General features: G+C 36.4%; 1 long non-coding RNA gene and 2 pseudogenes across 1 annotated transcript; all 3 read right to left on the reverse strand.

Annotated features, from left to right (window-relative positions):
• Positions 1 to 6,046: 6,046 nt before the first annotated feature.
• Positions 6,047 to 36,744, reverse strand: LOC110598031 (uncharacterized). Its single transcript, XR_013438214.1, has 4 exons — positions 34,715 to 36,744; positions 24,634 to 24,759; positions 10,384 to 10,493; positions 6,047 to 8,698 (listed from the first exon to the last, which is right to left on the reverse strand). It is a non-coding gene; the product is annotated as an uncharacterized LOC110598031 (long non-coding RNA).
• Positions 9,299 to 10,134, reverse strand: LOC144364723 (uncharacterized; annotated as a pseudogene).
• A 20,653-nt stretch (positions 36,745 to 57,397) lies between the features above and the next one.
• On the reverse strand, positions 57,398 to 58,821 carry LOC101972375 (putative elongation factor 1-alpha-like 3 pseudogene; annotated as a pseudogene).
• Between the last annotated feature and the right edge of the window lie 13,268 nt (positions 58,822 to 72,089).

Genomic DNA, 72,089 nt, shown 5'->3' on the forward strand with positions numbered 1-72,089 from the left:
CCGGGTGATACCACATTTGGGACCAAAATCTGGGTGGAGAAGGGATAAATAGTCTCATCAAGACTTTAGTTATTCTAATACTAATGATACAGAATTGTTCTAGGGGAAATTGCAAGTGCAATTTATAGTTATATATTTATTTATCATAATAATAAGATTTAGGGGGCAGAATGAAGGAGAAAGAGGATACTTGAGAGAGTTAGGGAAAAAGAGGCTGAAAAACTAGGACAAGGAGAAGCAGAGAATTTGACTAACCAGCAAAGGAGAGACAGGCTAAGAACACATTGACAATGGGGGGCGTGAGGAGAAGGGAGAGGAGAGAGGAGGGGAGAGAGATGCAGGGCAAAAAGAAATAAAAGGTGTAGGAGATAGATAGGTGTAGGAACAGAAATGGGAAGCTAAGGGAACAAACTGCAGGAGACTGGGAAAGAGATTGCGATTCAAAATAGACACTACAAAATAGGGAAAGAAAATGAAGGGAAGTATTGTTGAGAATTTTAACAAAATAAACACTTGATGCAAAAAGAAAATACTAAAACTGTTATATTCACCGTTAGTCCTTACATAGAGCATTTATACATTTTAGAGATTCACTGTTAGGGGACAGATAGGTGAGGACGGTGGGAACATGAGATTAAAAGAATAATTTCATAAAATGGGCCTGCTATGCTGACCCCTGCATGCTTTCTTTTCTAAGAAGCAATCAACCTGCAGCCCTGCCTGGTGTAAATGGACAGTCTATGTCACATTCCTCAGCAAGCTACCTGTTGTCTGTAGGAGAAATGCAGGACCCAAATAATGTTGATATTAGGACCCCAAGTAACACTGAAGGGGGAGACTTTTGGGACTGTTTCATAGACCAGATCCTGAAACTCAGGGAGTTGAGGATAATCCTTTCAACCTTAAAGCTTGTAAGACTTTAAGAATCAGAACCAATCAGCATGAGCCAAGGTGACCTAGAGTGTCACGGCAGCAGGTATTTGAAATTCTGATGTCATCCTGCTTTGAGTCAAAAGTTGAAAGGTGGACCTGGGCAGGACTCAGGAAAATTCTCCGGGATTACCAATAAAACTGGAGTGCAGGCGAGGCAAGGTGACTCTCCTTTCTGAGAGGATCCAATCTTTTCCTTGAAAGTGTTCCCTTTTCCTATCCATTCAATAAAGTCACTGTCTGGTATTTTGAGCAAATGTCTAAAATATTTCTGAATTGATGGCAAGAATCAGGGTTTGAAGTGGGGGAGGGGTCTTTGCTCTTCCTCAGTTTCCCTGAAGGCTTGAGCCCTGTAACAACTTGAATAGACATGTTTTCTAGCTTTCATATGGGCCATGATTTTTGGTATGTAATTAAATAAGGAACAAGTTTACATTTAGCAATTGTGTTTCTCATGTCCACTAAAAAATCTGAACTTAGATAAGAAAGACTTTATTTAGAACGACTTGGAATAGGAAGAATGCTCCAATTTCAAAATTCTGAAAGCATCTCAATATCAAACAAAATGCTCTTTTATAGGGATGAGTAAGAAGAGTTAGCAGGAACTTTGTGGGGGAGGAGGAAAAGGTGGAGGTGTGCAGGTGGCAAAACCAGGGCATTTCAGTGGGAATAGTTGTTATGGTTGTGGGATTCTGAGCATAAGCAGTTAAGGGGAGGCAGGATGTTCAGCAGTCTAATGCTTTGGTGTGTCTTTAAATTCTCATGTGATCCAAAGCTAGAGAGAGAAGAAGAAACTAGAGGAGAGAAGCCTGACTAAAATTTGGTCACGATGGAGAAGAAGATAAGAAATGTCTGATTGTGAGCATGTGATCACTCACTTCGATTTAAACTTCCGTAGTTCGATTGATAGTTACTGATTGCTTTTTGTTTAAGGCAATATATATTTGGGAGCACTTCTATCCAGCTGGATCTTTCCAAAGGATGAGCCCATCTGAGTCTCTGTGACAGGTTTGCCAAACTTTGTTCCACAGTGAACCTTGAATCTCAGTCCCAAACTGTCCCAGTTATATACTGAGAACAGTTCTGTCTATCAAAGGAGCCGAAGAGAGCACAACCGGCAATTCCCCTGAAGGCTGAGATCAGAGTTGACTTCAATTCCATGTGGATTTTGAAACAGCCTCTAAATTACCTCTGGTTCTTCTCAACTGAAGTTTCAGAGCAGGCTTATTCACCCAGGAACCCACCTAGAGGCAAACCTATCTCATGTCCCTGAATGAATACAGGACTGAAGATTTAATTTTCTGTCATGAACACTGAAAAAACCCTGAGTCTTAGTTTTAGACCCATTTAAGTCACAGACAGGCAGTATGGCCAGTCCAAGGACCTCCTGAGAGACCCAGAGGAAGCCTCCCTACCAATGCATCTGGTAACAGACCTGCCAAAATCTGAACTGTGGAGCCTCATCCCAGAACCAGTCCCACAGATTAAGGTCTCGGAGATAGTTTAGTACATCCCCAAACCACACAGAATCCATGCCCGCAAGAGACCCCTAGTAATTATGCTGTGCACTCAACATCAGCACCAACTGCAAACCCTGGATATAACCCCATCAATTGTAATCCTGAAGATAATTCTAACAGGACATGACTTCAACTAGCCAAAATCAGTCTGTAAAGACCAAAAGAGGGGTTTTCTCCTTCAAATGCACATATATCAATGCAAAGCTATACAGAAAACAAAGTATCACAAAAATATTATACTACCAAAGGAAAGTTAAGAGATCTCTAATGTATTATCCCAAAGAAATGAAAATATATAAGTTGCCCGAAAAAGTGTTCAAAATGATCATCTTAAGCATAATGATTCATAAGAAAATAGAGATAACTAAAGGAAATTAGCAAAAAAATATGAACAAAAGGAATTTAGTAAGCAAAATAGAAACTATAAAACAAACCAAACAGAAATCCTGGAGCTGAAGAAATCAATGATGGAATTTAAAAACTCAATAAAGAGCTTCAACAGCATACTTAATCAGGCTGAAAGAAAGAATTAGTGACTTAAAATCAGCACATATGAAATTAGCCACTTAGAGGAATAAAGAGAAAAAATGTCAAAAAAGGGTGAAAAAAAGCATAAGAAACTATTATATTTTACATATGACATGTCCCCTAAAAGATCATGTGAGACAATACAAGAATGTTCAGAAGTTAAATGGTTGAGTTATGAGAACCTTAACCTAATTAATACATTAATCAACTGATAGGGGTTAACTGGGTGGTAACTGTAGGTAATTAGGGTGTGGCTGGAGGAGGTGGTTCACTGGAGGCATGCTTTTGGAGCTTACATTTTGTCCTTGCTTAGTGGATCTCTCTGGTTCCTAATTGCCATGTCCTGAGCTGCTTTCCTCTGTCACATTCTTCTGCCATAATATTCTGTTTCACCTTGGGCCCAGAGCTATGGAGTTGGCCATCTATGGTTGAGACCTCTGAAACCATGAGCCAAATAAAGTTTTCTATCTCCAATTGTTCTTGTTTGGTCTTTTGGTCACAGTGATGAAAAGGTTGACTAAAACAGGGACTTATGGGAAAACATACACTGTATGGATGGATGAACTATGGGAGTACCAGAGATAAGAAAGTATAGAAAGCTTACTTTATGAAATAGTGTCTGAAAATTGTCCAAATCTTGGGAGGGATATAGATATTTAAATCCAAGAATATTAAAAGGACTTAAAGAAGGATTAATTAAAAAACAGAACCCCAACACTGAAAAACATTTAATTGAATTATCAAAGTGAAAGACAAAAAGAGACTCTTAAAAGCAGTGAGAGATAAGAAATTTATTATACACAAAGGATCTAATATATATATATATTCAATATATCAATATATATTGATATATTGGATACATATTATCAACAGGAAACTTGAAATCAAGGTTTCTCAACAGAAACCTTGAAATCAAGAGGGAGATAACATATTCAAGTGCTAAAAACAAATCTGTCAACAAAGAATACTATACCCAGCAAAGCTATCATTTTTTAAAAAAGGTGTTACAAAGACATTCCAAGAAAAATAAAAGCTGAGCGAGTTTATCACAAAAACAGGTTTATAAGAAATGCTTAAAGGAATTCAAGTTAAAACAAAATGGCTGGGGCTGGCTGTATCTCAATAGCAGAATGTGTGCCTAGCATCCATGAGGCACTTTGGTTCATCTCAGTACCAATAAAAATAAATAAAATAAAGACATTCTGTCCATCTACAAGTATAAAAAATTTTTTAAAAAATATGAAAAAATTATAAATAAAACATATGAATGTATAAAGCTTACTTTAAAGAATAATAATAAAGAGGAGACAAAGACAAGATACAGAGGCAGGGAACGTGGCAGAGTGGCTCATTGTCCAAGCGGCCACCTTTATTTATACCAATAAGTTACATTAGGTCGTTAGTAACATAACTACATTATTGTTTAGAGTATCAGTAAGGTTGCTTATTGTGCAGGTACATTTTACAGTATGTAATGTTAGGAGCTTTGTGTAGCTCTCAAGAAAGTCCATTGTCTGAAGTTACTGTTAGGTGGGCAGATCCAGGAGTACCAGAGCTTGGTGAAACATTGTAGTTATCAAGCAAGCAAGTTCCTTTATTCCCAGGAGTTATGTGCTTAAGATTAAGGTTGAAGGCTGATAAGACTCTAGCATGGAGAGCATTCCCATAGCAACCAGGCATCCTAGGCACCAAGCATGCCACAGCCATGAAGTCAGCAGGGACCCAATCCCAAACACAGAACTCCTACACTTACTGGTATACATATATAGTCAGAATATGCTAATAGTCAAAAGGTTGTCTATTCTTAGGTATTAACTATAGTATAAATATTAAAATATGGCTATATTAAAAATAACTATAGTTATATATAATTGTTTAATAGATATGCATCATAGAGAGATACAAACTGAGACATCAATAGCATAAAATGTGGCAGGCAAATTTGTAGTTTTTATATGCAAATGCAGTTAAAATGTTATTTAGTTATGTGATTCATGGTTATATTTTATTTAAGCCTCACATTAGCCACAAAGCAAAATTTCTAATAGATATACAAAATGTAAATAAAAAGGAATCAAAGCATCCCACTATCAAAACACAACAAACACAAAATAAATAAATAAATAAATAAATAAAATAAAAGCAAGACTGGAAGAAAGTATCAAAATAACTATAGTCAGTAAAGAGTTAAAAAGTTGTCAATAGTAAGTGATTTTCTATCAGTAATTATCTATAAGGTCAATAAATCAGATTCTGCTAATCAAAATACAGAGTGTCTAAAAGGATAAAACAAAACAAAATTCAACAATATACTGCCTGCAAGATACCCATTTTAGCCTTATGAGAACGCCTAGAGACAGAGAATGAAGGGATGGAAAGAAATTCCCAGGTAAGTATAAACACAAGACTAGTGTTAATATCAGATAAAACAGACTATGAGTAAAAAACTAAAAATAATAATAATAATAATAATAAAAGACAAAATAAATCATTGTATAAGGATAAAGGGGTCAATTCAAAAGGAAATACCAACCACTAAGCTGTCATTTATAAATATATACAGAAAATATCAATAGATTTTAAAGGAGAGATAGATTTTAACAGAATAGTAGGGGATCTTAATATTGCCATCCCAACAATTTCTAGGAATTTCTTTCCATCCCTTCATTCTCTGTCTTTGGGTGTTCTCATAAGGCTAAAATGGGTGTCTTGCAGGCAGTATATTTTTGGATTTTATTTTGTTTTATCCTTTCAGACACTCTGTATTTGACAGCAGATTATACAGGCAGAAAATCAATAAGCAAGCATCAGCTTATATTCCTGCTGGGATTCTCCAACTGTTTTTTCATTTCAACAATATTTCAATAAATATTTAAAAATCATTATTTGCTAGTTCCATTTTCAGTCTTAATTTTCTGGTTATTTCATGTTATTTTATTTCTTGCTATTAGAATCTTTCTCAATTCAGAACTCTACAGTTTCTATCAATTGATCAAAGTTGACATTGGAAGAAAATTCTTTTATTCCAGAGTGTTAAGGTAAAAAAAAGTAATGTGTCAAATATGCAGAACTTTCTTTGTGAGTGTCTTGGGTCATGGATAAATGACCTCAAGATTTTTTTTTTTTTTTGGTACTGGTTTCCACCCATGTCCTGTGTGGCGGTGGGAATGAGGTTACCCTTGGTGGAATGGGCTGGCTGAGAAATAAAAGTTAAGAGAAATAAAATGGAGAAAAAAAACACAGTACACTGAAAGTAGTTTCAAAAGAGGGGCAGGACGGGCAAGCTGATCAGATGGATTTAGCTTCTGGATGAAGATGGAGCCTCCACTTGCTTTATTTATATTGGGAAATATCAAAGGACTTCCATAGAATATTCTTCATCAAAATAGGATAAAGGTGGGCTTTCAGTTCCTAAAATGAGGGCTCTTTCTAGCAGAGTGGAGGAAAAGGTCATGTGCATTGAGTGATCTCTTGCCACAGGAGAGCCATGGAAAATTCCCAATGCCAGGTCTAGCCCTCCCTGGCTTCCATGCTGAAAAGGTCCTCATGTATTTTATAGATGGCTTCCTGCAACTGTATGTTGAACCTAGGGGTGCTTAACCACTGAGATGCATCCCCAGCTGCTTTTACTTTTTGAGACAGTATAACAAAGTTGCTTAGGGCTTCACTAAATTTGTGTCAAGATCTGTTGAAGTCTGTTTCAGATCAATTTTTCTCTTTCCCTCACTCATTTTTATGTATTTATAAAAATGAAATCCAAGTCCATCTTAAAATAAGACACAGGACAATAATGAAAAGTAGGTTATCAGGAAAAAAAAAAAAACCAGCTTGTGAGAGCTGGCCAAAGTCTTTGAGATCACCTTGTCTAACTTCCCCAAATGACTTATGGGAAAATTGAGGCTCAGTTTGTGGTGACTTGATTAGGATTTCCCAATGAGTAGGGGATTCACATAACCCTGGTGTTCTTTCAATGATACCACAGAGCTCCTTTCCCTATCTGACAGCCCATCTGAGACTTGTTAGCCCAGCACATATTAAGCACTTGTATCAATGGCAAATAAAAATGAAGGATACTAGGGGCTTAAATAACATGCTATGAATTTGGCCTGATTTTTCTCCTGTCTTGGCTTTTTGTTTTTAAGACTGGTTGGATTGACTGGTGTGTGCCATGTTGAAGCTCTGACTGTGTTCTAGTCTCTTTGAAATGTCCTAATGCATTATTCCCACTTCAGGGGGAACTAATAGAAACACATACAGAAAACTAAGATGGGAAGTTATCAAAAAGCAATTAAGATAATTTTATATTGTAAAATCTGGAAGAAGAAAATGAAACAAGGGAATGAGAGAGAGAATGAATGGAGAATGAGAGTTGCTATTTTAACAAGGTGAGTCTGGGAAGATTTTTCCAAGGACAACTATATGTTTCACATCCTGTTGACTGCTTCCTCTTACTATAATACTCTTCCTCTAAATCTTCACCTGGCTGTCTCCTTCTGCTTCAATGTCTAAGCTTCCAGTGCAAATGTTATCCTCTTTTAATTTTTTCTTCATTTTCTCTCATAATTTCCATAACTAAGTATCATTTCCACTTCACAAAATTTTTGTATGGCCCTAACATATAATCTTATCTTCCAATGCCTCCGTAAGAGTTAGATGGGGTTACCCTCTATGAAGACTCTTCAGAGACCACTGAAGATATGCCTTCAGGTGTTATTTCTAAGATTCAGTTATAGTTGTTATCAGTGCCCTCAACTCACTGTTCATAATAATGCAAAGAATTTGCTTATATGGGTTTGCACATCTTTTTGAGGTGTGGTCTGTTCTATTCAGAGGTTCTCAAGCTGGGAAAGTCTCACTTTAGAAAGTAAATATTGGGACCCTGTATGGAAGAAGTTAAGCAGGCAGGAAATATAGGAAAGAAATTTATGTGCAGATACCATATTTAGACACATAGGCCTCAGTACATCCCTGACAAATGTGACTTTTTATTAGAGATGCTTACTGAAAGTTCTCATAGAAGAAGAGTTGGGCCCATAGCAAAGAATGCAATAGCATTTTAGAGAATATCAGGCAGAATTTTAATGTTCTGATATAATACTTTGTATACAAATTATTTTAAAGATGTCTTCTCTACTCCCTAAAGTTCTTTCTCTGAGGCCTGCTTGATTCTCAGTGAATATAGTTCAGGTTTTATGGAGGCAATAAAACAGGAGTTCTAGAGATATAGTAAAAGGTTGCAAATATGTATGTCTTTGCAAGATAAAAAAATGAAACATAATTAATGTCACTAACATAGCCTGAGTTAGGCCAGTGACATAATAAGGACAGTGAAATTCTAGAGAAGAGGATAAAAATCCTCTGTACAATCAGAGGCAGAGAACCTGCTATGAAAATGAAGTTTAAATGCATGAATGTAGGAATTAACAGCCTACAGCTGGAAAAGAGAATGATAAAGGGGACATACATTATCTAAGAATATACTGTCAGGATTTCATATATAGTTGAAGAAACAGAAATTGAGGATTAAAATAGGCTTCTTAAATTCATGAAATATGTAAGCAATGGAACTAGGATTAAAACCTAAGAAGATCTGGATTTAGACTCAGTTTTCCACAACATCAAGCTCTTGGTGAAGTAGAGTAAAAGGGTGAAATGGGCAAGAAGAAGAAGTTTCAATTCTGACATCCTGGATCCATTCATAGATAGGTCACTTTATAATCCTGAAATGCAAAAATAAATAAATAAATAAATAAATAAATAAATAAATAAATAAATAAATAGATAAAATAAAAAATAAAAGGCCACATTTATTCAACCTAATAAACACATCTATCTTTATATATGAGGAATTTTACATCTAAATTTAGGAGTAAAGGTCAAGTTCCCTCCAAGTACAGTCTCAGAATATTGGTACTTTAAGTCTAAGTTCTCTTCATTTCCTCTACAGGGAATGAATACATGGCAAAAGTTATGTTAGTATAACATTAACAATACTACCACATGTCTGATTAAGTAATAAAGCCTAATATGTATTATAACCAGGAACACAGAACTTCAAAACAGCCTGTATATGTAAATTGTAAATTGATTAGGCTAATCATTTGGTTCCCAATTTTAAAGGGTTTATATGCCATAGTGAAAATGCCTATTATTTGTATATTAAGACTTTCTATTTTCCTTATAAAAATTATAACATTAGGGGCATGATGTTTCTTTAAAAATTTTTGTTTTTGACTGAGATGTACTATGCAAACTCATCAAATCAATGGAATATCTATTATGGCTTGAACTGACCCTGAAGGCTTTTGAGCCCATTCTTATCATTTCATTACTCTATGAATTCTCTTGTGTGCTGTGAGTTGTGACTTCTGAATGAAGGCTTTTCTACAAATAGAATACCGGTAGGGTCTTTTCCCATGGATTCTCTGATGTAAAATGAGGTATGACTTCTGGGAAAAGGCCTTTTCACATTCAGCACACATGGGGTTTTTCTCCAGTGTGAATTCTCTGATTCAATGAGATGTGATTTCTGACAGAAGGCTTTACCACATTCACTGCATTTATAGGGTTTCTCTCCAGTATGTGTTCTCTGGTGGATGATGAGCAGCTACTTCAGGGAGGTCTTCCCTCATTTGGTTCATTCATGGGGTTTCTCCCCAGTATGAATTATCTGATGTATAATGAATTCTGACTTTCTGAGGAAGGCTTCCTCACACTGAGCATAGGATTTCTCACTAGAGTGAATTCTTTTATGTATAATGAGGTGAGGACTTCTCACAAAAGTCTTTCCCACATCCAATACATTCATATGGCTTCTTTCCAGTATAAGCTTTATGATGTACAATAAGTACATCCTGCACTGATTACACTCATATGGTTTTTCCCCAGTGTAAATTCTCTGATGTACAATGAGGGATTATTTCTGAGAGAAGGCTTTTTCACATGCACCACAATCATATGGTTTCTCTCCAGTATGAATTCTTTAATGTATAATGACCTGTGATTTCTTAGCAAATACTTTTCCACATTCAATACATACACAGTCTTCTCCCCTGTTTCAACATTCACATATTGAATACCAATTTTTTTTTTTTTTTTTTTTTTTTACTGCTGAGAATCTTTCCGTACAAAGTACCCCTGCAATGTTTCACTCCATCATACTCAAGAGCAGGGAGGAGTGTAGCTGGGTGTTCTCCAACATACTCATTGGTATTTTTTCTGATATAACTTCTATTAAAACAGAGTAAGTTCATATTAGGTTTCAAGTTTTTTCCAAGTGAATCATTTATACAGTCTTTGTCTTGAAAAATCTAGGTCTGGGAAGTCATGAAATCATTTTCCAAATGCATTATATAAATGGCTTGATGTTTCAGAAATTGTTTTGTTATTAATAAGTGTGACTTACCTGAGAAGTTTGTCTTGATTTTCCCTATCTCTCTTCAGCAGGTCATCTTCTTGCCAGACTTCTAAAAGTGAATATAATGCATAATCTCCTGTGACACTTTCTAGTGTCCCCTATGGAAGGAAACATCTGTGAATACATCCAGTTGAATGGAATCAAATTTACTTTCCCTGTCTGAAAGAATGAAGAGAAAAAAATAAAACATACAAAATTGAAGATGTGAGGCAGTACAAATGGATTGTAGGATAGACCAGGAGTACAATGAATTGGGAGAGAGCAGGACTAGCTCAATTCCAGTAAAACACATAAGTGTTTCAAGTGAATAAATAAGGATGGATGTTATTTTCATTAGTGGTGGTATGAGGTAGTCACAGAATGATTCTCCTTAGAAAACAAGTACAAAACTGAATAAAATAATATAAAAAGCTACCAAAAGCACACAAATTGAAAAGTGTTTAATTATTAAAAACATTTCTTGAGTAAGAATAGAAGAGTTCATGGCATTATTTCTTAGGATTTTCCCATAAAAAACAAACAAAGATATCAACAAAGACAAAGTATGGGGGGTGGTGGGGGGACAGAAATGTTAAATATGAGTCCAAGTAATTTCCTCTAAAACAAAAACAACAATCATTATAAGAACAAGAAGAAACAGATACCACAAAATGTTTTCTTAAATGTACCCCTAAATGCAAAAAGACATGAAAATGTGATCATACCCAGAAACAAAATCCGTCCATAGAAAAAAAATTCAGGAAGGTTAATATTGGTTTTAGCAAACAGAAACTTCAAAAAAATATTGTGAATATGCATGAAAAAATATACAAATTTCAACTAAAGAGGCAGTAAAGAAGAAATTTTGAGAGTAATATAATTCTTCCATATCATTATTGTGATGGTACTTAAATGAGGCTGTGCCTTTGTCAAGATTTAAAAGAGCAAAAATTTGGGCTGGATTTGTAGCTCAGTGGCAGAACACTCACCTAGCATGTGTGAGGCCCTGGGTTCAGTCCTCAGCACCACATACAAATAAATAAATAAAAACAAAGGTACTGTATCCAACTACAACTAAAATAAATATTAAAAGATATATAGCTAAAAATAAAAGATAGCAAAAATTTATTTTATGTTAACATAAAAATAAAAGAACTAAATGGAAATTTTAAAGCAGAAATAAATTTTTTGCCACATGAATTCATATAAAATTTTTATGTTCTTCCTGGGAAAAAGTCAATATTAACTTGAATTAGGTTACAGGAAATTAAAGATCATATGGAGAACACACACATACACACACCCCACATGGGGGTGAGGGGAGAGAATTACAGCTAAAATCTCCTGAGAAAAGTTAAAATGGCATGCTAAAAATATTATTTTAACACAAAAGAAGCAGCAGCAAACTCAAAACCAACAGAGATTAAATAAATAGAAAAATGTCAAATATAAATCAAATCAATAATTATATTAATTGGAAATGCAGTAATACCTCAATAAAAAGAAATTTCAGGCTGCATAAAAAAGTAGAAATTAACTACATGTTGTAAAAAGAATTGTTTTAAGCTCACAGACAAATAAAATAAAAAAGGATGGAAAAAATATCCTTGCAAATTGTAACATAAGAGAGTTGGTATAGTTATGTTAATAGCAAATAATATACATGTAAAGAAAATAAATAATATTAGAAACAAGAAGGAACATTTCAAGATTGCAAAAGAATGAATACAGAATACAGCAAAAAGATATAACAATTATAAATGTATATTTACCTACTAACAAAACCTCATAACACATGAAGCTAAAACTTACAAAAATGAAAGGAAAAATACACAAATAAACATGAGTGTAGATTTCAATACCCTTCAATATATTTTATTAACCATGCATAAAGAAAGTATAAAAAAGTAAATATCAACAATCCTGGTTTAATCAATGTCTATATACATATAGCAAATAATAACAAAATATACAGTTATTTCAAGGGAACATGTATCATTCACCAGAATAGACAATAAGGTGGGTCAACATGTAGCAAAACTTTATATGGATGGAAATCATGCAGAGTGAATTTTCTAAACATAGTAGAATTAAATTAGAAATAAGACAAAATAAATATCACAAATTTTCCCCAATATTGAAAATTTAAACAAAATACTTACAAATAATATTTGCATCAAAATGTGTTAAAAGAGAAATTAGAAGGTAACTTGAATTTAATAAAATAAAAAACACAAAATATCAAAATTTGTGGGATTGAGCTGAATTAACAACCATAGGAAAAATGAGATGTGGTTAATTCTTGTAATTTTGAAATGCAGGAATTTCTGTTGCCATATCACAGTTTACAACATCAGCTTTCCCATTACATAGTTCAAACTCCAATATTGTGATATGTAATTTATAAATAATTACATAAAGTAAAAACTCATTGTTTGCTTTTCAGTCTAATGTTACTATATAAACAACAGATACATCAGGATTGGTGACCTGTCATTTTATTTCTTCCAAAGTCTATTGGTTATAAATAACTGCCTATCTGTTACTCATTATGGCCAAAGACAGAAAAGTGCATAGTTATGTTTCCTCCTTTTCTTCCAGTGGCAAAAACCCATGGGCATTTTACAGAAATGGATACTTAAAAGATGGAATTGGACAAGAAAGATAAGAATTCAGCCAAAACCCCACATTCACAAAATTGTATGGGATTAAAAGACAGCTGAACATGAAAATAAGACATTGCTGCCATTCAAGAGGCTTTAGATATGTAGCTGGAGGAACTCAGTGAAGATGAATTTGTCAAAGTAAATGTGGATAGTGGTTGTGATGAAAAGGATAACATATCCCAGAGAAAGTCATGCCATCAAAAATATTCACATTAAGGAAATCTTGGATATATTTTACAGTATTAAAAAGGCAAAAGGTGAAATGTTGGACATGGATCCATACTTTTAAAGGTGTATGCCAAATTCTCAAGGCATAGAAATCATGCTGACTTTATAACATAACTTTTACAATGATAAGATGGCTAGCACTATTCAAACTGTCCTTCACAATTTTTTTGAAAAGAAATATAACAGGATTCCAACATGGCGGCGGGCGCGGAGAGATCAAGTCTCTGACCTCTTCAGCTGTGCAGGCATAGGGAGTCGTAAACAGCCTAATTCTGTTTGCTCAGGATCACTAGGCAATGCTGAACTGATGTGGATCTGGGGCGAGCTGTTTGGGCCTCTCAGAACACACACTGAACCTGGATCGGCTGAATTCAAGCTCCCGTTCACCTGCTTCCCGCAGACAAACAGCTGTGACTCAGCACTAATCCATCCGGCTGAAACAACCGGTCAGCCCTTCTGATCCTACGGAGGTAATGCCAACCGAGCCTTCATAGGTAGTGGCCACAGGTTTGAAACGGGGCTTGGGAGAGACAGTAAGGACCCACCGATTACATTGGTCACCCGGCAAAGGGAAACGAACTGTCGCCATTTGCAAGAGATACCACCATGGCAGACAACTGACGTCATCAGACTGCGGCAGAGGAGATAACTTCATTGAAACCTGCGGCTACAGGTGTGTAATTCCCTAGCCTTCCCTCTCCACACATCGGGGAAACCTTAAGGGCCAATCTCAGCTCTTCTGTAAGGACCTCTCCCAGCTCTCCCATGAGCACGGTAGCCAGAATGAGGGAATTAGAGGTGGTGCGGGACCCGCGGCGCGGGACTACCGCTCCCACCAGTGCTGACAGCTGAGGTCTCTTGCACCAGCTACCGGGGGTGTGGCTACCAGAGGGGCAGTAAAATTCGCTGAGGATTCTCAGCCCCAAGCTCTACAAACTTAGGGTCTGAGGGAATGTGCCCAGTCATTCATGACAACAGGGCTCCCGGGAGCAGCAGACCTGGCGTGTACCCAGTATTGTGGTGAGCGGCACCCGTGAGAGGGGCCTGGCTAGAGGAAAAGTGGGGAAGTGACTAGACACAAGAGGACGCCCTAGGCACCCAGGATTAGAGACTCGCCCAGTCTGGGAGGAGGAGCTGCTGCACAGTGATTGGTTTCCACGTATCGATAGGAGAAACTTGGCCTGGTGGTCACAGCGCCACTTACTGGAAGAGAAGTTAATCAAACTCTAAGACTGCATTTATTAGTTTTTTTTTTTGTTGATGTTGTTTGTTGTTGTTGTTGTTGTTGTTGTTGTTGTTGTTTAATTTTGATTTGGGGTTTTCTTTCATTTTCATTTTTCTTTCTTGTTTTTTTAATTGTTTTTTTTACAATTTTTTTTTAAAAATTCTTTTTTCTTCAAATTTTAATTTTTTTTATTATTTAAAAAAATTTTTTTTCTTTTTTTATTTCCTATTTTTTTCTTCTTTTGTCTTTTCATTTCTTTTCAATTATCTTATCCCCCCTTCCTTGAATTCTACCTGCTTACTCTCATTCTCTTTAGTGACTTTTTCCCTTCCCTTCTAATACCTTTCCTCCCAAGCATCAAATAAATTTATAGGAGTAAACAGTAACTCAACAGTCAAACAGAACAAGAAGTAACATGAGCAGCTTCAAAAAGCAAGGAAGAAAAGGAGTACAAACAATGCAGGACAGCCTAAATATTCAGGAGGACTTAGAGTCATCAGAAAAATGGTCATATAAAGAACTCAAGGAACACCTTAGACAGATGGAATGGAACCTTAAAGAGGATACGAGACAGCAAATTCAAGCAGCGAAAGAACACATTGAGAATGTATTACACAAACAGATAAAAGAAGAAGTTAAGCACCTTTATCAGGAGATAGAGATTATAAAAAAGAATCAAACCATAATCTTAGAAATGAAGGAAACTATAAACCAAATTAAAAACTCAATTGAGAGTATCACTAACAGAGTGGAGCAAGTAGAAGCCAGAACGTCAGATAATGAAGACAAATTATTTCATCTTGAAAAGAGTCTAGCCAACTCAGAAAGGCTGGTAAAAAATCATGAGAAAAACATCCAAGAGTTATGGGATAACATAAAAAAGCCAAACTTACGAGTCATTGGGATAGAAGAAGGTACAGAGATTCAAACCAAGGGAATGAGTAACCTGCTGAATGAAATAATTACAGAAAACTTTCCAGAAATAAAAAAGGAAACAGATATACAAATTGAAGATGCATACAGGACACCGAGCACACAAAATCACAGTAGACCAACGCCAAGACACATTGTTATGAAGATATCCAATATACAGAACAAAGAGAAAATATTAAAAGCTACAAGAGAAAGGAGACAGATTACATTCAGGGGTAAACCAATAAGGTTAACAACGGATTTTTCATCACAGACACTGAAAGCAAGAAGGTCATGGAACAATGTATTTCAAACACTGAAAGACAATGGATGCCAACCAAGAATTCTGTATCCAGCAAAATTAAGCTTCAGGTATGACAACGAAATAAAAATCTTTCATGATAAACAAAAGTTAAAAGAATTTGCAGCCAGAAAACCAGCATTGCAAAGCATTTTGAGCAAAACACTACACGAGGAAGAAATGAAAAACAATAACCAAAACCACCAGAGGGAAGTGCCTCGGTAAAGACAGAGGGTGAGGGGAAAAATAATCATGGAGAAACAAACTAATTTTTTTTTTTTTAAAAAAGGATAAATAATCAAACATGGATGGAAGTACAAACCATATATCAATAGTAACTCTGAATGTTAATGGCTTAAACTCTCCAATAAAGCGACATAGGCTGATATCATGGATTAAAAAAACAAATCCAACAATATGCTGCCTCCAGGAGACACATCTGATTGGAAAAGACATACACAGGCTGAAGGTGAAAGGATGGGAAAAAATATACCATGCACACGGTCCTCGCAAGCAAGCAGGGGTGGCCATCCTCATATCGAATAAAATCGACTTCAAGACTAAGTTAATCAAAAGGGATAAAGAAGGACATTATATACTGTTAAAAGGAACCATTCACCAACAAGACATAACAATTATCAATATTTATGCACCTAATAATGGCACTGCGACATTCATAAAACAAATTCTCCTCAAGTTCAAGAATCAAATAGACCACAACACAATAATTATGGGTGACTTCAACACACCTCTCTCACCATTGGACAGATCCTCCAAACAAAAGTTGAATAAGGAAACTATAGAACTCAATACCACAATCAATAACCTAGACTTAAATGACATATATAGAATATATCAACCATCATCAAATGGATATACTTTTTTCTCAGCAGCACATGGATCCTTCTCAAAAATAGACCATATATTATGCCACAGGGCAACCCTCAGTAAATATAAAGGGGTGGAGATAATACCATGCATTTTATCTGATCATAATGGAATGAAACTGGAAATCAATGATAAAAGAAGGAAGGAAAAATCCTACATCACATGGAAAATGAACAATATGTTACTGAATGATCAATGGGTTACAGAAGACATAAAGGAGTAAATCAAAAAATTTTTAGAGATAAATGAAAATACAGACACAACATATCGGAATCTATGGGACACAATGAAAGCAGTTTTAAGAGGAAAATTCATCGCCTGGTGGTCATTCCTCAAAAAAAGAAAAAACCAACAAATAAATGAGCTCACACTTCATCTCAAAGCCCTAGAAAAGGAAGAGCAAAACAACAGCAAATGTAGCAGAAGGCAAGAAATAATTAAAATCAGAGCGGAAATTAATGAAATTGAAACAAAAGAAACTATTGAAAAAATTAACAAAACTAAAAGTTGGTTCTTTGAAAAAATAAATAAGATCGACAGACCTTTAGCCATGCTAACAAAGAGAAGAAGAGAGAGAACTCAAATTACTAACATACGGGATGAAAAAGGCAATATCACAACAGATGCTACAGAAATACAGAAGACAATTAGAAATTATTTTGAAAATCCATATTCCAATAAAATAGAAGATAGTGAAGACATCGATAAATTTCTTAAGTCATATGATTTGCCCAGACTGAGTCAGGAGGATACACACAATTTGAACAGACCAATATCAATTGAGGAAATAGAAGAAGCCATCAAAAGACTACCAACTAAGAAAAGCCCAGGACCAGATGGGTATACAGCGGAGTTTTACAAAACCTTTAAAGAAGAATTAATACCAATACTTTTCAAGTTATTTCAGGAAATAGAAATAGAGGGAGCTCTTCCAAATTCATTCTATGAGGCCAACATCACCCTGATTCCGAAACCAGACAAAGACACCTCAAAGAAAGAAAACTACAGACCAATATCTCTAATGAACCTAGATGCAAAAATCCTCAATAAAATTCTGGCAAATCGAATACAAAAACACGTCAAAAAAATTGTGCACCATGATCAAGTAGGATTCATCCCTGGTATGCAAGGCTGGTTCAATATACGGAAATCAATAAATGTTATTCACCACATCAATAGACTTAAAGATAAGAACCATATGATCATCTCAATAGACGCAGAGAAAGCATTCGACAAAGTACAGCATCCCTTTATGTTCAAAACGCTTTAAAAACTAGGGATAACAGGAACGTACCTTGACATTGTAAAAGCTATCTATGCTAAGCCTCAGGCTAGCATCATTCTGAATGGACAAAAGTTGAAGGCATTCTCTCTAAAATCTGGAACAAGACAGGGATGCCCTCTATCACCACTTCTATTCAATATAGTTCTCGAAACACTGGCCAGAGCAATTAGACAGACGAAAGAAATTAAAGGCATAAAAATAGGAAAAGAAGAACTTAAATTATCACTATTTGCAGATGACATGATTCTATACTTAGAAGACCCAAAAGGGTCTACAAAGAAACTACTAGAACTAATAAATGAATTCAGCAAAGTGGCAGGATATAAAATCAACACGCATAAATCAAAGGCATTTCTGTATATCAGCGACAAGACTTCTGAAACGGAAATGAGGAAAAACACTCCATTCACAATATCCTCCAAAAAAATAAAATACTTGGGAATCAACCTAACAAAAGAGGTGAAAGATTTATACAATGAAAACTACAGAACCCTAAAAAGAGAAGTAGAAGAAGATCTTAGAAGATGGAAAAATATACACTGTTCATGGATAGGCAGAACTAACATCATATCGTGGGGTCGGGCTCCAAATTCCTTAATAGGACACCCATAGCACAAGAGTTAATAACAAGAATCAACAAATGGGACTTACTTAAACTAAAAAGTTTTTTCTCAGCAAGAGAAACAATAAGAGAGGTAAATAGGGAGCCTACATCCTGGGAACAAATTTTTACTCCTCACACTTCAGATAGAGCCCTAATATCCAGAGTATACAAAGAACTCAAAAAAATAGACAATAAGATAACAAATAACCCAATCAACAAATGGGCCAAGGATCTGAACAGACACTTCTCAGAGGAGGATATACAATCAATCAACAAGTACATGAAAAAATGCTCAACATCTCTAGCAGTCAGAGAAATGCAAATCAAAACCACCCTAAGATACCATCTCACTCCAGTAAGATTGGCAGCCACTATGAAGTCAAACAACAACAAGTGCTGGCGAGGATGTGGAGAAAAGGTTACTCTTGTACATTGCTGGTGGGACTGCAAATTGGTGCGGCCAATTTGGAAAGCAGTTTGGTGATTCCTGGGAAAGCTGGGAATGGAACCACCATTTGACCCTGCTATTGCCCTTCTCGGACTATTCCCTGAAGACCTTAAAAGAGCATGCTACAGGGATGCTGCCACATCGATGTTCATAGCAGCACAATTCACAATAGCTAGACTGTGGAACCAACCCAGATGCCCTTCAATGGATAAATGGATAAAAAAAATGTGGCATCTATACACAATGGAGTACTATGCAGCAATAAAAAATGACAAAATCATAGAATTTGCAGGGAAATGGATGGCACTAGAGCAGATTATGCTTAGTGAAGCTAGTCAATCCCTAAAAAACAAATACCAAATGTCTTCTTTGATATAATGAGAGCAACTATGAACAGAGCAAGGAGGAAGAGCAGGAAGAAAAGACTAACATTTAACAGAGTCATGAGATGGGAGGGAAAGGGAGAGAAAAGGGAAATTGCATGGAAATGAAGGGAGACCCTCATTGCTATACAAAATTACATATAAGAGGTTGTGAGGGGAATGGGAAAATAAACAAGGAGAGTAATGAATTACAGTAGATGGGGTAGAGAGAGAAGAAGGGAGGGGAGGGGAGGGGAGGGGAGATAGTAGGGGATAGGAAAGTTAGCAGAATACAACAATTACTAATTGGGCATTATGTAAAATTGTGGATGTATAACCAACGTGATTCTGCAATCTGCATTTGGGGTAAAATTGGGAGTTCATAACCCACTTCAATCTAATGTATGAAATATGATATGTCAAGAGCTTTGTAATGTTGTGAACAACCAATAAAAAAAAATAAAAAAAAAAAAGAATTTAAAAAAAAAAAAAAAAAGAAAAGAAATATAACATTCAAAATGCTGCCAATATTTAAATTTCAGGATAGTAAATAAATATCTTCATTTATTATTATATATATAAATGTTATTATTTATATATATAATAAATGAATATATTATTTATATATATACAAAATTATTTATTATATATAAATATCTTCATTTCCTTGAACAATGACCACCAATAGTAAGACGGTTTTTAATGTTTTCAAGCAAAAATCTTAATGATCACACAATTTTAATTTATTCCCAGTGCCTATGAAGATTACAATGTTCCAACTTTCATAGTCATTGTTAAGGTCCATCATTACTATATAAAATGAGGATGACCCATATTTGAATGCTTATATTGAAAACAAAAAAATGGTCTAAAACCAATGATTTAAGCTTTGACTTAGTAAACTAGAAATATAAAAGACAATTAAACTGCAAATAAGTATAAAATAGGAAAAATAAAGATCAAAATGAAACCCAATGAAATAAAAAAGTGGAGAAAAATAGAGAAAAATAAAAAACTAGTTATCTGAAAAATTAATAAAATGGCTATTTGTATCTAGTAGTGAACAGAAAAGGTGAGAAGATATAAAATAACAATATCAGTAATGAAATACAGAATGTGTCTAAGGATTTTACCAACAGAACAATAAAAATGGAATATTATTAAACATTTTAAGCCAGTGAATTTGATAATTTGGAGAAAAAATTTCAAAGTTTCTTGAAAGACACAAATTACCAAAACTGATGTAGAAGAAGTTGATAATCTGAATCAATCCATATCAAGGAAGGAAATTTCGTAAACAAAAACCTTCCCATAAATAAAAATCTAGATCTAGACTGTTGAATTCTGTCACTATTCTGCCACAAATCTAAAAGCTTTTCTGAGTTCTGTGAGTTCTTCCTGGAAATGAGCAACTTTGTAAGCCCCATGATTTGTCAACCAGATCCAGTGCTATAGTTTGGATTTTACATGTCTGCTGAATGTCCATGTGGTAAAGTCTTGGTTCCCATTGGCACTACTGAGAAGATGTGGAATCTTGAGGTGGGACCTAGTAGGAAGTCTTTAGGACACTGAGGGAATGCTCCTAAAGGGGATTGTGGAACCTTAATCTCTTTCTTTTTCTCTTGGTTCCCAGCCAGGAGGTGAGCAGTTCCATTGCATACTGTCAGGAGCTGTGTGTGCATGGGCTGCGTGTAGACAGTTGTGCATAGTGGCCTCCTCAGGATAGGTCTGGCTTTGTGATCTCCTTGTAGCACCTTGTCAGTCAGGGATTGATCACCTGATGCAAGTGAACCTCCCCTTCAAGTTCTGCCTAATATCCCCACAGCACCTGAGATGGATGTTGCTGGGATTCTGTTCTCGCGACTAAAAGGCTCAGGGGTCACTCCAGTTAAACTGGGCTAACTGGGCTGCATGAAATAACCACACAAAAGACACAAATACCTTTTTCTTTGGGGTCGCTGTGATGGCTCCTCTGATCTTTAAGGGTCCACAGGAAGAGAGAGAGCGAGAGGACACGCTGACCCCTTTTATTGAGGAGAAGCTATTCAAATGAGGCAAGGGGTCAGGTTTCAGGGGGCTGAGTATCTTCATGAAGTCCACTGTCAGCAGGTTGACTGACCCCTGGGTAGGCCACACCCAAGGGTACAGTAAGAGAAGGGGACAGACACAAGGCACTTCCATGGAAGATTCTATCCTAAACAGGGCAAGGGGTTATATTACAAAGGGACAGGTGAGCATAGCTTCACCCAAGGGGCTATAGAAAGACACACCCATGCACAAGACACTGATAACATTTCTGTGACTGAGTGCCTCGGCACCCAACCAGGGAGTGTGACCCAGTCACGTGTAAGGTTGGCCTCCCACAGGATGTGACCTGCCAAGATGTCAATTAATCTGTCAATTAAGACATCATGAAGCAAGACCCTGCCCTTGAAATCTTATCCTCAACTTTGATGTATCCATTATAAAATAAACCAAATGCAGGCTCCCTCTCTCTCTCCTTCCTTCCAGTGTGGAAGCAGGACCCCTAAGATTGCAGAGCTGTCCCACCCTTAATTCCAAAATTATTTCTGTGTCATGTGAGTTTTCATTGTATTTCACAGCCAGCTCACTACACATAGGGGAACATAGACTTCCTGACTCCCATCGCAATCTAGCATCTGCCCCCACTTCAACAGACCTAAAAACAAATGAGCAACAAAGGAAAAAATGAACTGGTTTTATTGAAATTATAGATTCTTGTGCTTTAGAGTACACTATTAAAGTAAAAGGACAATGCACAGAATGGAATAAAGTACTTATAAATCATACATGTGATAAGGGACACATATTTTGAATATATAAAGAATTTTTTTACAACTCAACAATAAAAAGACAAATGACCCAATTAAAAACTGAAGAATCTGAATAGACAGTTATCTAAATAAGGAATATAAATGGCTATCAAGCACATGAAAAGATGCTCAGCATCAGTGGCCATAAGGGAAACGAAAATCAAAACCATAATGTAATATCACTTCAGACCCATTACTAGAATAAAAAAGTCAAGTCCTAACAAGCCCAGGCAAGGGGATGGGAAAACTGGTATTCTCATATACTAGTGCACTGGCAGTCTGATATGAAATACAAAATGGACCATCCAATGTGAAAAACACCCTGCAATTCCTCAAACAATTAGATATAGAATTACTATATAACCCAGCAAATCCATTCCTAGTAATCAAAAATAAACAAAACATGTCCACACTCATACATGAATGTTTGTAATAGTATTATTCATACTAGCTAAAGGTGAAATAACTCCAAATGTCTATCAATTGAATAATAGGTAAACAAATGTGGTATATCCACACAATGAAATATTTTGGGCCAAAAAAATATAGTATGATACATGCTATAAAGTAGATGAACCTTGCTAATATTTTTCTAACTGAAAGAAACAAGTCACAAGAGATCACATATTATATGATTCCATTTATATGAAATGTTCATAATCAGTAAATCTATAAAGACAGAATGTAGAACAGTGGTTGCTTAGGGGTACTCTTACCCCTAAAGTCAATAGAGAAGTGATAGCCAGATGGTATAGGGTTTCTCTTTGAGATGATGAAAATTTTCTAAAATTGACTGTCATAATGGTTGCACATATCTGGGAATATACTAAAAGTTACTGAATTATTTAAATGAGTAAATTAATTGGCATATGAATTATATCTCAAAGCTATTTAAAATATAATAAAAATTTTAGTGTATGGCTGAAGAGACATTAACTATCTACAACCATTCTGTACATAAAAACTTACACTCTACTCCTCTCCAGTAAATATCACTATGGAAGTCAAGCAAGCCTAGCAAATTTCTGTCAGAAAAAGATTTCTAACTCCGAGGATTAGTACAAATCCTACTTAGAACTTTCCCTCCTCCTTGCTCTGCTTAACCCACACTTAAGGTATACTCTATGGCAGGTGAGGAGGGGGAATACTCCAGGGGCAGTGTACTTACTTAGCATGCCCAAGGCCCTGGGTTGGATCCTCAGTTTGGAAGTGGGGGAAGATATCTTTCAAAAGAGATTTTATATCCTCTGAAAAATGCCTTCTTAAATTTTGCCCCATCTTTCTATACTGTAATTTTAATTGAACATCGAAAGAAGTAACTATGTTTGCCATATAATTTTATACAGCCACAAATCTTGATGATGTGTCTTTAAGTACAGTCTATATTCCTGAAAAGAAATTGTTTTCTATTGTCTTTGAATTTCTCTTAGAATACAGTTATTGAATGGATCAATAAGTGAAACCTTTCTGTGAATGGCTCACTATAAAGGATGGGTAGTTGAATACCTACCACATGCTCAGCACGTGAGCAGAAAAGACTAGCAGATATCAGTCTGGGTGGAGATCTAAGCCTCAGCCACCAGTTAAAACTAAAAATAAAGCAACTAAGCTTTTGCTTCCCTTTTCTCTCTTGCACCAGATTTTCACCTGGAAACCGGGTTTCTGTTCTCACGACTAAAAGGCTCAGGGGTCACTCCAGTTGAACTGGGCTGACTGGGCTGTGCAAAATAACCACATAAGCGACACAAATATCTTTTTCTTTGGGGTTTCTGTGAGGGATCCTCTGACCTTAAGGGTCCACAGGGAGAAAGAGAGCACCTGATGACCCCTTTTATTGAGGAGAAGCTATTCAAATGAGGCAAGGGGTCAGGTTTCAGGGGGCTGAGTCTATCTTCATGATGTCCACTGTCAGCAGGTTGACTGACACCTGGGAAGGCCACACCCAAGGGCACAGTAAGAGAAGGGGACCCACACAAGACACTTCCATGGAAGATTCTATTCCTAAACAGGGCAAGGAATTATATTCTAGCTTCACCCATGGGGCTGTAGAAAGATTCACTCATGCCTGAGACACTGACCCTTGAACCCAAGAAAGGTGGGGAAAGCTCTGCCACATTTTTGTGACTGAGCGTCTCAGCACCCAGCTGGGAAGTGTGACCCAGTCACATGTAAGGTTGGTCTCCCACACCTGGATAGATCTAAATTGGCATGGCTTACTTTATGATCCATGGCTCTTCTCCTTGTTCCAATTTAGAGATGACATCTGGTTTGGAAACTGAATATTATATTATAGAAAAAAACAGATGAATTGGGTTGGATATACTGGATAAAGATGAGAAAGTGCAGTTATAGGAGTCCACACTAAAGTTGTCCAGAAGCCAATTAACAAACGAGAGGGGAAAGAGAAAACATAGTCACTGTTCAGAAACCCACAAGACCCTATCAGATGAGAAAGAAGAGAGACAGTGAAATGGATAACACTGTTATGCAGGGAATTTATCCTTACCCATTAGACCATGTGACTGTAGTTTTCCAGTATCACATTCCTATACAGGGTTCTCTGAGCAGGATCCAGTTGCTGCCACTCCTCCTGGGTGAAATCCACAGCCATATCCTCAAACAACACTGGATCCTGTGACAGTACATTTCTGTTCAATCTGAAGAGAGCATTCTTGTCATTTTTACGGTAGTAGGCAAAACTAATGTGTCCAGTTCTACATCATGTTTTTTTTTTTTTGAGAAAAGTGAAGTAAAATACTTTAACAAAAAGAGCAAGACATAGCAGGAGAACAGAGAGCAAAAGGAGACCTAATCACAAAAGGGAATTTAATAAATAATAAAGTCAACATTTCTTTCTTTTTTAAAATTTTTTTAGTTGTACATGGATACAATACCTTTTTTTTTTCTATAGGGGATCTGTGTTGAATCATCCTGCCATCCTTCCCAAATCCCCTTGCTGAGTCTTTGGCATTTTCTCCTGAAATATAGTGCAGATCTGCAACCTTGTCATTTCGACAATTGGACTTTGTTTTCTACTTTTGATGGAAAATGGTCACTGAGTCTAGTACTAGCCCTTGGGAATCAAACCAAAATTAGATGAAAAATCCTTGGGTCATTGTTTTACTTTCTTTCTATTAGAGGAGTGTTTTTGTCAAACTTTAGTGGGCATCAGAAGTTGCTTCTGTGTTTACCGATTAGAAGATCATATTGCTTTAGTTCTGCTTTCAAAAGTTCTAGGAGTTTAAAAGTTAATTGAGAGTTAAATATTTTTCTTCAGTGCCACATACATGTGGCCATTCTTGGTAAGAACTGAGAAAAAAAGTCCAAATAAAATAAAATAGAACAAACATAGAAATACATAAATGGTGGTGATTCTGATTTTTTTTCCCTTAGGGAATTTGAGATCCAGTAAGTAAACTTCTATTGGGATATTATTCAAATATAACACAGGCTAACGTATTAATGACCCAAATTTTATATTGGTAGATTTACTGATCTACATAGGTTAGAAATGACTAGATTACCTTGCATTGTGATAGAAATGATGTAATTTGAGAATCGGGTGAGTCAGATTTATGAATATTGGGAAGACTGCTTTAATGACAAGTATTGTTCCTGATATAGCTTGTAATTTGAGATAATGAACTATTCTATTCATGCTGTCAAACTGAGGCCTTCACCTGTAGTAGTGAATTATTTAGAGGATTTTATCTTCTAAGTTGTTATTAAAGTGCTTTTACCAAATAATATATTCTCTCATTATGGTGATTTATCAGATCAAGAACTTTCTGAGATCAGGGACTGTTTTATAAATTGATATACCTCCAATAGCTTGTAGCATATCTGGCCCATTGTTAGTATTTAGGAAGTATTTGTAGAAATAATGATTGTTTCCTATTATCAGGATTTATAGTTAGAAAGTGATAGATAAAATTATACATAGAGGATTTTCTACTTTCTGTAAGTTATCAGGTGTTTCCCTGGGCTTATTTATTTGTTTATTTAATTATTAGTCTCATTATAGATATACATAATATTGCGGTTCACTTTGATATAAACAGGCTTGAAATATAATTTGCTTGAATTCAGTCGTCAGTACTTCCCCTTTCCTTCTTTTTTTTTAAATTTTTTTTTATTGGTTGTTCAAAACATTACAAAGCTCTTGACATATCATATTTCATACATTAGATTCAAGTTGGTTATGAACTCCCAATTTTACCCCAAATACAGATTGCAGAATCACATCGGTTACACATCCACTTTTTTACATAATGCCCTATTAGTAAGTGTTGTATTCTGCTACCTTTCCTATCCTCTACTATCCCCCTCCCCTCCCCTCCCATCTTCTCTCTCTTCCCCATCTACTGTAGTTCATTTCTCTCCTTGTTTATTTTCCCGTTCCCCTCTCAACCTCTTATGTGTAATTTTGTATAACAATGAGGGTCTCCCTCCATTACCATGCAATTTCCCCTTTCTCTCCCTTTCCCTCCCACCTAATGTATCTGTTTAATGTTGATCTTTTCTTCCTGCTCTTCCTCCCTGCTCTGTTCTTAGTTGTTCTCATTATATCAAAGAAGACATTTGGTATTTGTTTTTTAGGGATTGGCTAGCTTCACTAAGCATAATCTGCTCTAGTGCCATCCATTTCCCTGCAAATTCTATGATTTTGTCATTTTTTAGTGCTGTGTAATACTCCATGGTGTATAAACGCCACATTTTTTAATCCATTCATCTATTGAAGGGCATCTGGGTTGGTTCCACAGTCTAGCAATTGTGAATTGTGCTGCTACGAACATCAATGTGGCAGTATCCCTGTAGTATGCTCTTTTAAGGTCTTCAGGGAATAGTCCGAGAAGGGCAATAGCTAGGTTGAATGGTGGTTCCATTCCCAGCTTTCCAAGGAATCTCCATACTGCTTTCCAAATTGGCCACACCCGTTTGCAGTCCCACCAGCAATGTACAAGAGTACCCTTTTCCCCACATCCTCGCCAGCACTTGTTGTTGTTTGAGTTCATAATGGCTGCCAATCTTACTGGGGTGTGATGGTATCTTAGGGTGGTTTTGATTTGCATTTCCTTGACTGCTAGAGATGGTGAGCATTTTTTCATGTACTTGTTGATTGATTGTATGTCCTCCTCTGTGAAGTGTTTGTTCATGCCCTTGGCCCATTTGTTGATTGGGTTATTTGTTATCTTATTGTCTAATTTTTTGAGTTCTTTGTATACTCTGGATATTTGGGCTCTATCTGAAGTCTGAGGAGTAAAAATTTGTTCCCATGATGTAGGCTCCCTATTTACCTCTATTATTGTTTCTCTTGCTGAGAAAAACCTTTTCAGTTTAAGAAAGTCCCGTTTGTTGATTCTTGTTATTAACTCTTGTGCTATGGGTGTCCTATTAAGGAATTTGGAGCCCGACCCCACGATATGTAGATCGGAACCTACTTTTTCCTCTATCAGATGCAGAGTCTCTGATTTGATATCTAGCTCCTTGATCCACTTTGAGTTAACTTTTGTGCATGGTGGGAGGAGGGATTCAGATTCATTTTGGTGCATATGGATTTCCAGTTTTCCCAAAACCATTTGTTGAAGATGCTATCCTTCCTCTATTGCATGCTTTTAGCTCCTTTATCAAATATAAGATAGTTGTAGCTTTGTGGATTAGTCTCTGTGTCCTCTATTCTGTACCATTGGTCCACATGCCTGTTTTGGTACCAGTACCATGCTGTTTTTGTTACTATTGCTCTGTAATATAGTTTGAAATCTGGTATCACTATACCGCCTGATTCACGCTTCCTGTTTGAATTGCTTTTGCTATTCTGGGTCTTTTATTTTTCCATATGAATTTCATGATTGCTTTATCTATTTCTACAAGAAATTCCATTGGGATTTTGATTGGCATTGCATTAAACCTATAGAGAACTTTTGGTAATATTGCCATTTTGATGATGTTAGTTCTGCCTATCCATGAACAGTGTATAATTTTCCATCTTCTAAGATCTTCTTCTACTTCTCTTTTTAGGGTTTTGTAGTTTTCATTGTATAAATCTTTCACCTCTTTTGTTAGGTTGATTCCCAAGTATTTTATTTTTTTTGAGGATATTGTGAATGGAGTGTTTTTCCTCATTTCCGTTTCAGAAGTCTTGTCACTGATATACAGAAATGTCTTTGATTTAAGCGTGTTGATTTTATATCCTGCCACTTTGCTGAGTTCATTTATTAGTTCTAGTAGTTTTTTTGTAGACTCTTTTGGGTCTTCTAGGTATAGAATCATGTCTGCCGCAAATTGTGATAATTTAAGTTCTTCTTTTCCTATTTTTATGCCTTTAATTTCTTTCGTCTGTCTAATTGCCCTGGCCAGTGTTTCAAGAACTATATTGAATAGAAGTGGTGATAGAGGGCATCCCTGTCTTGTTCCAGATTTTAGAGGGAATGCCTTCAATTTTTCTCCATTGAGAATGATGCTAGCCTGAGGCTTGGCATAGATAGCTTTTACAATGTCGAGGTACGTTCCTGTTATCCCTAGTTTTTCTAGTGTTTTGAACATAAAGGGATGCTGTACTTTGTCGAATGCTTTCTCTGCGTCTATTGAGATGATCATATGGTTCTTATCTTTAAGTCTATTGATGTGGTGAATAACATTTATTGATTTCCGTATATTGAACCATCCTTGTATCCCAGGGATGAATCCTACTTGATCATGGTGCACAATTTTTTGATGTGCCTTTGTATCCGATTCACCAGAATTTTATTGAGGATTTTTGCAGCTAGGTTTATCAGAGATATTGGTCTGTAGTTTTCTTTCTTTGAGGTGTCTTTGGTTTCGGAATCAGGGTGATGTTGGCCTCATAGAATGAATTTGGCAGAGCTCCCTCTTTTTCTCTTTCCTGAAATAACTTGAAAAGTATTGGTATTAATTCTTCTTTAAAGGTTTTGTAAAACTCTGCTGTATACCCATCCGGTCCTGGGCTTTTCTTGGTTGGAAGTCTTTTGATTGCTTCTTCTATTTCATCTATTGATATTGGTCTGTTTAAGTTGTGAGTATCCTCCTGGCTCAGTCTGGGCAAATCATATGACTTAAGGAATTTATCGATGTCTTCACTATCTTCTATTTTATTGGAACATAGGTTTTCAAAATAATTTCTAATTGTCTTCTGTATTTCTGTAGCGTCTGTTGTGATATTGCCTTTTTCATCCCGTATGTTAGTAATTTGAGTTCTCTATCTTCTTCTCTTTGTTAGCATGGCTAAGGGTCTGTCAATCTTATTTATTTTTTCAAAGAACCAACTTTTAGTTTTGTTAATTTTTTCAATAGTTTCTTTTGTTTCAATTTCGTTGATTTCTGCTCTGATTTTAATTATTTCTTGCCTTCTGCTGCATTTGCTGTTGTTTTGCTCTTCCTTTTCTAGGGCTTTGAGATGAAGTGTGAGCTCAATTATTTTTTGGTTTTTCCTTTCTTTGAGGAATGATCTCCAGGCGATGAATTGATGAATTTCCCTCTTAAAACTGCTTTCATTGGGTTCCATAGATTCCGATATGTTGTGTCTGTATTTTCATTTATCTCTAAAATTTTTTTGATTTCCTCCTTTATGTCTTCTGTAATCCATTGATCATTCAGTAACATATTGTTCATTTTCCATGTGGTGTAGGATTTTTCCTTCCTTCTTTTATCATTGATTTCCAGTTTCATTCCATTATGATCAGATAAAATGCATGGTATTATCTCCACCCCTGTATATTTACTGAGGGTTTCCCTATGGCATAATATATGGTCTGTTTTTTAGAAGGATCCATGTGCTGCTGCAAAAAAAGTATATCCATTTGATGTTGGTTGATATATTCTATATATGTCAGTTAAGTCTAGGTTGTTGATTGTGATATTGAGTTCTATAGTTTATTTATTCAATTTTTGTTTGGAGGATCTGTCCAATGGTGAGAGAGGTGTGTTGAAGTCACCTATAATTATTGTGTTGTGGTCTATTTGATTCTTGAACTTGAGGAGAATTTGTTTTATGAATGTTGCAGCACCATTATTTGGTGCATAAATATTGATAATTGTTATGTCTTGTTGGTGAATGGTTCCTTTTAAGAGTATATAATGTCCTTCCGTATCCCTTTTGATTAATTTAGTCTTGAAGTCGATTTTATTCGATATGAGGATGGCCACCCCTGCTTGCTTGCGAGGACCGTGTGCATGGTATATTTTTTCCCAACCTTTCACCTTCAGCCTGTGTGTGTCTTTTCCAATCAGATGTGTCTCCTGGAGGCAGCATATTGTTGGATTTGTTTTTTTAATCCATGTTACTAGCCTATGTCGCTTTATTGGAGAGTTTAAGCCATTAACGTTTAGAGTTACTATTGATGTATGGTTTGTACTTCCAGTCATGTTTGATTATTTATCTTCTTTTAGTTTTTTTTCTCCAAGGTTAGCTTTCCCCCGCCCTCTGACTTTATAGAGACACTTCCCACTGATGGTTTTGGTTATTGTTTTTCATTTCTTCCTCGTGTAGTGTTTTGCTCAAGATGCTTTCCAATGCTGGTTTTCTGACTGCAAATTATTTTAGCTTTTGTTTATCATGAACGATTTTTATTTCGTTGTGGTACCTGAAGCTTAATTTTGCTGGATACAGAATTCTTGGTTGGCATCCATTGTCTTTCAGTGTTTGAAATACGTTGTTCCAGGATCTTCTCGCTTTCAGAGTCTGTGATGAAAAATCCATTTTTAACCTTATTGGTTTACCTCTGAATGTGATCTGCCTCCTTTCTCTTGTTGCTTTTAATATTTTCTCTTTGTTCTGTATATTGGATATCTTCATAACAATGTGTCTTGGTGTTGGTCTACTCTGATTTTGTGTGCTCGGTGTCCTGTATGCATCTACTATTTGTATATCCGTTTCCTTTTTTATTTCTGGAAAGTTTTCTATAATTATTTTATTCAGCAGGTTACTCATTCCCCTGGTTTGAATCTCTGTACCTTCCTCTATCCCGATGACTCGCAGATTTGGTTTTTTTATGTTATCCCATATCTCTTGGATGTTTTTCTCGTGATTTTTAACCAGCCTTTCTGAGTTGGCTAGGCTCTTTTCAAGATGATATATTTTGTCTTCATTATCTGATGTTCTGGCTTCTACTTGCTCCACTCTGTTAGTGATACTCTCAATTGAGTTTTTAATTTGGTTTATCGTTTCCTTCATTTCTAGAATTATTGTTTGATTTTTTTTATATTCTCTATCTCCTGATAAAGATGATTAACTTCTTTTATCTGTTTATGAAATTCATTTTCAATGTGTTCTTTCACTGTTTGGATTTGCTGTCTGTATCCTCTTTAAGGTTCCATTCCATCTGTCTAAGGTGTTCCTTGAGTTCTTTATGTGATCATTTTTCTGGTGACTCTAGGTCCTCCTGAATATTTAGGCTGTCCTTCATTGTTTGTACTCCTTTTCTTCCTTGCTTTTTTATGCTGGTCATGTTACTTCTTGTTCTGTTTGAATGCTGAGTTACTGTTTACTCTTATAAATTTATTTGGTGCTTTAGAGGAAAGATATTAGCAGGGCAGGGAAGAAGTCACTGAAGAGAATTAGAGTAGGCAGGTAGAATTGAAGGAAGGAGGGATAAGAAAATTGAAAAGAAATGAAAAGACAAAAGAAACAAAAACAAACAAACAAAAAAATTAGAAAATAAAGAAAGAAAAGAGGAAAAATTTTTTTTATAAAAATAATAATGAAAATAAAAAAAATGAAAATGAAAATGAAAAAAAAATAATAAAATTAAAAAATTAAAAAAGAAAAATAAAAAAACATTAAAAAAGTTAAAGAACAACAACAACAAAAATTGAAAATGAAAGAAAAAGGAAAAAAAAAGAGAAAAAAATGATGATGATAATAATAATAAATGTAGTCCTAGAGTTCAATTAACTTCTCTTCCAGTAGGTGGAGCTGTGCCCACTGGGTTAAGCTTCTCCTCTCAATAAGTGGATACCAATCACTGTGCAGCAGCTCTTCCTCGCAGACTGGGCAGGTCTCCAATCCTGAGTGCCTAGGGCCTTCTCTTGTGGTTCCTCAAGCCAGGCCGTGCTCACCTGTCTCGCTGGTTTCAATGCAGTTATCTCCTCCGCCCATGATGTCAGTTCTCTGCCAAGGTGGTATCCCATGCAAATGGTGACCTTTTGTTTCCTTTGCCGGGTGACCAATGCAACAGGTATGTCCTGACTATCTCTCCCAATCCCCTTTTCAGTCCTGTGGCTACTGCCTATGAAGGCTCAGTTGGCTTTTACCTCTAAGTTCAGAAGGGCTGACCACTTATTTCAGCGGGATCGTTAGTGCTGAGTCACGAGAAGCAGGCGAACCGGAGCTTTAATGCAGCCGATCCGGGCTCAGTGTTTTCTAAGGGGCCCAGACTGTACGTCCCAGATCCACGTCAGCTCAGCAATGCCTAGTGATCCTGAGCAAATAGCCTTTAGGTAATTTACAGCTCCCTATGCCAGAGCAGTTGAAGAGGTCAGAGACTTGATCTCTCCGTGCCTGCCACCATGTTAGATCTCCTCAATGATATTCATCTTACCCTTACAGCTTCCTGGCATAAGCAAGATCTTGGGATTATACAAATTGCTGCTTCTGTTTCCAGCCCAGATTTCTAGAAATGAAACCCTGCCGCCGTCGCCTCCGCCTCTGGGCCGCGCTCACAGGCGCCGCACTCACGGGCGCCCCGCTCGTCGGCAACCTTAGCGGTGCTGCCGCGGCCTCCGCCGCTCCTCGGCCAGGTGCCAGTCTCCAGGGGTCCAAGCGGCTGCCGCCACGGCTCTCTGTCCCTCTCCTCCGGAGCACGGGTCCCCTCGCAGAGGGATGCAGAACGACCCCAGAGCGGGCTCTGCCTGAAGGTGCAGTGGCAAACAGGCGACCGAGGTGATCAAAGCTGTGGTCCAGCCTTTGGAGGACAGGGCTCGGCATGCAGCCCAGTTCCAAACTCTAGAAGCGGCTGCTGGACAATGAAAACAGAGCCATCAAGACAGCAAGCAGAAAGCAAATGGTGGCTCCCGTGGAGTGGATTTTCGGCACCGAAACCACAGGCCAGTCAATAATCCCAATCCACCATCTCTCCCTGTATAGAAAAAACCCCCCAAAAAATGGCGGGGGCGCACTGAGCTTTCTTTGCCTCAGGTACTTACAATCCACTGCTGATTACACATTCAGCTGCTCTGCCCGGAGCGAAGTGAAAGAGGAAGCAGATGGGGGCAAAGCGCCCGAGGCTCTGTGCAGCAAAGAGTCCCACCGGGAGCCAAGTGTCTCTTTTTCAAACTCTTTGTTCTTTCTGCTGCTTGGCAAAGTGGTCCGCTACAGATTAATGGTGAAAGGGGCTCTAACAAGCTGCGCGAAATCTCGATTAAAGCCGCTGCTCTGAGCACCACACTCAGCACTTCAGCAGCCCCCGTTCGCAGCGGTCATCTTTGGATACAATACCTTTATTTTATTTACTTTTATGTGGTGCTGAGGATCAAACTTGGTGCTCCACATGTGTGAGGCGAATGTTCTACTGCTGAGCTATCACCCTAGCCCCTCAACATTTCTTTTTAAAATTTTTTAGTTCTAATTTGTTATATATGAGAACAGAATGCATTACAATTCTTATTACATATGTAGAGCATAATTTTTCTTATGTCTGATTATATACATAGTATATTCACATCAATTCATGTCTTCATACATGTACTTTGAAGAATCATATCCATCTCATTCCACCGTCATTTCTGACCCCATGCCCCCTCCCTTCCTCTCCCATCCCATTGCCATATCTAGAATTTGTCTATTCTTCCCTTGCTCCCCCTCCTTACCCCACTATAAATCAGCCTCCTTATATCAGAGTAAACATTTGGCATTTGGCTTTTGGGGATTGGCTAACTTCACTTAGCATTATCTTTTCCAACTCCATCTATTTACAGGCAAATACAAAGATAGTATTTTCTTTTATTGCCAAGTAATATTCCATTGTATATGTATATGTGTGTGTGTGTGTGTGTGTGTGTGTGTGTGTGTGTGTGTGACTTTTTTTAAATCCATTCATCTACTGAAGGGCATATAGGTTGGTTCCACTGTTTAGCTATTGTGAATTGTGCTGCTATAAACATTGATGTGGCTGTGTCACTGCAGTATGCTGTTTTTAAGTCCTTTGAGTATAGTCTGAGAAGAGGGATAGCTGGTTCCATTCCTAATTTTCCAAGGCATCTCCATACTGCTTTCCATATTGGTGGCACCAATTAGCAGACTCTATAGCAATGTATGAGTGTGCCTTTTCCCCCACATCCTCACCAACATTTATTGTTGTTTGTATGCATAATAGCTACCATTCTGATTGGAGTGAGATGAAATCTTAGAGTAGTTTTGATTTGTATTTCTCTAATTGATGAGATGATGTAGCAGGATATAATATCAACACCCATAAATCAAAGGCATTTCTGTATATCAGTTACAAATCCTCTGAAAGGGAAACAAGGAAAACTACCCCATTTACAATAGTCTCAAAAAAAAAAAACAACAAAAAGAAACTTGGAAATCAACTTAATGAAAGAGGTGAATGATCTAAACAGTGAAAACTCACCTTGGGACAAATGCAGCCTTGGAAGAGTTTGGAGACAAGGTCTTGCTAAGCTGATGACCTGGAACTAGGTATGCATCTTCCCAAAATTTGTTGACTCCTGTTAATAGAAAATGTTAGTTTCTAGTTTGTCTTGACACCTGGCTCCAGGACCTTCTTTCTGCTCCAGTCAAGCCCCTGAATCCAATGTGTTCTGGAAATCCCAATAATGGTGCTTCTCCCTGCTCAAAAAAACAAAAACAAAAAAACCAAAAACAAAAAACAGTGAAAACTATAGAAACCTAAAGAAAGAAATCAAAGAAGACCTTAGAAGATAAAAAAAGATTTATTTTGCCATTGAATAGGCAGAACTAATATTATCAAAATGACCATACTACCAAAAGCATTATACAGATTTAATGAAATTCCAATCAAAATCCCAATGGCAATTCTCATAGAAATAAAAAAAGCAGTCATTAAATTCATCTGGAAAAATAAGAGACCCAGAATAGGTCTGGGTAAAGCAATTCTTAGCAAGAAGAGTGAAGCAGGTGGCATCACTATACGAGAACTTAAACTATACGACAGAGCATTAGTAACAAAAGTAGCATGGTATTGGCCCCAAAATAGACTGGTAGACCACTGGTGCAGAATAGAGGACACAGAGACTAACCCACATAATTACAGTTATATTAGACAAAGTTGCCAAAAACATACATTCTAGAAAAGATAGCCTCTTCAGCAAATGGTGCTGGGAAAACTGGAAATCCAGATACAACAAAATGAAATTATGCACCTATCTCTCACCATGCAATAAACTCAACTCAAAGTGGATCAAGGACATAGGAATTAAATTAGAGACCCTGTGTCTGATAGAAGAAAAAGTAGGCCCTAATCTCCATCATGTTGGATTAGGCCCCAACTTCCTAAATAAGACTCCTATAGCACACAAATTAAAATCAAGAATCAATAAATGGAATGAATTCAAACTAAAAAGTTCCTTCTCAGCAAAAGAAACAATCAGTGAGGTGAATAGAGATCTTACATCTTGGGAACATATTTTTACCCCTCACACATCAGATGGAGCACTAATCTCTAGGGTATATAAAGAACTCAAAAAGCTAAGCATCAAAAAACAAAAACAAAAACAAATAACCCAATCGACAAATGGGCCAAGGATCTGAACAGAGATTTCTCAGAAGATGATATATAATCAATCAACAAATATATGTAAAGACAACTAACAATACTGAGAAAATTAGATAGAGTTATGCAATAAAAGCTGGAACTTTACATTTTAAAAACAGTAAAATTGATAATGTCCAGATAGAGAAAAAAGTATCTAAAGAGAAATGATTAACACTGAATATCCCAGGAGGAAGCAAGAAATGTAAGGCTCTTACCTTATTATATCTACATTTATATAATATGTGAATGTTTTTCTGCAAGTATACATAATTTGGATCAGGAATAAAATAGTAAAACATCTTAATTAAAGAACAGAGAGAACTGGAGTTGGGGAATAGACTCACAAACCCTAAGGTCATATCAAAAGCTACGGAGAAAACATTCCTGATCTTCAAGCCTTTGTCAGTGAATTCTAGGTAAAGAACAGCACAGTTGAGAAAAATATTGGCTTTACAGACCAGTGGACACTCATCATTCCATCTTATTCAGGTACCATCCCTTGAAAATATTATCACTGAAAGCCTATAGTACACTAAAGAATAATGATTATGAAGAAGGTTCTAACATTAATGATAACTGCCCTCCTTAAAAGAAATATTTTAATACACAAACAAATTTAAAAAGTAAGGGTGCATTTATGTAGGGATATGTACAAGGAAATCACCTATAGGAAGAATAAAAATGTTTTTATTTGAATACAAATGGCAGGAAATATTTTCTTATTATTGAAAATTCAGTTTGTTTCTCTTTGTGGAGAATGTTAAGTGTAAATCATGTATACCATGTTCTCTACCTTTCTACTGTGATTGCTAGAAAGATTAGACAAATTTATATTGTAATTTTTACACATAGACAACATAAGGACTAATAGGATATTACTATATTTATGTATAATTTATATTTAACAAGTGTATATATATATATATATATATAAAATATGTTCATATATTTGTCCTCTACTTTACTAGTGGTTTGATATGGCTTAAACCCACATAAAATCTGCATATTACATATCAGCTCCTTGCAAGTCTTTACTTCTGTTCTCTTTACTTTTTCTTAATCCTGATTTTTAGTTTTCTGCACTTTTCTATTTAAATGTATGGGAACCAAGTACAAAATAAAAAAGCAGCTAACCTGAGCTTTGATTATTTTCTATTTCTCTTTCAACAAGGCAGAAGTCTGAAGAATCAGAACTAGAGGAGAGAATGGAGTCTCCAGTGGCCAGAGCTGACATTCATCAGTCTAGAGACAATCTCCTCCAGAAGTCAGGTGGGTAATGGGCCATCCTGGGGGAGAAGGCCATTTAAGGCTCACAGAAACATTGGGAAAGACTGTGTGAAGGGGCCATCAACTCCTTCCTTGACTATAATACGATCACATAAAACTTGGACAAATTATATTTTTAACTGGATAAACACAGAGATATGTTTCTGATGGATTTAAGAAAAACTTATTGTTCCCCTTTGAATAAATTATTTTATTCAGTCTTATGTTTTGTTTTTATAGCATTCTATCTTAAAACAAAAATCATGAATATGGAGGTAACTGGAATGGGAAAATGACCAAGTAGAAGACTGAGGAATGTATTTGCATATTCCCAGCACTGAGTTCTGTTACTGTTTGTCCATCAAAAAATTCAAAAGTTGACCTGCAATGTGATAATATTAGGAGGTGAAGTCTTTAAAGAGTCCTCATCAGTAGGATTAATGCCCTTATAAAAAGAGACACAAGAGAGAAGAATTATCTCTCAGGAATGGGAAGATAATATGAGAAGACAGCCATCTGCAGACCAAGAAGAGTGCCCTCACTAGATATGAGATCTGCCAGCACCTTGACCATGAACTTGCCAGCTTCTAGGACTATGAGAGACAATTGTTTGTTGTTTAAACTGTCCTGTCTATAGTATTCTCTTATGGAAGGTCTAAGATAAGTTCTTTCATGTTTACCCCAACCCAGCAAATTCTCTTGGTGCATCACCATTCATGCATTAAAATTAATTAAATTGGTTTTGTTTAGATTATTATTAATGATTTTCAACAGAATAGATGTCTATATAAGAACTCAAAAAGTTAAACAACAAAAAAATAAATGACCCAATCAACAAATGGGCCAAGGACCTGAACAGACACTTCTCAGAGGAGGATATACAATCAATCAACAAATACATGAAAAAATGCTCACCATCTCTAGCAATCAGAGAAATGCAAATTAAAACTACTCTAAGATACCATCTCACCCCAGTAAGAATGGCAGCCATTATGAAGTCAAACAACAACAAGTGCTGGCGAGGATGTGGGGAAAAAGGTACACTCATACATTGCTGGTGGGACTGCAAATTGGTGCAGCCAATTTGGAAAGCAGTATGGAGATTCCTTGGAAAGCTGGGAATGGAACCACCATTTGACCCAGCTATTCCCCTTCTCGGACTATTCCCAAAAGACCTAAAAAGAGCATACTACAGGGACACAGCCACATCAATGTTTATAGCAGCACAATTCACAATAGCTAGACTGTGGAACCAACCTAGATGCCCTTCAATAGATGAATGGATAAAAAAAATGTGGCATTTATACACAATGGAATATTATGCAGCACTAAAAATAATAAGATCATGGCATTTGCAGATTATGCTAAGTGAAGTTAGCCAATCCCTAAAAAACAAATGTTGAATGTCTTCTCTGATATAAGGGGGGGGGCGACTCAAAATGGGGTAGGAAGGAGACCCTCATCATTATACAAAATATATGTATGATGATGTGAGGAAAAATAAAAAGAAATGTATCACATTAGATTGGGTAGAGAGAGGTGGATGGGAAGGGCATCAGAATAAGATAGACACTAGTATTGCTGTATGTATATACGTGGTTTTATAACCAATGTGATTCTGCAACCTGTACACTTGGAAAAATGAGAAATTATACCCTATTTGATTCAAATGTGTGTATATATATATATATATATATATATATATATATGTGTGTGTGTGTGTGTGTGTGTGTGTGTGTGTGTGTATATATTATATATTCATTCTAGAGTTTCTTCAAACAAAGAAAAGTGTGATCTGGACAGCTGAAAAAAAAGATGTTTTGAATAAACATTTACTAAAAAAAAATAGCGATAGGTTGGAATCACTGATAAACAGGAGTATATCACAATACAGGCAAGGTATTTTGTTGGTAAACTTTTCCCAGTCTAGGATGGGTCACAAAGACAGGACTGAGCTCATTCAGAGTAAGTAGGGCAGCCCATAATAGGGATATTGGTTCACATGTGCTATGCCAGGCTGTGTCAAAATAAATTTGGTAGGAAACAATCAAATAGTCATGCTTGTGTTTGGAACCCAACCCTGAATCAAGCAAACAGCATGTTTAATAAGTATTTGTTAAACAGAAGGTAGAATGTTTTCAATAAATTTAGGAAAGAGAAGAACTGAAATCACAAAAATTTCCCCTGACATCTGAGAATTGGCCTGGCCCACACAACTCTTCTATCCAACATAAGCACTCACCAAGAACATCAACATCAGATAAGGTCACTTTGTGACCAAGATAGATCAAAACAAGACCACTCTGAAATCATGTTTGAATACAGAATATGTAAAGAAGACCAGGTACCCCCACCCAAAAGACCCTTGCATTAATTAAGGTTCCCTTCTTGTCAGAAAGATTTTTAGGAACGGTGTCAACAGGATAACAGCAAAAATTTTTGTGGTTTGTAACTTTCTTTCTTGTAAATGCCAGGTTTGGGGTCAAAATGCGTGAAACCTTTGTCTAGCTTAAGAATATGAGACAGAGTAACTGTTCCCACCCACTTCCACGTAGCCACCTGAATATAAATCTAAAAAGAATTTCCAGACGCGAGGTCCAAAGATTTTTAGGAGTTAGCCCCTCTGGAAGGCTGCAGCCTAAATAAACCTGCTTCCTGCTAATTCCTCAGGTGTCCATCTTCATCTGTCCTATATCATGTCAACACCTTTTAATCCATAAAATACGAAAAGTTCTGCTCTCCTCTGGACTGCTACTGCTTATTTAGCTATCCAATCGGGTCATTTCTCCCTTTAGAAAAGATTTATTAAAATGTAACTTCCCAGTCATTGAATTACATTTCCTGACTGCATCCAAACCAGAGCAAGGCCCACTTTCTTGATTTCCTGCCTCAAATTAAAACCCAAGTTCTACAGAAGTTCTGAGCCCCCTTGTTGATACTATTCTCCGTGGTTCCTCACTTCAGGAACATTAAATCTAACTTATTCAACTACAAGGCATTCCCGGTGGTTTTTGGCTAGAGGAAATGGACAATCTTATTCCTTTATATTCATTTGGTCTTATGTTTGCAGAACGTTTTCTTCTATAAGAACACAAGTGATGGCCAGGAGATAGTCTGAAAAAATTTATGAAAACGGTCTTCAATTTAAGGGTGGTCTGTGCCCCGCAGAAATTGTGAAGTGAAGCCTTTCCCAGGAAACTGGGATTGAATGTTGTAAGCCCCTGTCCTCATTAATAATTCCTACAAATCAACGGATCACCAAATCCAGAAATCGCGAACCCTACAGGGCACATCCACTCCCCATTCCCATCACGGCACTAGCCACACAGGTCCACAAATCAGTAGCCACAGAGACCCCACCCCAGACCCTCAGATTATAACGCTCTCCTTACTAAGGGCAGCTGCAAGTCCCCAGTTCCCATCCCAGAGACTTCCAGTCCCTGACCTCATCGTTCTCCAATCTCTGACCCTCACGAATTCCTACCCCAATCCCAAACTGCCCAATGACTCAACCCATAAATTCCTCTTCTAACCCCCAGCTGGATTATCAGACCCCGAAACGCCCCTCAAGGTTTAACCAGGATGCCTGTCACATTCATAGGACTCTTCCGTTTCCTGTCCAGTGAGCACCATCCGGGCTCCCGAGCCTGCGCGGTTGCTTAACCTGCAGGTTTGTTCAGGAGACAATATGGCTGCTCCCAGTCTCTCGTTTGCAGGGATACGCCATCTTGAAAGTCAGGTAGGTTCCGTACAAGCGAGGGATTTGCCCAATTCCTCACCTGGGAGTGGACTGTACCATCGCGGCAGCGAAGGCAGTGGAGCATGATAAAAGGATGCCCACGATAGGAACCAATAACCTGCGCACTTTTGAAGAGAGCTTTTTTTGGGGGGTGGGGGGCGGGGAGAAGTGGGAGGTGAGCGTGGAGAAGGGTCTGTAGTGATATTGTCTTTATTGGGAGAATGCACGTGGTTTAAAGAGGAAGAATTGGTAATGTTACCATATTTTAGCGCTTCCACACAAAAGTATTTGTAAATGGTACAGCCCTACAGGAGGCAATTCCTCTGTGGGAGCAGCCAAGTGATGGGGAGAGGGAATGGCATAATAATGAAATTTAATGATGTTTTAATTAAAAGAAATACTCCAAGGCGAGGGGTGGGGACGGTTAAAATACAGTAATAAGTTGCAAGGAGGATTGAGAAAAAGGAGGAAAATTGAAAGGGAAGAGGAGATTGAGGCCCAAAGTTAACGAGAAAGTGAGGGACTGAGAGACTGGGGAAAAGAAGACTGAAGACAAAGGAACTGGGAATCGGAGACTAAGGAACCACGCATCACCCATTAGATGGAGGCCAGGGAACAGTGAAGGAGAGGGGAGATCAAGGGACGGGATGGGAGGAGGATCCAGGCCAAAGGGAAGGGTGAAACTGAAGTAGGGTGGCCAACAATCCGGGTTGGCCTGAAACTGTCCCAGGGTTTGTGATGAAAATCCTGCACCCCAGGAAATACCCTCCCGAGACTTTGAAAGTCCGAGTTTTCAGGGATGGGGAGAAAAGTTGGAGGGAAAGTACAAAACCCATAACCTGGATCAAAAGTAGAGCCAAGCAAGATTTTACTGTCAAGTGGATTAGGCATTAGATAGGAGGATTAGGATAGGTTTTGTGCCTTTCCTAATCTCTATTAAATTTCTCCTACCCTTGATGTTGGCGGTCACAAATTGGGGTTTATGATAATGGTTGTGTTACTCCAGAGTATTGCGATTTATGTAACAAGTGCCTTGCAACGATAAACATTAACAATCAGGTTTTGTTTATGGATTAACTGTTGTGCTTTGTAATTATTATAGTGTTAATTTCGTTTTTTTTCACATTAAGAATATTCTGACTGTGTTTCTTAGAGTTCAGATAATAAAAATGTGTACCATTTTAATACTGTTAAAACCTTAGACAAATTAAACAGAATTTAGTTAATGAGAAAAGAAAAATTCACAAACTGGGTGACACAGAGGAAAAATGCCAGTCATAGAGCTCTGCTCTATAACCTGCAGGGAATATTTATAGCCCCCTAAAAGAAGGGCTGTTCAGATGTCAGGACCGTGGGTTACAGTTGTTTTTCCCTTATTGGGAGATGGTTTGGAATTTTTGCAGCCAGTGATTGGTTGGAAGCTCAGCTGCCATGATTGACTAAGAGTTGGTTACTTGATACCAAAACATCAAGTTATTTTGCAGTTTGTTTGCATATTAGTTAGGTTATTGCTTTCCAGTCTGGAGTATTATCAGGTGGGATGTTTAAGAGGTCATTAGGTTATGAAAGCTGTGCCTTCATGAACATGTTAATGCATTATTGTGATGGTGTGTCAGTTATTGTGGAGTAGGCTCCTGATAAAAGGATGAGTTCAGTTCCTTTTTTCTCTGTTCACTTCACATACTCTCTTTCCCTTCTGCCTTCCATCATGCAGCAAAAAGATGGTGTGGCCAGATGCTGATATCATGCTCTTAGACTTTCCAGCCTTCAAAATTGTAATTTAAATAAACTTCTGTTGCACACAGACCACCCAATTATAGCAACACAAAACTGAATAAGACAACCATATGTGAATGGGTTTATTTCTGGTCTCTATTCTGTTCCATTTTCTTATGTGTTTTTTTTATGCCAATATCACACTGTTTTTATTATTGTAGTTCTTTAGTATATTTAGAAATCAAGTAACTTGATGCCCTCAACTTTGTTCTTCTTAAATTTATGTTAGCTATTCAGATTCCTCTGTGGTTACATATAAGTTTTAGTGTTAATTGGAGTATTAGTCATTGGAGTTGATATGGATTTCATTCAATGTGAAAATCACTTTGTGTAGCATGGACATTCTAACAAAAGTTCTTTCATTCAGTAAACATGGAATTTCTTTTTATTTATTGTGTCTTCAATTTCTTTCACCGGTGTTCTGTAGTTTTTCTTGTGTGAGTCTTTCATCTCCTGGTTAAATTTATTCTTAATACCTCAGTTCTTTGTAGCCAGCCATTATAAATGGTGGTTACACCATTTCACAATAGATAAACTTTGGAACAAACCTAGATGCCCTTCAATAGATGAATGGATAAAAAAATATTACTTAGCCTTAAAGAATGAAATTATGGCGTTTACAGGTAAATCGACGGAGTTGGAGAATATCATGCTAAGTGAAGTAAGCCAAACCCAAAAAAACAAAGACCAAATGTTTTCTCTGATAAGTGGATGCTGATCCATAATGGGGGTGGGAGGGAAGAATGGAGGAATTTTGGATTGAGCAGAGGGGAGAGGTGTGTATGTGTGTATATGGGAACATGATAGAATGAGATGGACATTATTACCCTATGTATGGGTATGATTGCATGAATAGTGTGATTCTACATCATGTACAACCAGAGAAATGAAAAATGATGTTCTTTTTGTGTAAAAAATAAAAAATAGTGTTCTTTTCTTGGTTTCTTTTTGGATAGTTTATTAGTAATTTTTATTTAATAATACAAAAACACAACTTAATTGTCTAAAACAATAATCACTTAGAATTATCATTATTGTCATTGTTATTTATGTGACTATGAGTTGGCTATGAGCCAGGTGACACCCATTTGTCTTAATTATGTGTCAGCAGCCTGGTTGGAAGTCTCTCTGTAGTCTGGCCTTGATGGAGAAGGCTCTCAGGGTCAGCTGTAGTATATGCCTCCAATCCTTCTCATAGAGTCAGAGGGATAGCCTAAGCATATTTTCATGGTGCACAAAAATGGAAGCCCAGCCATAAACATACATTGGAAAAAAGATAGTCTCTTTATCATATGATGCTGGGAAAACTGGAAATCCATATGTAGCAAAAAGAAATTAACCCGTATCTCTCAAGCCTGCACAAAACTCCACTCGATGTGGATTAAGGACCTAGGCATTAGAACAGAGACCCTGTACCTACTAGAAGAAAAAGTAGGCCCAACTCTCCATCATGTTGGCTTAGGAACTGACTTCCTCAATAAGATTTCTACAGCACAAGAAGTAAAATCAAGAATCAATAAATGGGATGGTATCACTAAAAATCTTCTCCACAGCAAAGAAAACAATCAAGGGTATGAATAGAGAGGCTATAGAATGGCAGAAAATCTTTACCACTGGCAATTCAGATAGAGCATCAATTTCCAGGATATACAAAGAACTCAAATAACCCAATCAACAAATGCACAAAGGAATTGAACAGGCACTTCCCAGAAGAAGAAATATGATCAGTCAACAGCCATATGAAAAACGTTCAACATCTCTAGCAATTAAATGCAAATTAAAACTCACTAAGATTTCATCTGACTCTAGTCAGAATGGCAGTTATCAAGAATGCAAATAACAGTAAATGTTGGCAAGTATGGTACACTCATACATTGTTGGTGGTACTCCAAATTGGTGCACTCTAGAAAACAGTATGAAGTTCCTCAGAAGATTTGGAATGGAACCACCATTTGACCCAGGATTCTCATTCTTTGGCATATACTCAAAGGATTTAAAATCAGCATTCTATGGTGATGTGGCCACATCAATGTTTATAGTAGCTCAATTCACAATAGCTAAGTTATGGAACCAAAGATGAATGGATAAAGAGAATGTGGTACATATACCAAATGGAATGTTATTCAGCCATAATTAAAAATGAAGTTATGACATTTGCTGGTAAATGGATGGAACTGGAGAATATTATACTAAGTGAAATAAGCCAGTCCCCCAAAACTGTAGGTCAAATGTCCTCTTTGATATGTGGCTGCTAATACACAATAAGGGTTGGGTGAAGGAAGAAGTTTATTGCATTAGACAAAGGGGAATGAAGTTAGAAAAGACAGTAGAACAAATCAGACATAACTTTCCTATGTTCATATATGAATACATAACCAGTTTAACGCCACATCATGTGCAACCACAAGAATGGGAAATTATAATACATGTAGGTATACTATGTCAAAGTACACTCTACTGTCATGTATATCTAAAAAGGACAAATAAAAAATGGATAAAATAAAAGGAAAACAAAATGGAAGCCCATAAATCTAATGGAGCCCTAGAACTGGCAACCCTTTAGTTTCAGTCTCTGAACAATGCAATCAATATGGCTGATTGTCAGGAGCTGCCACATAGGAACTGAGCACCCTCCTAGCTTTGAGTGATGGGAATATGGAAACTGGCTTCCCTGACTAGGAAGCAGGTGTGTGGAGACAGGTGCATTTAGTACTGCATACATGGCATACATTAAGAGTGTCTGAGTGACAGGCCACTCCCCTCATGCTAGGCATGTGAGGGGCAGGCACTTACCCCATAGGCACAGCCTTGGGTGTCAGGCCATGTGCTGCAATCCCTGCACTTGCTCCATGGCCCACTCCTCGATTGATTGCTGTAAGGATGGTTAGCAAAAATTGCATTGGCGGCTGCCTGTAATATGCTTAGCTACTGCCTGAGTATATTAACTGTGCAATAAAATCAGGCCTGCTTCTTGCTTGGTCTCCCAGTGGTCTTGATTAGTGACTCTGAGGCCACACTCTCCTCTACTATGTTTCGTAGACCTCCTCACTGGATGAGAGAGAGCCCACGCACAGGTAGATCCCCATCTCCACTCAGCAGAGGAGTAAAGCTTTGGGAATGGGTGTTACCCAATGGGAGTGGGCTGCATCTTGTAACATTACCCCCTCTGCCTTATATAGATGAAATATTATTTCAAAGATTCTTCCTCGCCATTAAAACCAGGGTGCCAGGCATGTTCTTTCTCTTTCCAAAGAACCCCTAAGGTCACAGAGCTGTCCTGGATTTTGAAAAGGTAATTTTGTGTGCTTGCGTGTTTTCTTCGCCATTTTCTTAAGTTATTGAAGTAATCAAATTTTGTGAACCCAGCATAGCTCACCAGCTCACGTAGATGGCAATAACTGATCTCAGAGTCAGAGTTGAAATTTACTATAAGTTGACATGGAAAAGAAACTGGGGTAGAAAAATGTATAAAATGAGCATATTGCATTTACCATCACACAAAGTAAAAAGGTCTCAAGATTCATTAATATTCTTTGGAAGCCAATTTTAAAAGGCCATCACTGACTAAAGATGGAATAATTTTAGCATAAAATTAATAACTGCAATGGATTGAAATCCACAGAATTTTTAAATACATGAATGTATAAATTCACCAGAAAAAGAACCAATTAATTATCACTGCAGGATGCCAGGAAGTTTGTTCATTATTTTAAAAATAAGGGGAAAAAAAGCATTACCCTATTTCTTTCTATATGAACAACACTATGGAAAACAAAAGAATAGCAAAGGACAAACTCCTTTTTATAAGGATAATGAGTGATTAAGTTAGAATGTTACTATTTTGGAAGCACTAATGAACAGATGCATCAGGGCATTTATTATAAATAGCTTCCAGCACAATAAAGAGAGAGTGTGTCTTCTGCTGGAAAAACTTAACAGAACATACAACTTCATCTTTCTCAAGTTAGCAAACCTGTATTTGTTCAAACCTTAACATACAATTAATAATTTACATAAAGTTTAGGAGCAAAGGAAAACATCAAACATCAGGAATGCAGTAACTGACAAATTTGAAACCATCACACAATGGGAAATTACTGGAAAATTAGTCTGGTGTCTTCAGTAATTTCAAAAAGTATAAAACAATGACAGAGAGTCCATGGGTTAAAAGAAACTTAAAAGATATACCCAGTGTTCACATGGTGTTTCTTATTGAATCATGGTACAAAGAAACAATGTGAAACCAGTATTTTTGAGAGAACTGAAAAAATTGAACATGAACCAGATATTATTTACTATTAAGAAATCATTGATAATTTTAACATATTTTTATGTTAGTCTTCATTATTATGGGTTTATCATGACATGCATATAGTTGAAATAATATGATGGATGGGATTTTCTTCAAAATAATATAAGCAGAATTAAGTTTTTGTGGAAACATAGCCTCATTTTGACAACTTTGAGTGCTGAATGATGAATGATGTTAACATTGAGTCTTATTGTACCAATCTACTTTTGTATATCTATTAAATTATTCAAAATTTAAAGATAAGAATATAAAAAATACTTTATTTAAGAAGTTTAGTAAATCATGCAATTCTGCCTTTTGCCATGTAAAGGACATGGAATAATACAGTCCTTTCAAGTTTATATTGTTAATATATTTCTTTTCTCATGTATTACATAAATTAAAAAAAATAAATCTTTTCCTGACACAGAAACAAAATATAAGATTGTATTATTTCTGGATAGAGGGTTTGATAACAAATAACAAGTTATATTTGCCTGTAAATGAATTAAAATATGATGTTGTAATTTATCAATCTTGTTAGAAAAGGCATTACTTCACAATCTAAAATGCTCTCTATTATCTGGAAAAGTTTTAAGGATAAAGTGATGTTGTTTTGTTTAGAGGTTGTTGGTTTGTATTATTTTATATTGTACCATTTCTATATAAATTAATATAAGTTCATACCAACTATCTCCATGTAGTGTAATGATAGTACTATATTAATGGAGATAATCCTTGTGTCTGTTTGGGATAGTCCTCAGATTTGATTTGTAATTATGGTATCTCAGATACTTAAAATATATCATAATAGAATTTCTAAGTTACCTTCTATAGAAATGTTTGGTATCAGGTCTTAAAAGCATATTCCCTTGTGACAATGTATCTACGTAAACATAAGTTTTCAAATTCATTAAATTTTCATGACTTATTCTCCATACAAATCATTTGTTTAATAAGCCTGGATGCTACAAGCCATCCATGGGCTGTGTGTGTGAGCTATGCACATTTGAGCCACATGAGGGGACCGGTCTGGTGTTGTATGCTAATTGGGCCATGCAGTGCAAGTGTGCCTTCCTTTTGCTCTGCTTGTGATCCCACACAGCACCTGAGATGGGTGTGACTAGCCAAGATGTCAGTCAATCTCCTGACCACAAGATATCATCAAGCAAGACTCCACTCTTCAAAATCCTACCCCTAGCCTTATCTGGGTGGAATATTCTATCAAATGTCTTCTCTCCAGTAAATAGTGGGGGTTTCAGGTGTGCTCGCTCTCTTGCTTCTTGCCTCCCTTGCTCCCCTTGCCCTTCAGTGTGGGAGCCATCCCTGACCCCTGAAAAAGGCATTTCTGTGTTTGTGTAGTCTTTTAGTTGCCAGCCTAATTCATGCAGAGTGACCCTGGATCTGTTTCATGTGTGGAATGTGAGCAACACCTGGCCATCATGTTGAAAGTTTCTCACATTCAGAACTTTGGTGGATTTTCTTCAGTATGAAATATCTAATTTAGAGAGGGTTGTGAGTTGTGGGTAGTCACCTTCTATGCCATTTCATATATATAATGTCTAATGGTCTAAGTTTGGCCAAGGTTCTCCCATTTCATTATATATATTAATATTTCAACAGTATGAATTATTAGATGTACAATAAGATGTGATTTATTGGTAAAGAATTTGTCACATTCAGAAAATTCATATTTAAGAACAGTATGAATTCTCCATAGACCACAAGTTGTGATTTCTGGATGAAGGTTTTCCCATTTTCCTTCATGAGTTTTTTTCTCATGTATGAATCTTTGCAAGTTTTTAAAGTTCTGAGTTATGTCTAATATTTTGTCCATATTCATTGTATCAAAAATCTGTGAAGTTCTGACTTCTGGATGCAAACTTTTACACATTCATTGCATTTGTAGAAGACTTTGCCTGAGTGAATTCTCTTTTGTCATGTTGGAATAGAGTAAGACTGAAAACATTTTTATGTTGTTTATAAAAATAGGGTTTATCTTCAGTATAAATTCTCTGATATATGATGTTGTTCTTCTTCCTAAGTATTTTTTTCACTGTCAGGGCATTTATAGAAGTTTTTTCCTATGTGTGTTTTTTGATGTGTAATGAGGTGCTGTCCTAATAAAAGCTATGACACATACAGTACATGCACATTGTTTCTCTCCTGGATAAATTCTCTGATGTACAATAGAAAATGACTTTTGGGCAAAAGTTCTTCCATATTCATTACATTTCTAGGTATGTTGGTCAACTTTGTGTTGCTGTAACCAAAATACCCAACAAGATCAGGGGAAGAAAAGGCTTTTTTTTTTCTTTTTGGTTAATGGTTTTAGAATTTCAGTTCATAGTTAGGTGACTCCATTGCTCTGGGTCCAAGGCAGGGCAGAGCATTATGGCAGAAGGGCAGTGTTGGGAAAAAAATTATTAAGATAATAGCAGAGTAGGAAGCATAGAGGAAGGTAGAGAAGGGGATGTAGGAAAGATAAACCCTTCCAAGTCACACCCGCAGTGAGTCACTTCTTCCAGTCATGCCCCACCTGCCTATACTCATCATCTAGTCAGTTCTTTCAAACTAGTATGTACTGATTAGGTTATGGCTCTCATAATCTAATAATTACACCTCTGAGTATTCCTGCATTGACAGAGGAGCTTTTCTGGGACACTTTTTGGGGGACATTTAATGCCCATAATGCCCTTATAAAAGACATTCTGGAAAGCTATGTGAAGGAAAGGAGCTATCACCTTCTTCTTTGTCCTTTGTATAAGGACAAAGAGTGAAGCCAGCCATCTGCTAGCCATCTCTGAACCAGAGGATATGTTCTCATCAGACCGAGCAGCATCTTGATCTTGGACTTTCTAGCTTCCAGAACTGAGTGAAGTAAATTTCTTTTGTTTATAAGCCAAACAATCTACAGTATTCTGTTATAGCAGCCCAAATGAACTAAGACAGAAGAGACCCACTTAAATTCCCTATGAATATGCATAAGAAATGTGAAAGAAGAAAAATATTGAACTATCAAAGGACATAATGTAGTTCTGGAAATAATGGAAAGACATTACTCATTTTGTCATAGGAAGTCTCAATGTTTTAAAGATTATTATTCTTCCCTAAACCAGAAATATATTAACAAAGAAAAATATTAACAATGAGTTAAAACATATTGCTTCCAAAGTCCATGCTTAATATTAATGTGGGAGAATGCCAAGAAACCTATGAAAAAGTAGTGCAATGAATCAACATTAACTCTACCAGATGTTAAAATGTTTTACAAACCAACAGTAATTTAAAATAATATCATATTGGCACATGCCCAAGGGGACCCTCTCTGAAATAATTAGCCATCAAATCAGTTCTTTCTTCATCAGCTAAGACATTTCCTAAGGGCCCAGTCAGATCCCAGATTCTTGGGAAATAGTTTAAAGTCCTCCATATATCACCATGACACACACAGATTTACACAGCAATATCTTTTTCATTTATTGAAAGTCAAGACTGAGGGCATTCAGTCAACTCAATGTGGTCTTACAGCCATACAAATTAGTTTGCCTTTGTCAGATTATAACTGCAAAGTAAAATGAAGAGAAATTGAAAAAAAAAAACTAAAGTAAGAGAAGGTCAGATGCCACAGTTTTCCGAACAAGTCAATAGTATACTCTGTGCCTTCGACCATTGTATATATTAAAGATATGACATTGAACAGACCATACAATTCCACACAATTCTGTCCTCTTGAGGTTACATGGGGATGGTCATTGGTGATCAGACAATAAAAACACATAAATAAATTAAAAAAAACAACAACACATAAATAAATACATAGTAACATATGTAGTGATTAGTGCTAAGAAGAAATAAATTTAGTTAGGGTGATGAACAAGACACTGACATTCAAGAAAAATACTGAAGAAAGTAAGGGAATAAATTATGTGGATATCTGAGGGAAGAACATTCTAGGTCAAGGGAACTGTTAAAATCTTGAAGCAGGGCTGGGGATGTGGTTCAAGCGGTAGCGCGCTTGCCTGGCACGCGTGTGGCCCGGGTTCAATCCTCAGCACCACATACAAACAAAGATGTTGTGTCCGCTGAAAACTAAAAAATAAATATTAAAAACTTCTCTCTCTCTCTCTCTCTCTCTCTCTCTCTCTCTCTCTCTCTCTCTGTCTCTCACCTTTCTTTAAAAAATAATATTGAAGCAGAAAGATGCATGTTTGAGAAACAACAAGGAAGCCAGTATGGTTATGAAGAATGAGCAAGGAGGAGAGTCACAAAAAAAGAACAGCATGATGAGCCAAGCAATCATTGACTTCAATGACTGACTCCCTGAGACACCCCCAATCAACACCTGGAGCCAGAAAACTCCACAGTGGAAGGGGCAATCATCCATCTGGATACCCTGATCATAGACCACCATGGGACTCATAAAACGATTCCAATCACAAGGGCCCACTAAGTGTGTGAAAACTGATCTTAGAAATACCCAATTATGGAGAACATCAAATACTTAATCACACACATAACTCCACAATTATAATATTCAACGTGACTTCCCAAATTAATAATCTCACAGGCCCCAGACAATCTCATTACAGACTCCTAACACTGGCACATTGGCCTTAAACATCCCCATGCGAGAACCACACATACATACCAGCCCAGTTCTGCCCCCACAGAACCCTTCATCCCTGACTCTAGAACTCTCACCCATCACCAAATCCAGCATCCCCTGATGCTTCCTACAGACTCTCAGTATCAACACCATAGAATCCACATGGTTCACCTCATAACTCATGATTGCTATCCACAGCATATCCCACTGCAGCCACCACGAGTTTTTCTACAAACCTCATCACTGTCTCCATGCTCCTCACTATCACTACCTCCTTGGAAGCCTCAACCTGTGACCTTAAGTCACTAACCCTTATAGAAATAGGAACACACTCTATTATCTTCTGCCCATAGATTTTGTTTCCAGTGACCTGGACTGTTCTTCCTTTTATTCACATTGTATGTTTTTCAATACAATTGGACATCTGATAAAGCTCATTCCTAAGTATTTTGAGGTTTATACTACTACTATGAAAGAAATAATTTCAACTACTCTTATTTGTTGATGATATAAAAAATGTTATTGATTTAAAAAATGTATTAGCTTTCATAATTAACTAGCAATATTTCCCCAAGGTTAAACAGCTGAACTGTACACAAAAGTATACAAACAAAAAAGCAGAAATAAAAAATTGCTCTATCTGCACTCTCAACCCCAGAAATTCCTCTCAAAAGTAATCATGTTCTCAAGTTTTTCCAGAAAATTTTACAATTTTCCAGAATTATACTTTATGAAATGGATCATTCTATATATTTGTGCAGCTTACTTCTTCCATGTATTTTTTTCTTATTAAACTTTCATTTTAATGAGTCTCAAAATTCTGTGACAGATTTTTGGTAAAGTTATTTCCACTAAAAAGTAATGATTTTAAAAACTAATAACTTAAAACTGCCACACATGAAAAAACAAATGGTTCACAAAACATTCTCTTTTCCTTCTGAAATTTTTATGATGCATTGTTATCATTAACCAGTTTTTTACTATTAAACTTAAATTGCCAATTGAGACAAATAGTTCTGAGACTGGGGTGTCAGGCATTAGGGGTAATATTCACTTAGACTTCTGAGCTTTCTTTCTTTCTTTTTTTATTTATGTATGACAGCAGAATGCATTACAATTCTTTTTTTTCTTTTTTTTAAGAGAGAGAGAGAGAGAGAATTTTTAATATTTATTTTTTAGTTTTTGGCGGACACAACATCTTTGTTTGTATGTGGAGCTGAGGATCGAACCCGGGACGCACGCATGCCATGCGAGCGCGCTACCGCTTGAGCCACATCCCCAGCCCTACAATTCTTATTACACATATAGAGCACAATTTTTCATATCTCTGGTTGTATACAAAGTATATTCACACCAGTTTGTGTCTCCACACATGTACTTTGAATAATAATGATCATCACGTTCCACCATCATTTCTAACCCTATGCCCCCTCCCTTCCCCTCCAACCCCTCTGCCCTATCTAGAGTTTGTCTATTCCTCCCATGCTTCCTCTCCCTATCTCACTAGGAATCAGCTTCCTTATATCAAAGAAAACATTTGGCATTTGGTTTTTTGGGATTGGCTAACTTCACTTAGCATTATCTTCTCCAACTCCATCCATTTACCTGCAAATGCCATGATGTTATTCTCTTTTATTGCTGAGTAATATTCCATTGTGTATATGTACCACATTTTTTTTATTCATTCATCTATTGAAATGCATCTAGGTTGGTTCCACAGTTTAGCTATTCTGAATTGTACTGCTATAAACATTGAGATGGCTGTGTCCCTGGAGTATGATGTTTTTTAAGTCTTTTGGGTATAGACTGAGGAGGGGGATAGCTGGGTGAAATGGTGGTTCTACTCCCAATTTTCCAAGAAATCTTCATACTGCGTTCCATATTGGCTGCACCAATTTGCAGTCCCATGAGCAATGTATGAGTGCACCTTTTTCCCCACATCCTCACCAACACCTATTGTTATTTGTTGTCAAAATAGTTGCCATTCTGACTGGAGTAAGATGAAATCTTAGAGCAGTTTTGAGTTGCATTTCACTAATTGCTAGCAACGATGAACATTTTTTCATATATTTGTTGATTGATTGTATATCATCATCTGAGAAGTATCTATTCAGGTCCTTGGCCATTTATTTTTTTGGGTTATTTGGTTTTTTGGTGTTTAATTTTTTTGAGTTTTTTATATATCCTATTATACACTCTATTATATATATATATCCTATATTATATATATATTTATATACCCTATTAAATATATTTTATATACTCTATTATATAAATATGTATATTTATATAATAGAGATTAGTGCTCTATCTGATGTGTGAGGGGTAAAAATTTTCTCCAAAGATGTAAGTTCTCAGGCTGGGGATGTGGCTCAAGTGGTAGCGTGTTCGCCTGGCATCGGTGTGGCCCAGGTTTGATCCTCAGCACCATATACAAACAAAGATGTTGTGTCCACCAAAAACTAAAAAATAAATATTAAAATTCTCTCTCTCTCTCTCTCTCTCTCTCTCTCAAAAAAAGATGTAGGTTCTCTTTCACCTCACAGATTGTTTCTTTTGCTGAGAAGAAATTTTTGTTTGAGTTCATCGCATTTATTGATTATTGATTTTAATTCTTGTGCCAAAGGAGTCTTATTAAGGAAGTTGAGGCCTAATCCCACATAATGGAGATTAGGGCCTACTTTTTCTTCTATTAGATGCAAAGTCTCTGGTTTTATTCTTAAGTCCTTGATCCATTTTGAGTTGAGTTTTGTGCATGGTGAGAGATAGAGGTTTAATTTCATTTTGTTGCATATAGATATCCAGTTTTCCCAGCATCATTTTTGAAGAGGCTATCTTTTCTCCAATGCATGTTTTTGGCACCTTTATCTAATATAAGATAATTATAATTTTGTGGATTAATCTCTGTGTCCTGTATTCTGTACCATTGGTCTACCAGTCTATTTTGGTGCCAATAACATACTGTTTTTGTTGCTATTACTCTGTAATATAGTATAAGGTCTGGTATAGTGATGCCACCTGCTTCACTCTTCCTGCTAAGGATTGCTTTAGCTATTCTGGTTCTCATTTTTCCAGATGAATTTCATGATTGGTTTTTCTATTTCTATGAGGAATGTCATTGAGATTTTGATTGGGATTTTATTAAATCTGTATAGTGCTTTTGGAAGTATGGTCATTTTGAAAATATTAATTCTGTCTATCCAAGAGCAATGTAGATCTTTCCATCTTCTAAGGTCTTCTTTGATTTCATTCTTTAGTGTTCTGTAATTTTCCTTATATAGATCTTTCACCTCTTTCATTAAGTTGATTCCCAAGTATTTTTTTTGAGGCTATTGTAAATGGGTAGTTTTTCTCATTTTCATTTCTGAAGATTTATCACTGATACACAAAAATGTCTTTTTTTTGAATTTTTAATATTTTTATTTTTTTTAGTTCTCGGCAGACACAACATCTTTGTTGGTATGTGGTGCTGAGGATCGAACCCGGGCCGCATGCATGCCATGCGAGTTCGCTACCGCTTGAGCCACAATCCCAGCCCACACAAAAATGTCTTTGATTTATGAGTTTTGATTTTATATTCTGCTGCTTTGATGAATTCATTTACTAGTCCTAGAAGTTTTCTGGTGGAACTTTCAGGGTCTTCTAGATATAGAATCATATCATCAGCAAATAGTCACAATTTGAGTTCTTTTTTTCTTATGTGTATCTCTTTAATTTCTTTCATCTGTCTAATTGCTCTGGCCAGTGTTTCAAAAACTATGTTAAATGGAAGTGGTGAAAGAGGGCATCCCTGTCTTGTTCTAGTTTTTAGAGGGAATGTCTTTAGTTTTAATCCATTTAAAATGATGTTGGCCTGGGACTTAGCATAGATAGCCTTTATGATGTTGAGATATGTTCCTGTTATCCCTAGTTTTTATAGTGTTTTGAACATAAAAGGGTGCTGTATTTTATCAAATGCTTTTTCTATGTCTAGTGAGATGATCATATGATTCTTATCTTTAACTCAATTGATGTGATGAATTATATTTATTGATTTCTGTATGTTGAACCAACCTTGCATCCCTGGGATGAATCCCACTTGATCATGGTGCATGATCTTTTTGGTATGTTTTTGTATTCAATTTGCCAGAATTTTATTGAGAATTTTTGTATCTATGTTCATTAGAGATATTGGTCTGAAGTTTTTGGTTTTTTTAAATGTGTCTTTGCCGGGTTTTGAAATCAGGGTGATACTGGCCTCATAGAATGAGTTTGGAAGTGCTGCTTTTTTTTCCCCCTCTATTTTCTGAAATAAATTGGAGAGTGTTGGTATTAGTTCTTCTTTAAAGGTATTGTAGAGTTTGGCTATGTATCCATCCAGTCCTGGACTTTTCTTGGTTGGTAGACTTTTGATGGCATCTTCTAATTTGTCATTTGAAATTGTGTATATCATCCTAATTTGTCATTTGAAATTGTGTATATCATCCTGATTCAATTTAGGCAAATTAGACTCTAGAAATTTGTCAATGCCTTAAATATTTTCTATTTTATTGGAGTATAAGTTTTCAAAGTATTTCTAATTATCTTCTGTATTTCTGTACTGTCATGATATTTTCTTTTTCATTACATATGTTAGTGATTTGCATTTTCTCTCTCCTTCTCTTCATCAGCATGGCTAAGGGTCTGTCAATTTTATTTTTTCAAAGCTTTTTGTTCTGTCAATTTTTTTCAATTATTTCTTTTGTTTAAATTTTATTGATTCCAGCTCTGATTTTAATTATTTTTCCTGTCTTCTACTGTTTTTGGTGTTGATTTGTCTTTTTTTCCCTAGGGCTTTGAGATGTAATGTTAAGTCATTTATTTGTTGATTTTTTCTTCTTTTAAGTAATGAACTCAATGCATGAACTTTCCTCTTAGAACTGCTTTCATAGTGTCCCAGGGATTTTGATATGTTGTGTCTATGCTCTCATTACCTCTAAGAATTTTTTAATCTCCTCCTCAATGTCTTCTGAACTCCTTCTCTGACATGTTATCAACTTTGCTGTCCATGAGTTCTGTTATTATAGTATCCTGGTTTGTATGGGGCACTTTCCTCCTTTGTTTTTTTCATGTTGTCTATGTGTCTTTCTTTCTGGAAGTGTGGATTTGAGATATTACACTTTATTCCCTAAATTATTGTAGTATCCATGCAAATTGTCTGTACCTCACCTTGATGTTGGGCTTCCAGACCCTGCTGGGGTCCCTCAGTGTATGCTACTGTGTCTAAGGTTGGTGGCAGCAATAACAGAGATAACTTGAGATAATAGTTAAGTGTTTCAAGATGGAAGCAATGCCTTACAGAGATGGGGCTGCAAGAGTGGGCTTCATACTCCATTTGGGATGCCTGCTCTGAGATGCATCTGCTTGTAGGCCCTGTCATCAAAAAGTTAGGAGTTACTGTGTGGGGAAGGCTATGGTAATGACTGCAGTGTCCCAAGATGGAAGTGGGTTAGGCTTAGGCTTCCAGGTGTGTGTGTGGGGGTGAACTTGGACCTACCCTGAACCTGGTTGTTCAAGGTGGTGTGGACAGATCTGGGCTGGGCCTGACTCCTGCTGTAGTCTGCTAGTCGGAAGAGGTGGTCTTGTGTCAGAAGATGGGCTTCAGCAGGTGCCTGCTAGTGAAGGGGTGGATCCAGGCCTACTGTGAGCCTGGTCCCCACACAGGCTGGTGTGGGTGTATCTGGGCTGCTGGGCTTGACCTCATGGTAGTCTGCTTGTCAGAAGGGATGGTCCTTTGCTAGAGGCTAGGCTCTGGCTGGTGTCTGCCCCATTGGTGGAGCAGTGGACCAAGGCCTACTGTGAGCCTGGGTCCTGAACAGGCTAGTGTGGGTGGTGGTCTGAGCTGGGTCTCAGCTCCTGTGGTAGTCTGCTGATAGGTAGGGGCAGTCCTGCATCAGAGGTTAGGCTCTGGTGGATATATGACTTCTGAGCTTTCTAGGCTGACTTGGTGACCTTGCCATCTCCAGTAAACTTCTTGTCTCCTCCTTTGATGACACCCACAGCAACTGTCTGCTTCATATCATGAAAAGCAAAACAACTCAGAGGAGGAAAGTCATAAAATCTCTCAACAAACATGGGATTTCCTGTTACCATATCAATTATGGTAGCATCACCAGATTTCAAGAATTTAGGACCATCTTTCAGCTTCATACCAGAACCATGATCAATCTTTTCTTTCAGCTCATTAATCTTGCAAGCAGTGTGAGCCTTGTGACAATCCAGCACAGTGGCATAGCCAGCACTAATTTGTCCTAGATGGTTTATGATAATCAATTGAGTAGTGAAACTAGCTGCTTCTATTGGTGGATCATTTTTGCTGTCACCAGCAACATGGCAATGATGGAGATCTTTGACAGACACATTCCTGATCTTGAAGACTACATTATCCCCAGGAAGAGCTTCAGTCACACCTTCATGGTGAATTTCCATCATCTTTACTTCAGTTGTGACATTGACTGAAGCAAAGGTGACCACTGTGCTTGGCCCACAGGGACAGTGCCAATACCACCACTTTGTAGACATCCTGGAAGGGCAGATACAAAGGCTTGTCAGTTGAATGAGTTGGTGGCAGAATGTAAGCTACAGCTTTGAACAGAGTGGTTCCACAGGCATTGCCATCTTTATAGGTGACTTTCCAAAGCAAATTAGCCCTTGTCTCCAGAAAGTTGTCACCATTCCAACCAGAAATTGGCACAAATGGTACTTTGTCAGGATTGTAGCCAATTTTCTTAATGTAGAAACTAAAATAATTTCCTCATATCTCTTCTGACTGTAGGGTGTCTTAGTGGAATCCCTTTTGTCAACACCAATAATTACCCAGTGTGAAAGCCAGAAGGGCATGTTCATGGGTCTGCCCATTCTTGGAGATACCAACTTTAAATTCACCAGCACCATTAGCAACAGTCAGGACAGCACAGTCAGCCTGAGATATGTCTGTAGTCATGTTTTTGAGAAAGTCTTTATGTTCTGGGGCATCAATGATGGTCACATAATACTTGCTGATCTCAAATTCCCACAGGGAGATGTCAACAGTGATTCTATGGTCAAGCTTAGCTTTCAGTTTATCCAAGACCCAGGCATACTTGAAGGAGCCCTTTCCCATCTTGGTAGCTTTCTTCTCAAAATTTTCAGTGGTGTTTTGTTGATCCCACCACATTGTAGATCATATGGTCAGTGGTGATGGACTTGCCCAGATCTACATGTCTAATGATAGTGATGTTAATCTGAATCTTTTCCTTTTCCATTTTGGCTTTGCTTTAGTGGTGTTTTTTATAACACTTGTGTTCTGGCAGCAAGCACATTGTGGCAGTTTAGGAAAATCTCTTTATCTTTCAGAGCATTTCATAGTATCATTTACAGATTCACCTCATTTTTAGTGATCTCATGGGATCCTTTCATGTAAATATATTCAAGAAGTCTCCTAATAATAAACTTTGAGATGACTTCCTGTTTTGTTTGGTTTTTACAAACTACTGTTAAAACAGCCTTGTAACGTATATTTGGATGGAGTATTTTAGAAAATATATTCATAGAAAAAATTTTTAGTAGTGTAATTGGCATATTAAAAAATTTGAAAAACAATTTTCTATACTTCTGTACTAAATAAAGTATGTATAAAGCTTTGATCCTATTTAAACTGACTTTTTTCACATTTCCTGTGTAAAGAACCATATTTTAAAAGATAACATTTTTTCCAATAATTTTATCTATTATTTTATTTCCTCATTTTTTGCTTTGGTTATGATTAGGAAATATGACTACAGTGTATCTTGCCATAAATTTCTTTCATTTTATCCTGTATGAAATTAACTCATCTTCTTGAATTTGTAGGTTTATTCTTTTCTTTATGAAAGCCAAGGACATGAATGTAAGATCTCACATTTCCAATAGACATTGTTCATTCTTTATCTTTCTGTTGTTCAGATTGGGCAATTTCTACTGTTCTTTCAGTTCACTGATACTTTTCTCTGTCCCCTCTAATCTGCTTCTGAGTCCATCCACTGAATTTTTAATTTCCAGTCACTTTACTCCTATTCTAAAATTTCTGTTTTTTCTTTATATCTTCTATTTATTTGCTGAAACTTTCTAATTTTTTTCATTTGTTCCAAGCACATATGTAATTGTTTCTTAAAGATTTTTTATGATGGCTACCGAAATAAACTTCTTTTTTTTTCCAAAAACTTTGATAGTTCTGATATCTCTGTTATCTTGATTGGCATCAAGATTGTATTTTTTTTCCCTTTAGTGTGAGATTTCCCTGCTTTTTAGTGAGTTTTTTTTAATTGAGATGTGAACATTTTGGGCATAACAAGGTGAGGACTTAATGATCCTTATGTTTTAGTTGATGTTCTATGAAAATACTTCAGCAGCAGGGTGGGGTGGGGTAGAGTACTACATTGTTACTTCAAGGCATAGGTAGAAGTCCAGTTTTCTCTATCATAAGACTACATGACTGTTGAAATGTTCCCTGAATAGGACAATGAGTTGGATTAAAAATATAAGAAATAAGAGAAATAAACAAGCAGAAATAGATAAAACAGGAGTTGGTTTTCATGAGCTATCTGTGGGCTATATGTGGACTATGTTGCACATTGTAGCCTAATGAAGGAATAAGTCTGGCATTGGGAACTTCTGTAGCACCTCCCATAAGGATTTATCACTTGATGAACTTCCCCCTCAAGCTATTCCAGAGACCCCACACAGCACCTGAGATGGATGTGACCTGCCAAGATACCATTCAACCTGATGACTGCAAGACATCATGAAGCAAAATTGTGCCCTTGAAATATTATAACCCTGCCTTTGATGTACACCCTTAAGTAAACTACCAGAGCTACCTTTTCTGTGTCTAGTTCTAGCACCGTGTAGACTAGATCTATCAGGGTCTTCACTTTTGTAAATATATTTCTGACTTTTATTTGTTTTTTTTTATTTGTTCTTCACTAATTATTTGGAACTTTAAGTTTTAGGGTAGCTTACACCCTCCTGGACAGGAATAAGAACCCCTCTATGAGATGATGGCCATCACCCCAATATTCAGTGGGAACCCTGATTGGGTCTGATACAACAATAAAGCAAGGCTCCATGAGTTTATTTTGTAGGTTTTAAACATCAAAGGGATTCACTATGAAAAGTCTTCTTTGAGGAAAACAGAAAGAAGTTTGTGAGGAAAACAACTTAGGGCTTATCAGTTCATGCCCATCTCTTCTACCTCTGAGCAGCTGGGATTTGAATTCAAAGATTTTGAACTAGTATATTTCATGATAAGCACAGAACTCTCCCTATCAACAGATGTCACCTGCAGTTAGGTTTTTCCCTTGGCAACCTGGTACTAAAGGATTACCAGAAAAGGTGTCTCTATCCAGGATTGCATAATTAAAAGCAATGATTAATTTGCATCTCCCAACATCTCCCCCTTTTAAATTTTTGAAGCACAAGTGACTTGCTATTATTTGGAGTTCCCAGATATCTTCTCTTCTTCTGAGGGTATGGCAACCTATTATGACAACACAAAAGAGAATTAGTAGCAAACATAACATTCCAAAAATATACCATGCAGAATGTTTTAACATATTTCCAAGATTAAAGCCATTGAAATCATGAAGCATTTGTTCAGCTAGGAATGCAGTATACATGAGATTGTTTCTGCTTTTCTGAATATCCTGAATGTGATTATGTAACTCCATAAGATGCAGGTTGTCAATATTTATATGTTAAATGCCCATCACATGGTTTTTAACCTTTTTCCAATCCCATTGGGAAGCATTATATTTGGCTGCAGTAATGCAGATGTATTTATAGGTGGCATGGCACCTAAACCTTATAAGTGAGAGTGGAAAATTCATTCCCAATATTTATGACAGTCATTTCCAAAGCATTTAATTTAGTCTCAGTCTTTTCTTCAATATTTATATGATTATGTAGGGCTTTGGAAGTATTTTGAGCCAAATTGCTAAGAAAATGTGTATTTTGAATGTTTTTTGAGGTAAGATTATAGAAGCTGTCATGGTAGAAGCCAAAAAAGATATTAAAGTGACTACTCCAACTACAAGAAGACCAACAGCCTGCTGCTGGGGTCTTCTTAGTTGGGCATGCATCTGTCATAAGACTCGAACTCCAGCATCATCATACCATGTCCCTGAAATGTTAGCTGGGGGTAAAATAAGGAAAGGCTGATATAGTATAAGTACTTCCTTTATCTTATTATATCTAGTGATGCAGTTGGTTAAATTACATCTCTTATAAGTTACATGATATTTTTGTTCTTTTTACTTTCACATTTTAAGAAATTAAAACATAGGGAGATTGAACACAGACCTGCAGATCATAGCAGGAACCCTCTTTGCAGCTCCTATCTATAAAGTCACGCATGGGGCCATGTGTGTAATGGATAAAATCCAAAGCAGGTATTAAATGCCACAGATCTTTTTGCATGCCATCACCACTAAAAGCCAGGATATTACCAACAAATCCTCCAGACTCATGAAATCCTGACATAAATGTCTCTTATCAATTCTTGGAGACCAATCCAAGATATATCCACCACTTCTGGAGACTTTATGCTGCACTGGCAGATATTTTAACATTCCATCTATTTATAAAAGGCACAAAATTCTATTGCAGAATGATAAGGACAGTAAGGTATTGGTGGATGTTCCATGGATTGTGTGGCTTGTTATGAGACATTCCTACCTTCATAACCGTCTGAATATATGATATTAATTCCCAGGGGCCAGCACAATTAGCTATTCTGGGGTTCCCCATATTCCATCTCTTCCTCCAATGTTACTTTTTTATCTTTATTTTGTTTATTTATTTTTATGTGGTGCTGAGGATTGAACCCAGGTTCTCACACGAGAGAGACGAGTGCTCTACCACTGAGCTACAACCCCAACCCTCAAATGTTACTTTTAAACAGCTGACAGGCTTATCATAGCACCAACATATAGGTAGATTCACACTATATCCAGTATAGTTAAATTCAGTTGCATGAATAGTTGTAATGTGTTTGTCTTTAAAACCTCCATTTATATGAGTATCATTAGTAAACACTGGGATAGCTTCTCCAGTCCACACAGTGGGGTAATAAGGTGGTTTGGAAAATAGGTCCAATAAGTATTGCCATGAACTCCACTCATCTGACAGCTCAATAGAGCCAGCATAGCCACTGAAATAGTGGTTGGAGACTTAATACCTTTCTGTTGTTCTATTATCTGATCAGCTTCATGTGTCAGATTCTTCATTCTCCCCATGTTAGCATGTTGGCCTTCTGGGTTCATGGAGTCCTGTTATCCATCCTCTTCTTCTTTATCAGCTTTCTGTTCTCACTGGAGATAAGAATTGACACTTCTGGTCTGATCTTCAGTCATTTAAACTTTGGCTCCAGGTCCTCCATGTCAATGTCATATGGCACATTCAGGTACCCAAATGGGACTAATTGCACTTTCTGGAAAAATACAAGCATTATCTGTACCTCACATTATCACCACATCTTTTCCTTTCCATTGTCCTGTTTATAGGTCTTTTCACCAAATGGGGCTGTTGCAGTGGAAGATACGTTGTTCAGTGGCAGTGAGACCTTCACAGTCATAATTTTAAAAATTTAAAACAAATATAGCATGATTCAAACAATTTTGTGGAGTTCTATTCCCCTCTTTTTGTTTTTGTAATTGTAATTTAATGGAAAAATAAGCTCGTTCCACAATAGCCTGACCTTGGGGATTATAAGAAATTCCTGTTCAGTGATCCATATGAAATTGATGAAAAACTGTTGAAAAGAAGAACTATTATAAGCTGGAGTATTATCAGTTTTAATCTGTACAGGGAAGACCAGCATCACAAAAGTAGCTCAGCAATGAGAAATAACTTGATGAGTATTTTCTCCTGTATGAGCAGTGGCAAAAATAAAATGAGAACAAGTATCAATAATAATATGAACATAAATAAAACTGTTTGCCAAATTGAGGGATGTGAAGTACATCATTCTGCCACAGTTGATTTGGCCAAAAACCACAGGGATTATCCCCAGTGGGTGAAACTGGAGTGTGAACCACATAATGAGGGTATTGATGAACAGTTTGGTGAGGTTGTTCTCAAGTAATATAAAGTTTCTTATGCAAAGTGGAAGCATTATGATGATGAAGGAATAAGAAGCTTGAGCATAGTCATATGAAGACAACTGTGGTTGGCTGCAACAAGATAATCAACTTTAGTATTACCTGATGCCAAAGGACCTGGAAGTTTGGAATGAGCTCTAATATGACCAATAAAACAAGTATATTGACTCATGTGAAATAACTCTTCTGACTATGCATGTCCAACAGTAGCTGTTTCGATGTACATAGTGACTCCTACTGTATAGGCACTGTTACTATAGATATTAACTGGCTCATTAGCAAAATGAAGTAAGACATAGATAAGACCTTGAAGTTCTCTCACCGTGCAGAGCTGTAGGAAGTTTGCACCACCTCAGTATAAGCAAGGCTGTAAAAGCCAGCTTTTCCTCAACTGGAGTCATCAGTGAACACTGTGACTGCCCCAGCTGAGTACATATTTGGAAAAATAATAGAGGTTAAAGTAACAGAGAGAATAAGTTTATCATGAGGATAATAATTTTGTAACTTACCAGGAAAATTAGCAAAAGCTATTTGCCAAGTATTTAAAGTTTGTCAAAACTAACTTTATTTTTGAGCAGAGAAAGGAACAAGAAGAAGAGAGGGCTCAGATCTTAACAATTGTATAACCTGGGTTCTGCCTTTAATGACAAGTTGAGCAAAAAAAAAAAAAAATCATAAAATGGGGTCCGTTTAGATCCTGAAAGTCAGCTTTATATATCTTTTGTCCAATAGGTAATGGCCTTATTATCTCAAATTAACTTAGGCTGTTATATTAGAAATTATATTTATGTAAGGTAGTAACAGACAATAGTTGTAAAGTTTGAAAGGAAAATACAAAATGAAATTATCAAGAGCAAAATTCGTATAAGAGCTATGAAACAGGAGACATAATATTTTGTAATTTTAAACCTTTCCGTGTGTGTGTGTGTGTGTGTGTGTGTATTTAAGATTATAGTAATCCCTACAACAAAAATCTATCCTTTGAACTTAAATTTAAATGAAATTGAATGGTTACCTTAACATGGAATAAGGTGAGAGGTAGAGTTCTAACTCATGTAAGGTGGCTCCCTAACAAACCTTTGAATAGGTGTTTTACTTTTGAAACTGATCTTTATCTCTTTGTTAAAGTCCTTTGTTACCATTTTGAGTCAATATGAATCAGGTAACATAATTTAACATTACATCTAAAATAGGAATCGAACAAGTTAAGAGAGCTCTTAACTCCCTTTTGTGGGAAAGTGGCAAAATGTTTTTATTTCTCACAATGTTAACCTTTAAATAAACCAGGCTTACTTTATTGTTTTAAAAAATGTATTTAAGTTTATCTCTCAGTGTGGAGAATAACACAAAGTTTTATAACTTATGGCAGATCATTTTTATCTCATTACAAAATATTAAATGACATAAATAAATTTTAACCAAATTTGTTATTTTTATATATGTCTCTAAAAATCACTATTACAGAAAACTTTAGTTTGCAGAGCATTGACTTGATAAAATATTCTTTTAAACTCTTAAATATTATACTTTAAATACTTCATTTAGTATAAAAAAGTCAGTAGCAGCATCAAAATTACACAGTTGTTTTTACATCAGCCAAATTTAGCTTTTAAAGAAAAATTTGGAATCTGGACTATAATGTAATACTTTAAAGAGCAGTTGTTGTTTAACCAGAGTTGTATAAAACTTAATTCCTTTAAGACTAGTTTCTCTAGGTAAAAATCCTAACAAACACAAGAGTAGAATGAGAATGAGAGTAGTTAATGTTGTAAAAAATCCTTATTACTTTAACATATAGAGGGTTAAACTTTTGTTTTATATCCATATATTAATATTTGACCTGTGTCTGCAGAGAAAGCCAGTATTTCTTTTTTCTCTCAGCTTTTATTTAGAAAGTCCAATTAGCATTCTGAAATGTGACAGGGGTCTGCTAAATGATCTTATTCATTTTTGTATACAGGCAATTAGAAATTTTTTTAAAAGAGAAAAATCTTTGAATAACTTTAGTTGACTATGTTAATTATATATAGCCAATTTAATTACATATAAACTTTTAAAAATTTCCAATTTATGGAAACATTCATGTTTAAATATATTTTAGTTAAGAGTGCTTGATTTTATATTTAGCAGTAGATGTTTTAGCACTTTAACTTTGTAAATTAATTAGATGTTTCCTTTAACAAACACATTTTTGAAGATTAGTCCCATTTATATTAAAACTAATGTACTTTTTTAAAATTGTAAAAGCCAAGATATCAAACAAATATAGTTAACAATATTAAGTACCTCTTTCCTGTTGAAAGAAAATTGTTAGAAGCAATGGATACTACATTTTAGCATTTTATAGAAATCAGCACTTTATTAATTATATGGCCACCTAGAAAAAACTTTTGAGTTAGTAACTTTAAAGACATCCTTATTTTTATTTAATTACCCAATTTAAACTAAACTTTTTTTATATCACTTAAGTTAAAAAAACAACTTGGATCCATTTAATAAATTTAAATTATGAACACTTATTTATATGTCAGTTTTAATACCATGTACATAATATATAGGCACAACAATACAATACAAGACACTGTATACACGCATAAAAAAAAAACAGGCAACAAACAAAGATTTATAACTTTTATAAGTGGAGTTCCACAGCTAGGAAGTAACATTATAGATTTCTATTAAAGCCTCTGTTAGATTTAACCTGTTAGAAATTAAAATAGAGCCAATTAGATTTTTCATTATAAGTTAACTATAGAGCAGCCTTGTGTAGATGGAAATTCCAGGTTTGCAATCTATCATGAGGACATAAAAGATGTCAGATTCTGTCTTTTGTCCTGATGATTGTCAGATCTCCTAACATCATCCCTAATAGATAAATAAATAAATAAATTGGCCTTTGAACAAAGATTGTAAAATAAAATTTATTTGAAAAATAAGATAGTTTAGGCATGCAAGATCAAATGCAAATTCACCATAAAATCACGAGCTCAAAGCCATACTGTGGTAAAGGATCATGTAAAACATCTTTATCAACTCAAAGTTCACTTTTAACTTAGTTCAGATATATAAAGAATGTGGTAAACAGTAAAATCTTTAGAAAAGGGTTTTTTAAAAAGGAAAACTTGTACATTTAGAATCTCTCCATTCTTCTCTCCCAGTGCTGCAGGATTAGAGAGGGGCTTGTTATCAAAACAGTGTGTTAAAGACAGCCAGCAATCATTTTTATTTTTATTTTTTAATTTTTTTTTACCAGCTGGAGATAGAAACAGCTTGAATTTTAAAAGAACACTTTTTCCTGTGGTCTTAAATAATGCTTATCATGACACAGCATGAGCACAGCTCTGGTTTGTATTTATGACCAGGCTATGGCCAGCAGTTTCTGGCCAAGTGTCCAGGCTTGTCACAGTTAAAATATCTTCTTTTGGAGTTTTTCTTTTTTTACATTTGCAGGGAAGCTGGAGAATTTTTCTGAAAACTGTGGCTAGAGTTTTAACTTTTTCCTCTCCCACCAACTGCCTGTTTCAGAAGACAAAGACTGCTGCTGAGCAGGGGAAGGGTTGGAAGAAATGTGGCTGCCTGAAGACTCTTTGTTAACTGTTTGCAGATTTTTAAGGGTGATTTTAAAACCAGAAATTAGGTCATAAGCCAAACATTTTACACGGTTACAAGGTGGATCAAGATAATTTCTTATTAAGTACTGCAAAGTAAAAGTTCCCATGGGGCTTTTGTCCTGTCTCTCAGCTTCATAGTTAACAACAGCTGTTTACCAAGCTCCAGCCATAACTCTGTATCTAATGCTTCCTTCTCAAGGAAACAGAAAAGTTTTAATAACAAATTCTAAAAGCTTTACCAACTTTGCCTTCTTCATCTTAGATATAACACAAAGCTGTATTTCTTGTAGTTCAGTTTAATTATTGACTATCCTGTTTTATTTTACACTGAGCTATAAAAATATTCACTCCTGTCTCTTTTCTTTAATTGACATGTGCCTCTTTTTGAGAAGTGTCCAACTCACCTTAACATTGCAAGTAACCACAAGCATCTGGGTCTCCTGTTTGAAGACACCACTTACCACAAACATGTGTGATTGTTGAACCATTCCCCAGACAGGGCAATGAGTTGGATTAGAAATAAGGGAAATAAAACCAAGAAGCAGAAGTAGATGAAACAGGACTCAGTGGGTAAACCATCCCTGATGGAGTCTGATTCAACAATGAGTGAGGCTTCATGTGTTTATTCTACAGATTTTAAACATCAAAGGGATTCACTGTGCAAAGGCTTCTTCAAGGTAAACAGGATGAAGCTTGTGAGCAAACAGCTTAGCTGAGGCTTATCAGTTTGCCCCCTACTCTCTTTCACCTCTGGACAGCTGGGATTTGAATTCAAGTCTTTTGAACCAGTAGATTCCATGATAAGCACAGGAGACACCTGCAAATGGGCATTTCCCTTGGTGGTCTCACACCAAAGGATTCCCAGGAGAAGTCTCACCATGGGGGGGCTGTTACAGAGTCCAAAGTAATGATTCATTTACATCTCCCAACATTTTCCCTTACCAAAGGTAAGGGCTTCTCATTTCTACTGAGGAGAATGACCGCTTAGGCTCCCTGTAGGTCCTCTCCTGGTACCTCTCTGGCTAGGAGGGGTGTTACTGCACCCCATGATGTCTACACTGACATCAGGGGAAGTGCCTTGTTACTGTTAGGCAGTGTTGGAAGTCTGAACTCTGTACTCTGTTCTCTGATATCATCCTGTGGAAAGGAGAAGGCCATCTCATTACTGCAGCACAGATGTGAATGTAGAGCTCTTCACTTGCTCTCCAGTGATACCATGGAGGAGGAAGGGCTCTTTACATTTCATTAGGGATAAAATTTCTTACTCCATGTTCTTACTCCAAGCCTTCTCTGTTGCAACTTGGACAGATTGAGTCTAGATTTCCTACACAGACTTTCTGACATCAGTTTGTGCTATGATTTGAATGGATTTCCCAAAAGTTCATGTTTTGAAACTTAATCCCCAAATGCACATATTAACGGTATTTAGAGATTTGGCATTCAGGAGGTAATTAGGATTTGAAGGTCATGAATGTGGGACTCCCATGATGGTATTTGTGCTTCATAAGAAGAGTGAGATCTGAGCTAGTATGCTTGCTCTGTTTAGCCATTTGATGCCCTATATCATTTATTGTTAGAGTCTGTAAACAAGTCAAAATAACACCTGGTATTTTGCAAGGGGAATGTTAGAGTTCTTAAACAAGTCTGGATGGTGCCTGGAAAAATGCCAGAGAGAGTGGTTTGAAAAGTAACAAAAGTGAGCCATTAAGTGTGGAGATTCCTTATTGGTTGACTGATGTATCTAGTTTATGCTAATTAAGATAAGCTGTGCAAAATGTATAAATACCTCTGTTGTCCTACAATAAACGGCTCCTACTCCTGCTGTATCAACGTACACAAGTTATTCGTCACCCCCGATTATTTTGCTGCAGCTGGACTGCGGCAATTTATAATGCAGGAGGAAGTCCTCGGCTGATGCTAGTGCCATGTACTTATACTTCTCAGACTCCAGAACCATGAACCAAATACATTTATAACTTGTTCTGTCTATGGTAATCTGTTATAGCAATAGAAAACAGACTGAGACAGTGTGTACGCTAGTCTTCTTAGGTTACAACAACAAAGTTTCACTAACTGAGTGGCTTAAATAACAGAAATTTATTTTCTCTCAGTTCTGGGGATCAACATTGTCTGAGACCAATGTGCCAGAAATTCTGGTTTCTGGTAAGAATTTTTTTCTTGGTGTGTGGATGGTTATCTGTTCTGTGTATCTTCATTTGACAGAAAGAAAGAAGGGGAGAGGGAGAAGCAGCACACAATTTCTGGTGTCCTTTCTTACAAGGATGATAATCTTATTGAATCAGGTTATTGCATTATTATCCAACTTAAGGTTAATTACCATCTGAAGGCCTTATCTCCAAATACATTCCCAAGATATGGCAAGAGAACAGGTTATTATAAAATAAAGCCACCTGCATGCTTGTCTTATCTACATGCATTGGTTCCCTTTACATTTCTCTGCCATATTGTAATGAAGCCAGGGACCCTTCATCAGGGTGCTGGCACAATTGTTTTGGACCTGCAAAAACTGTGAACAGAATTAGAGATAGCAACTTTTTTTTAATCATAAAAGAAATTAGCTTATTTTTTTTAAAAATAAAGTATGCTGCCTCAGGTATTTCATTATAGCAATACAAAACTGTCTGATATATAAGCCAACAACACTGGAGACTTAATTACCTTACTTTGGCTCACTCATAGAAAGGAGTTTCTGTGCCAGGAAAAGTAAGTCAAGAGGACCAGAGGCTATTATTCCAACTCAGTTCTCTGCTATCAAACGGAGGTAAAGGAGCAGGTCACTGTTCCTGCTCCTATCTCCAGAAGACTTGTATAAAAGTTATTCCCAAAGATAGAGTCAGGTCCGAAGAACAGAGAGGAGCTTTGAAGTTCTCCCCAAGGAAATTGATTTTATTTGGGAAAGACACTGGAGAATGCCAAGTGTAAGGGAACTTTCAAATACAATGGGGGTTTTCATGGTAAGCAGTTGCAAGGAGGCTGGTAATGTTATGAGGGCAATAAGCTAGATTACAGTCCATATAGAAATTTACCAGACCAAATGAGGAAAAGAAATATTTAAAAAGAGTCTTTTTGGACTCACAATGAACTTTAAGTTCTAGACTCAAAAACTACTTCGGCAATGGTCTCAATTTAATTAGGTTAGACTGTGGAGCAGTTTTTCCTCTGGGTATTGTTAAAAACTATTGAATCAGTCAGTCAGTAATTAGTAAGGGCTAAGGTGTGATACCAACAGATGAAGAGAGCTTAACAGAGAGATCAGAGAAAGAGATAGCCAAAGAAAACGGCGTTAAACTCATTGCTGACCAAAAGTGACTGTGTCCATGTTCATGGCTGTATACTCTGAGGAGTGAAAAGAGTACAGAGAGAATACATACTGCAGGGAAATACGCTTCACTCAAATAGGCCAGCCAAGTCACTAAATAAAGAAACAGACAAACGATAACAACAACAAGACCTCCACCTACCTCTGGGAAGGGGAAGGTGATCCATATTCAGATAGTAAAAATATATTATCTAAAAAGAATATATTATTTAAAAACAAAACAAAACGTAGTATGAAATATGCAAACCAGAAAGTGTGGCCTATGCAGGAGAAAAAAGGGACAATAGAAAATGCCTTTGAGAGGATACATGTGTTGGACATTGCATACAAATACTGCAAAGAAACTGTTAGAAATATGTTCGAGGAACTCCTGAAAATCATGATTGAAGACGTAAAGGACACTAACAAAAACAGTAAAGGAAAGTCTGGTGACAATGTGATATCAGATAGAAAACATCAAAGAGGAAATAGAAATTATAGGAAAGAAACAAATGGAAATTTGAGAATTGGAAATTCACTAAAAAGAACTCATAACATATTTGAATTTTTGGGAGAAGTCATTGAACATGAAAAGAGATTAATGGAGATTTTACTGTCTACAGAACAGAGGGAAAAAAATAGGAAAAATGAACAGACTCAGAAATGTGGGATAGCATTAAGCATTCATAAATGTGGAATACCAGACACAAGCCTAATGGTAATTCTTGATGGAGAGGAGAAAGAGAAAGGAGCAGGAAAAATATTTGAAAAATAATGGATAAGACTTCCTAAAATTGATGAAAATCATTAATCTATTATCCAAGTAACTCAATGAGTAGAAGGATATTCTCACACAGACACATCAAAATCAAAATATTGAAGAACTGAAGCAATCTTAAAACCAGCAAGACAAAACAAAGTTTTTTTTGTATACAAATGAACATCAATGAGATTAACACCTGACATATCATCAAACTTGGGGCTAGAAGACAGTGGAATAACTAATTTATAGTGCCCAAAGGTAAAAATAAACTGTCAAGCAAGAATTTTATGAAGTTTTCTTTGTAAGATGTGAAATGTTTTTTTTTTTTAAATAAAGGCGATATAAAGACATTCTCAGGTATAAATATAAAGTCATACTTATTATAAGCAGACCTGCCTTACAAGAAATATTGAGCTCTTTAGGCTGAAGGAGGTGCTATGTTATAATTCCAATTCAAATTTTAAAAAGCTCCAGCTTAATTATAAAGATACTATGTATTCATATTTCTTCTCTCTCCTTTTAACTGATTTAAAGAGCAATTGCATAAGACAATATGTATGTGATTATATTATTGAGATTATAACATATTGAAGTGTAACAAATTTAACAATAAGAACACAGAGGAGACCTGTGTTTGCAGAATTGTATGGAGTAGGAAAATGACACCAGATGATAACTCAAAACCACAGAAACAAACGAAGGA

Source organism: Ictidomys tridecemlineatus, chromosome 1 (genome assembly GCF_052094955.1).
Source record: "Ictidomys tridecemlineatus isolate mIctTri1 chromosome 1, mIctTri1.hap1, whole genome shotgun sequence".
Lineage (NCBI taxonomy): Eukaryota > Metazoa > Chordata > Mammalia > Rodentia > Sciuridae > Ictidomys > Ictidomys tridecemlineatus.